At 39.3% G+C, this 52,240-nt stretch overlaps 1 protein-coding gene and 1 non-coding gene across 2 annotated transcripts in view; one reads left to right on the forward strand and one right to left on the reverse strand.

The window, feature by feature from the left end:
• Positions 1-5, reverse strand: part of TRNAV-UAC (transfer RNA valine (anticodon UAC)) — a 73-nt gene extending 68 nt beyond the window's left edge. The window contains exon 1 of the tRNA in view: positions 1-5. This exon is cut by the window's left edge and continues 68 nt beyond it. This is a non-coding gene — a tRNA (tRNA-Val).
• A 2,393-nt stretch (positions 6-2,398) lies between these two features.
• LOC149289695 (smoothelin-like protein 2) lies at positions 2,399-41,899 on the forward strand. Its single transcript, XM_089490225.1, has 9 exons — positions 2,399-2,737; positions 20,318-20,399; positions 21,368-21,589; positions 23,343-23,402; positions 24,270-24,339; positions 25,936-26,103; positions 30,101-30,218; positions 33,084-33,235; positions 41,773-41,899. The coding sequence occupies exons 1-9, from the start codon at positions 2,399-2,401 to the stop codon at positions 41,897-41,899; spliced, it is 1,338 nt and encodes a 445-aa protein (XP_089346351.1).
• Positions 41,900-52,240: the final 10,341 nt, after the last annotated feature.

Raw genomic sequence — 52,240 nt, forward strand, 5'->3', positions numbered from 1 at the left:
GAACCACACACTGCAGGTACTGGAGCCTATGGGAAACTCCACCCCAAAAAACCCTATGTGTTTTATATATATATATATATATAAAACACACACACACACTATAAATTAAAGTGCCAAAATACTGCATAATGTTCCAAACACAGCATGTATTGCCATTATGTTTTTATGTGATAAAATTAAAATATTCTGTATCCAAAGCCTATGTTTTTTTCCCATTATCTCCATGAATATCCTTGACAGAAAGCCAATGGTGCTCATGAGCTCAGAATTGTTTTATTGATTTTTAACACCTGTGTGTTTATAATACCTCTCTGCACATACATATTGCTAATTTTATGCCTTTTGTGTTATTATGGGTGATTAAAAACGATCTTGCCAAGTCACATAAAAAACTTTCTGAAACAGTCATGCAAAAAAACAAATCTGTGAATGAGCAAAATCACCAACAACCCGGTGCTCCATGGTGTCACGTGACTTATCATGATGTAACATTTATGACACAAATTTTTATTTATATAACATCACCATACCTTGGGTAAACAGGACATAACAAGTAGTGCATCACATAACAATTTGGACTTACAGAAACAAAAGTTAAGGAGGGTGCTGGTCAAATGAGCTTAGAGTCTAGAAGTAGAGATGGTCCCCTGTAGATTTCCCATTAGAGCTCTCAATCTTTGACCCACCTTGGCTTTAAGGCCAGGAGTGTATGTATGAAGGAATTGCCTAAGGGCCACCAGCCATCTTTCAATGGCCAAAACCCTCTATCACGCCCTGCATTCCCTCCAAACTCAATGACCCGTGTAAAAGCGAGAGTAGGTGGGTCTTCAGTGTCCTCTTAACAATTACATGCCATACAATTATTACCACAGGGGCAGGATCATTGGCTTTGAAGTGGGGAAGCCCTTTTAAATTTAATTGTAACACTATGTCTGCTATGGTTAGTTAAACAGCAATAGTGTCAATCAGTCTATTAACTAAGATTCCCAGACAGGTCATCTAAAACTAGACACCAGGGATTTCCATGCCCTACTGGAGAGAGTGTTACCTAGAATTTAATGGCAGATGAGAACCGCTCGGCTCAGATCTTTAAATGTATGGAAATTGGTATTGATGATTTAAAGACTAACTTGCAGCATTTTGTGTCCAGTTTTAAGTGTCATCTTAACAAAGCACTAAAATGATAAGTAGCAACACAACAGCTTTCAAACATATGGTAAGATTTGTAAACTGTTTACGGGGGCACCGATGTGTTACGGTTACGGATAACAGAATGTGTTCAGACAGGGGCGTATTAGTCATTTGCATGTGTTCTGGGTCAAGTCTGCTAGACAAAATACTCTTGACTCTTTATCATACTGCAGGGTAGTAAACAGAATGGCTCAGTCTTAATCACCAGGCTTGACACTCCCACTAAGGAATCTCTATGGAGGTAAGTATCCCATTGTACAAGCAGAACTTGCTTAGAATTGCCATCATGAATCAACTCAGTGTGATGTTTGAACAGAGAAAGTCACCCAAAGTATCACATCGCCAACACCGATGGCAGCCTCTAGGCACAAAATGAGCTAAACGCAGGTTTTTTGGTGTATATGTATACTATGTACAGCACTGAATCAAATCAAGATTTTTTTGCTCCATATGTCTTCCCCTTTAAGTTATTCTCTAATATGCCCAGCTCTTTGCCATGGCTTTACCCATTGCTGTCCCCCCTCCTCCTATTATCCACAGGAGATAGATAAGGAGCATGTTTATTTTGGCAGAGCCTGGTTACACAGGACAGTGCAGACAGGCAGGCTCTGAGCCCCCCCCCCCTCTCCTGTGTCCCTCCCCCTGACTCAGTGAGAAGGGAGTACAGTGAGACCATCCAGTGTCAGGCACTCAGTTTGTGGGATACTACATCCAAGGAGCACTCCCATCATCGGTCCGCAGGGATTACGCAATGCATACGATATATTCTTAATTGAGTTCATTTTAAGCATCTGTGGAAGTTTCAGTAGCTCCAGAGCCTAAACATTTAATTGCCCTGTTCCAGCACGGTGACTCGGGGCACGCTGTACCTTTAAAGCCGCAGGTTCGAGTGGCTGAGCTCAGTTTGTACCCGGCAGGAGTGACTCCCACTGGGGTGCTGCACACCTTGCACGGCGGAAGTGACTCGTGTAATATTCCTTAGCAAACGGTGTAATGCATCACTAGGAGCCGTTCGCTCTACCGTAACACATCGGTGCCCCTGTACACCGCGCACGGGAGAATTAACTCTTTATATTTGTTCACACGATGCTTTGTGGACAGGACTTCGCCGCCTGCCTTTAAGCGGGCTGCACACGCAAAGAAACGTCCAGCGCAGTATTCCCCATAACCCAGCGTTATTTGCACCCAGTCTCCTCCTGCAGCCGGCATGGATCAAGGAGTAGAAGTGTCGGTGTGGCCGGGCACCGTGTGCCGCGGAGCCCCGGAGGACGAGCTGTGCACACTGCGTGAAACCGTGCAGGAGCTCCATACCGAGATGGACAGCTTCAGGCGTGGGATGGAGAGGCAGCTGGAAGACGTGCTGAGGCTGGCGGGTCCGCTGTCCCGCTCTGTCACCGACCTGCAGCGCGAGAACCGGCAGCTCCGGGAGCAGGTCGACAAGCTCAGCCGCCAGGTGGAGCTATTGAGCCGAGCCGTGGGGCTGAGCGGGGAGGGGCAGACCAGGTACTCCAGCCACGCCCAGCTCTCCGTGTCCGTGAAAGCGCAGGTCAGTGGGGGCCCGGGCAATACATACCGAATATAATATATATATCCGTTTCATTTTTTTATATTTATAGCAACTCTTGTGGCAGCGAAGTATATTAACATTGTTGGAAATACCATTAATGACCAATGGACAAAAATTACAGTAAAATGCCCACCTTGTACCTGCCTAAATATTATGTATAAAGAGCAATTTTGGTAGAAAGTGCCAAAAAGGGAACAATCATCCCAAAAACCAGTGCTATGATCCTGCTGTTTGACCCTCTTTCGCTAATTTGCAATGAAATGTACTTTTAATATTCTTGATCTGCGACTCAAAATTACGGTAATATTTTTATTTTATACAACTATTTTTTTTACTTTTAAATGTGAGCATGTTTTCTAACAGGGGTCCTAAGTGGAAAGATTTAAAGGGCCCCTAAGTGTAATGGTACGAATAATCATAGAAAAACTCAGCAACGCGATACTTTTGATAAGTAAGTTTGTTACTGGGATATAATGTATGAGGAATCCTTAAGGTTTATTTACGTAACAAAGCATTTGTAGTTGGCTTCCAATTGCAACTCTTTATAAACACATTATGAAGGGCCATCCTTTGCATGTTTCTCCTGTAAAATGAGTGCACCAGCCCTGTAAGATGCATAACTCAAGCACTGAGGGGAATTTTAAGATTTTTCACCATGTTCAACTCTCCTGCAGACTCCTACTTTAGTGAATATATCCTTTTCTCACATGTCTTTCATACCTTTTAGGGCTCCTTAGATCATAGGTGACCCTAAACAGCTTTTTGTTTTTAAGGTAGCGCCCTCTCTGCTGCGGTACAATGTTTTAGCTCTAGGATAACCTAGGGGTTCTCATCCTCTCTTGAATTGTCTACAAATGATCAGGTTCACAAAAAGTCTTTATGTTCCTCTATCTATATTCCTCATGTTGTCTATAGACATGTCTTCTACCAATAAGTGAAGGTATGATTTTAGCAAATAAAAAAATTATATGCTCAGTTCTCTTATGACCGACACAAAACATATAACCTGAAAAGCTTAGATGGCCATTAGTTTAGTGCATATGCAATACATGAGTCAATAACAAGTGGTTGCTCTCCTTCTTGTGTTTTGTTTTCACGTTAAACACATTTAATATTTCAAGGCCCTTATGGTTGGTATTCCTTTGTCCTGACTTTCCTTTGCTGCTTGCTGGGCTTATATTCCTTACACAAGGCACGTCTTCTGCTTCCCCACTTTGTGAAGCCCTCCACTGGGTCTTCCTGGGATCCTCCCTTATCACCTCTTACAAGACTTACAAGAAGGGCTGCCTCATACTTTTGGAACTCGCTCTCCCTCTTTAATTTTCAACTAGGACCTCCATATCTTACCTGCCACTAATACAACTCCCTCAGTCATCTAATGTACTATCTCTCCTTATGTCCTTCTACACCCCATACCCTCTAGTTGGTAAGCTTGTGAGCAGGGTCCTCTTAACCCAATGTATCGGTTTATCTTTGTCAGTTCAAGTTTTGTCATCTCATTTCGATGTACAGTATGAACTGTAAGGATCTCAGAAACACCAATGGGATTAAAGCTGGGCAACGTTTGGCTGCACAGTTATTTTTGTCCATGTTAAAGCCCAAGCCTTAACCTTCTGATTATATGTGTGTGTGTGTATATATATATATATATATATATATATATATATATATATATATATATATATATCTTATGGCTTAAAACCTTATGCAGTTTCATCTCTAGTTACACACCTATTGATCTATTATTGAAAATACTTTTTCTTGGACAAAGTGGACTTGTCTTTAAAGAGAAAGTTGAAGTTTTAATGCTCTCATTTACTATTTAATGTTATGAGTCAACACTAGCACGTTTCTCCAGTAAAAGGCTGTGTAATATATAAGTCAAAAGGTGCTGAAATCTCACTAATTTACCTATGTATTATATAGAGCCATCCAATCTTCTCCTGGAGTAGAAGCTCACCAGGGGTTGGCCCTTTACAATGTATAGTAAGGTCAATTTGCTAAAATACAGTTATCCCAATGACACTCCCTTAATGAATAGACCCCAGGGCGTATTCACGAATGGATGAGTTGACAGGAGAGTTGTACTTTTAACTCCTTGTCTTCGCTATACATTGTGTAGGGCCAGCCACAGTGACATTCTCCTGCAGGAAGAGTATTATGTATAGTTAAGTCAGTGAGATTTCTTCATAGTCTCCTCTCACAGAAGCCAGGTCAGCCATTATTGCTGAAGAAGCTTGCCAATATTGGCCCATCATGACAAATAGTTAACTGCTGGAGTTGAAATTTTAACTTTATTCATTGTACTTTTAACCTCATATCAGTGACAGTCTGTCACTAACTTCCCATCATGTTGATCACACAGCAGGTGGAACCATCTCCCAAAAGGCCCTATGACATTCCATACATTTGCTTGTTTTGTTTCTGCAGTTGCACCCCCCACATAGACATCCTGTTGGAAAGTCCCAAATGATATATCTTGACATTTGCATGTGTCGTTTTTTTTTTTGCTGTTGAAAAACCCGTGTGCAACCAATAAGCTGATGCATGGTTCCTCTTTGAGGTGGAACTATGCATTCTACAGCACTTTCACATGAGAAACTTTCCAGTCTTGGCATTCCATATTGCATTGTGAATTCGACAAGTTGAACCTTAAGCTCTTCATCAAACTCTCCTACAAGCTTACACCTAAAACTGTTGTAGCTATTACCATTTCACACACTTTCAATGGGAATTCTATTAGTTGAATCTGATACTGATGTTTCCCAGGTGCAAACCTGGTGGAGAGAATCATAAATGACTAGTGGAGGTCAGGGGTCTGCAGAACGTCATTCTGTCATCTGCTCTGCATTGCTGTAAGAGACATGAACTACACAACTTCTTCATAAATATTCAAACAGGATAGGCGACGGCTGGTCTTAAAGCTGCTGTGAACCATTAATATTGGCTTTGCAGCTGGAGGACAAGGAATGATTGTGTTCTAACCCAATTCAAAATGGGGTCATGAAAGGACATTCCAGTCAGCATAAGCATGTTAATGTATATGATAGTTGAGTGGACCCTTTACATTTTTTATTTGTAGAATGTAATGCCGTTGCCCACTACTAGGTGGTAAAAGGGATTAAGATAAACAGTTAAAATGTACAGGAAAGGGCACCTTGTAGTCCCTTAATGCAAATTTTAGTGTTCCCCACCATTTACATTAGAGTTTACACTAAAGGAACATAATTTAGCAGTGGTGTGAGGCCTACCTCCATTTAAGTGAGCGACATGCAAATTAGTACATGTATTGTTTGGTTAAGGGAGTTCTCAAATGAGAATGATTTAATTTATTGATCTGCCTCTACTGAAACCGTGAAGCGTAATGAAGTATGTTTCCCGCACATGCTCGGTAGCACTCGCCTGACTGAGTGTAGTAGCAGCCAATAGGATATGCGCTAGCTCAGATGGGAAACATGCGATTGGCTGCTGCTGCTGTTGCGCTTCTTTTCAGTTGAACCTCCGCTACAATCAGCTTCTAAGAGAATGAAAAGAGTTGTTTGTAACATAAATTTATACATGGGGAAAAATTTTAAAAAGTTGCCTGCCTCATTGCAATGCATTACCCCGTGTGTGAAAACAACCCGTGATTTCTAAAGGGAACAATAAACATTCAAGTCAGTTCTATGGAAACTTTTGTGTTAAGATATAACAGGATTCACGTGCTGATTAATAATGTAAGCAACAAAAATAGATCAAGGGAGAGTTTAAAAAAAAAAAAAAAAATCCTAATGGCTCCCTAGGTTTAATATAGAACTGTCTTCAAAGTACCCTGAATGATTCAGGGCAATTTAAGTCATCAAGTGGTTATATGTAGAACTCCCCCTTATGTCTTTCACTCTTGGACACTTGCTGTGGAATTCCCTCCTTCCCCCTCCTTCCGTGCCATTGTTAAAAATAGCTGACCACTTTAAGTAGCCCCCGTACCCGGTCAGTTTGTCAAAAAGTCCAGCACAGAGCCCAGTTAGGATCATCAAACTGACAATGTCTTGTATGTTACAGGTAAGCTTTGCTGCGTCTGAGCCAAGCTCGCTTGGCGTGGGGTATGTGCGTTCTTTTAACCTCTGCGCTGTACGCGGTTTTGAAGGATAATTATGTTTTAGTCCTTGGCGAGCCCTTCAGCAGGTAGATTGTTTTCCAGCGAAATCTTATCCTAGTTTGGAAACTTGCAGCTAGCCGTACCAGTCCTTATGTTATTTCCTCGCCAAACCTAATAAAGTATCCTCCTACATACAGAAATTTGATATTTTACTCCCCTCGTTTTTTTGTTTGTTTGTTTTTAATAGTTTGGTCAGTGTTTTTTTTATACGCATTTACAGATCTCTTAAAGAACCAAGTATAGATATAACTAATACGTGTATCTTTCGCTCCCTTGAGTACGAATGGAATACTTGTGTGGTTTTCCTAGTAAAAAAACGTGCTGGTAGTTTGTGCAGTATTTATACTATTTGATGTGTTTTATTATGTTTAATACACGATATGTAACTTTTTTTACCTTTGAAAAAATATAGCCTATATTTAGGGTTTAAAGAGCAGAACTATTTCTGTTTCCCCATACCTGTTAACCTTTTGAGTAGCAAACATAGTTCACGTTCTCATGCAGTAAGCACAGTGCTCTGAGTTACCATAATGGTAGAGGTGTGTATTTCTTTAACCCCTTCAAGACAAAGCCCATACATGTACAGGCTTATAATGCATTGTCATTAATAGGTTTAAGGACAACCAGTTGTCCTTAAGGGGTTACTACAGCATACCCTCTGTATTGTCACTTGACGGTTAGCTAAACAAAGCCTGTGTTTGAAATCTATAGCTGGTTTCATATTCCATTTTGTTAGAATCGTCCCTTCGTCTCCTTTTGTTCTATACAATAATACAGGGTACAAATAATGTTGCCATTATACATCTACTCATAAAGCCGCTTGTATTCTGTGTTTAAACATCCCTAGCCTAACCCTGGGCCCTTTTTATATGGGCCCTTAGTCTGTCTGTACACTGGGTTCATATATATGCTAGAATTACACAGATTGTGTTGTGTGGATGGTTAATATAACCGTAGAGCTGCAGTGCTGTGTTGTGTCCATGAGGTCTTGAGATAGGTGCTAAGGCAGCATATATTTGGGATTCTTCCCTTAAGACGTAAAACCTTTTTACGACTTTCAGTCGTAATGCTGTACACTTTCCGGAGGGCCTTAGCAATGCTTCTGAGGGTTGTGTGTTTTAATGTTCTCTTTAGGTAGGAATGAAGGTTAATGCTAATTACTGTGTATGATGTGTGTTCATGGGGCCATTTAATATGACAGCTGCTAGTGACATTTAGTTATTACTTATGTAAAAGTTGTCTGATTCAATAAGCATGCTGTATCTTGGCCAAACATTGCCTAATTTCGAGGCACCCTGTGTTGCTTGTTTTAGAATGTTTTGATCTGAAATATGATTTTCTTATTTAAGTATCAGTTATTTTTTATAAGACAGCATTGTTCATAATGGAGACGCCAATAATATTGAGCATATTTATTAACATACCTGGGAACTTCTGGGCTCCGGCTTCCCGGAGCCTTCCCTTGCGGGATGCGGCCAGGACTGCACACTGAAACACAGCGGGAAACACCCTCATTTAAAGGGAAAAATGAGTGGGTGTCAGAGAGAAAAAAAAAATGGGTGGGTGTCAGTGCGGCACCGGCGCGGGGAACTCTGATCTCTGACAGCCGGGGAAGGTCTGCGCGATGGACGCAGACAACCCCCGCTGCTAGCCACACCTCCTTCCGGCTGCAGCGTAAGTTGTCTACGCGAATCGCGTAGACCTCTACACGCTGCCCCGGCTACGCACCGGGGACTCAGAAGCACCGGTAAGTGGGGCAGCTGCGGGGGATCTGGATCTTAGTCGTCTCATAGTCAGACCTATTTGAGGTCTGATTATAAGACGACCCCCATTTGCTCTGAAAAAAAACCTTGTCTTATAATCGAGCAAATACGGTATATATATATATATATATATATATATATTGCGTGGAATAATATTTGCACTACGTTGGAAGGTATATGTTTTAGACCACTTTTGAATGTCCACATTTTTGCTCAACCATCCCAGTGAAAACCAGTTTTACTGCAGGTTGATAGGTTTATTAAAAAACTGTGTTTAAAACCCACTCAATACTTTTGGGTGTCAAATCCACATTTTACTTTCCTGCCGCAATATTGTAACACACCTATCCTTTAAGCCATCAACCCTTGTGTTGTAGTAGGTTTCTGAATAGGCTAGGCCGGACCGTACAGCTCGATGTTCGGCTGCATTGCAAGTTACCTTATGCTATGAAATGGTTACTTATACATGCATGTGATCATTGTTTTCAGTAAGGCTGCTGAATGTCTTGACATTTCAAGAGCAACTTTATCTGGTGCCAAATGTGAAACACCAGACCTCTGTTTTTAGTCTTGGAAACACCCCAAAATAGTTTTTTGGTTTCTTACTGTTTATTGGCTTTGTTTACTTATCTATCCAATATGATGGATGTTTTGTATACCACCACAAGACATCTGAACTTTTTTTAATATCGGAAAAACAAAATAGATGACAAATTTTCGTATGCTTTCTTCCTTTGAGGCCTGCCCCATTTTTATTATAAATGTGATGCATTGCAAATCGATAAGAGGCATCATTTAAATGGAAAACGTACAATGGAAACTTTCCCCCATAGAAACACAGACTTAATGGAACAGAGTCAACCGAGGTAGATAAACTTTCTTCATCTGTGGATTCCTTGTTATTTTAATGCATAGCATGATGATCAGTTATTGGTCCCTCACTCATTATATTACACACTTGGTGTATTACTTTGACAGTTAGGTTGGATCCTAAATCCTAACAATTTACAAGGTCCTAGTTCTAAAATATATAAAGGCCCCTAAATAGCAGTAAACATTCCTCCCTTCCCTGAGAAGAAGGCTAGATGGGAGCATTGGATCTTCCTATTACCCATCGAAGAATAGACTTAGTGTTGTCTTCAAGGGGCTTTTTGGCCATAGTAAATGTGTTGGCCAGTATGATGATAGTATGATTGCCACATTAATCAAATCGGTAAAAGACATCTACAACTTAGCCCTCAAGTTATGCTTTTTATTTATTTTGAAATCATTTTACCATATGTACTGTAATTGGTTGGCTAGCATGAACAACCAAAATAGAAAACAAAACCGAGAGTAGGTCTGGCTTGTTGTCTCTGCTAGTCGGCGCACATTCCTCACCCACCCACTGCATTGAAATCAAACTCCTTCAACTTTTGACTTTTTCTTCTCAAATTGTATTTTTTTCCCCCCTTCAGTACAAGGGCTACAGTCAAATAATAGAGAATATCTAGAATCGCATGCAGTTTTCAATACAAACCAGGACATATTTTTTCTTACACTTCAGGATCGTGTAAAAGTTAGGAAGTTTATTAGATATCATGATAATAAGAACTGCGTAATTATCCAAATGCTCGCATGCTTTGTGAGTAGTAAAACAAGTGACCTTGGGATCTACTACAATGACAAGATAAGGTCAAAATGTATCAAAAAGATAGCTTGTTGTGTTTTTTTTTGTTTTGGCGTCTTGATTACTGTACCATGTTTCAGAATTACCCACTGCACAGTCACTCGGAGGATAGTGTGTGGGATACACGGGATACCTTTTTGCTATGTGCTACCTAGATAAGGCAGGTAAAGTATAATTAAGTAATGCTAGACCTTTCCCCCAGAAAGCTGAATTATGTTTGCTGACACTTTTAAACACGAAGATCATCACAAAGCAGGTCTTGTCTAGCGATATCGCAAAAAGTCTTTTTCTTAGTGGAGAATAAGGAAATCAAAAGACAGAAGAATATTATAATTTTAAGGCAGATCTTCAGGTGAGGTTAAAACCTACGTTTACTACGTTTTAAGTAGTAATAAAAAAAAAAATGTATAATACATGCAGGATGTACCTTACTTTGTATCTTTTCATTTGCCTACATAGTTTGTTTAATAACTGGTATAACAATCTGGAAATTGGGCTAAATTGGATTCTGCACCCATGCTGCCTATAATATGCTGAGTTCAACTGTTCTTAATTATGGTGAGTGGGGTACCCTGAAACGCCTAAAACAAGAGGGTCTTTTCTCTGGGGTACATTATTATCACTTCTTGCTGACTAGTGACTATCATGGGACATTAAGTGAAAACGCCATGCAAAATTAATGAATAGGTTGTGGATCAACTTAAAGTTTACAAAAACATTGCAGCTATGTTTTTCTTTTTAAAGTATCCACAAGTAGGCCATACTTCAGAAACGAACTCTGTTCGGCCAAGCGATTAAAATTCAACAATATCTTTTATCTACATTATTGTTTTTTGTTTTCTTTTTTAATCTGTTATATGCGATATGCACAGTCTGGTTATGAGAATACGGATTTCAATATAAGCTCCATCCTATTACCAGGCTGTAGACCCAGACAGCTGTTGGTAGGGAGTACTGTGATTGGTTCCCGATCACATCATTTCACCACATCTGGCTCCGTGCATGTCCCTGGAGGCCAGGCTCACAGCTGTAACTTCTAGAATGAGAGGTGATGGTTCCTTTGGATCTACTCATGTGATTAATAGCTTGATACTTTCGGTAGGGGCTGTGTTGTCCAGGGTGATTTGCACTGACCTTTGTGGTAAAGGAGGTTAATGGCTTTCTAGCCGTATATGTTTTCTTTCTTTATTAAAAAAAAGTACGTATTGCAAATACACTCTGTATATGGAGTATTGTGTTGGTTTTTTTTTGTTTTTTTTTAGTATATATCGAGTTCTTATGTGTTGTTAAAATAATTTTATATATTTAAGGTCATTTGTATCCCTTTCCAGTAAAAAGAATGTATTAATTTTCCACCTGGCAGCCCACTTTACGGTTATTTATTTTATTAAACTTACAAAAAGTATTTGAAATAACTAACCGAAAAAGGACATGTGCCTGCTGTTTAGGCTGCATTGACACTTGGTATTTAAACAGAAACCCCCAGGATCCTTGGCTTGCTTAGTTCATAAACAGACGTTCTGGTTTTCTGGTGGGAGACGTGAACAACTTTTTATGACATACATCTATGCTGTCTGTAATTATGTCATCTGCCCTCATGTTTTCCATTATGGAAGGTATAGGAAGGTCAAGCAGTTTCCCTGCACAGTGTATGTAGTGTCTTCTAATTTATTCCCATTGACTCCATTTGTATTACAGGTGAACAGGTTAAGCAAACCTCAATCACAGCCCCAACGGTAACTCTGACCAGGAACATGTCTGGCATAATACTTCATTAACCATAGACGTGGATTCTCTTGGAGCATGTGATGGGAGTTTAGGTCCACAGCTGGAGACCATGTGTTGATTTATTGCGTTTCATATGGTCCCTGCCCCCACCATTAACCTTTCTTAAGCACCAGCAGGATAAAAGTTCTCACCGCACTGGGTTACCATTGTCATTTTTAGAGCATTCCGACTGCTACTGTATCGGAGCAGTTATTGCTCCTTAAATGAATAGTTTGTGAGTTGCTGGTTAGTCCAGTCCGTACAGGCGGTTTTCTTAATGGTTTGTGTGGTTGGAATGATTTGTCACCGCAATGATGATATATTATATTAGGAAACAATCTACCTTCACCGCTACCAATCTATTATTCTGCTGTAATCAGAAAAAATGTCCACCCGCTATATAGTTCCTAAACAAAGGGTATTAATATGTTAGATTCTGGACACAGTCGCAAAAAAAATATGTTGACTTATCAATGACAGATATAAAATGTATGTGAGCTCCACAGTTTCTTCAATCTGAAGTTGCCATTGTGGTGTCAATCCTTCGTACGTCTCCTAGTTCTCATTATGAAGACACGTGGGGTTCAGGTTCCTAACCATCGTACAGAGCTGAACAATATGATGGCGCTGTATAAGTCAATAAATAATTTTAATATTAAATAAATATATATATTTAGAATAAGTAAATTTAGAAGCATTTATAGGTCCAAAAACCCAGAGACTAAGTATTTTTAAAATAGATTTATGAATCCTGTTTACAGGGACTCCAAACCAGTTCTTAGCGATTGGAAGCACAACTTGGGGTAACGTAACACTGTGCAAGTCTCCCTGATTTAAGCGTCCGTTGAAGTGATGCATCTGCGCATGTGCGATATGCCCCACTCCTGTTTGCATGCCAGGGCAATTTTATCTTATTTTTTTCCAATTAGCTTATCCTGTGCAGACATACCATTAGGCTCTCAAAACATTGCTAAAGAGGCACTATTTATCATTCCTGTCTATGTATCGTGTCCATATATCCATTGCCATTAAAAGACCTGCCTGTTTTGGCTGCTGCCTTTGCTTTTTGGCAGCAGACTGTATCCTTTGCATACGTTATACTTGTCGTCTGTGTAATTGCAGTCACATGTAAGCATATAGTAGCCTTGGGAACAAATTAAATTGCGAGTAATTGTATGACAAAGCTATTGGACTAATTTGAAGAAATAGAGCATTTTTCCAGAATAACTCGGAATCACACACAACTTTAATACATAAGGCCCCTTCTCTTTTCTTCCAAATGTTATTTTTGTTTTCTTTTTCTTTAAAATCATATGATTTTGTAACCTGTATATATTAGTCGGGTTAGCAGCTTAGTTGGCGTCTTCCTTCTTATATTTAGAGTTTAGCAAATGAACACGTCTATTTTTAGTCAACACTTTCTTATACTCTTTAATCTATTGGTGCTCGTGCCCAGGGTCAGACTGGCTGTGACGCAGCCCCACTGACACTTTAAGGCCAGAGGCCTCCTGATGACGTAAGTGCAGCCAGATCGGTAGACCGGGCGAGTGTCGGCAGTCTACCGGGTATTTGCCCGGTGTACCAGATGGCCAGTCTGAGCTGATCGTGCTGATCTCACTCTACTTCGCTGGACTCAGAGCCGGCGCCACCTATAGGCAAAGTACTTGGAGGGGGCGCCGGCAGTCGCACAGCCAGCAGCCCCGGCCGCGGTCATTCAGTAAGCGCGGCTCGTGGTCACTATGGTGAGGAGTGGGTATAAGTGGGTGTGGGGAAAGGGGAGGGGCTTGTGGGGGTGGAGCAAGGGGGCAGCAAAATTATGTTTTGCCTTGGGTGGGGAAAATCCTTGCACCAGCCCTGGCTGGACTGCAAAGTTTCATCTCACATCCATCCGGCACTCAAACAGTCAAGGCTTGCTTAGTATTTTACCATGTTCTGTGTGAGCTTTGTTTTAATGTGTATTAAATATTAACTTTCTAGGTTATTCCAGAAATAACAAAAGAAAAAAATCCTCTGTAAGTGATCTTTTTATCTAATCTTTAATACGAAGCTCAAACACCCTCTCACTGCTCTCTGACCCAGCAGGGAATAATGAAATTTAATGAGCCCCCTGGGCTGTATTCCTGATTACGCTGGAGTCCAGACACATATTTCCATTGTTAGATTAAATACAAAGCAGCGTATTTATGTCGTAGAGATAAAGGTTGCATTATGAAAAAATCCATTTACAGACCAACCTAGTATTTTTATGCTGTATGAGCAAATTTACTTTTGTAGGCAGGCCCCATAATTCACTGTGTAATCTCGCTGCTCTAGTGTTTCTATTCATTGATCGGATCTCTGTTATATTGTCATGTAAAAAAAACAAACCATTATGATAAGATCATTTAATTCATGATACACTTAGCATTAGAAGTAATGGATCCAAGAACTTTCCTCCAATAGGAGCTACATAGATACTGTGACCATGTGCCAGGGTGTTCTTGGAGGGGCTTAATGCATAAAACTTTAGGATTGTCCAACAGGCTAACGTTAACTATATTTGTTTTCAGGCTTTTCCATGCGCACACCAGATATTTCTGACCATGAATAAAACCTGTGACTAGAAACGCCAACTGTGGTATTACCGTACTTGGAAGAATTTGTTTAAGGACAGGGGTCTCATGACCGTATGTCTCTAATAGTTACTGGTAGGTCACTGGCTACTGCTGAGTAGCTCCTGTATGATGATCGCCCTCCGTGTCTAGAGGAGGGCTGCATTCTGTATCTATTCCAGCATATAACTAACCCTCTGAAAGACATGAGGGGACATTAAAAAGTTGCTTTCTGCTTGAATGATACCACTTTTGCCCATTTATACCAAGTCTGTGAAGCCCTAGTGTCACAACTCGGATGTCCCTGGATACAGAAGAGAAACTCATTGGGACAGCATGTTTCCATGTTCTTCCAGTATTGTGTCCATGTGCCTGGGTCAATACTAATGATCAGTATGCACACTTGTTTCCAGACAGTCCTGGTCCATCTAGGACACGATCGTTTATTCCAATTCCTAAATTGTCTTATGGAGCCAATAAATTATGTATCATCTGTGGTTGAACATGCTAGTTATAAAGTAACAGGTGTTAGTCATATGTAGCCAGCCAGTAGTGATTTCTGATTGATACAATCTTCTATTTTTGGTGTATTTTGTAAACTCAGATTTAGCTCAATTGTCACGTGTTTAATGCACATTAAGACAGGCCTTTCAACTTCAGGTCATAGGACATTCAGACCATTTTCAGTTTGCTCCTTGCTACTTTGTTTATAGATATACTAAAGCTATACATTCCGGTGTCTGTGCTAGCTCCAAAACAAATAAACATGTTAGAGAGTATAAAAATAATATATTTAATAGATCAATATTTAAAATACATAATTAACCAAAAGTATTTGATATACGATCAACTCGCAAATGCCAGTGACCTGACGTGTTTCACCCTCATGGGGCTTCTTCAGAGCTGGCTTAATAATATGGACACTGGAACCTTTAAGACCTGCTTTGCAGAGTTTAAACAGTATAATACTGCCGGATTTAATTCAAAAAGCTCACTTAATAGAGCTGGCTTAATAATATGGACAAACACCAGAATTTATAGATTTTTCTTTTTGGTATTTAGGGAACACGACCAACTGGTAGTATTGCAACAGTTCCTATTACTATTTTTTTCTCTCAATTCTTTCTTTGTTTTATTGTTTTTTTCCATATACTTGATTTATATCACTACGCAGACTAATACACTGTTGAATGGTTTATAGATAGGATGGATTTATCATCCAGTATATGTAAAACATTGTGAGGAATATTTAGAGACAATTCCTAGTTAAGTATCTAGGAGACCTTCTGAGCCTTTTAGATGACTTATATTAATAAAATGCTTTTGCCGGCCAAGTGGCATTACTGATTCAGCACTGTACTTGAGGATGTTATGACATTAATACAAACATTGGGGACTGATTATAAATCACTAGTGCACTTTTTCAGAATGATATACTTTTAACACATTACAGGATCTGCACATAGGACGTAGCACTTTTAATCATTGATGAGGCGTCAAAAAGGTGATGGAAGATGGTTTATAGACTTCCGTGTACATACAAAAACGGACAGAGGCATAAGGATAGTACAGGATGTCTGTGTTTGTATATTTAAGCAATGGGAGTGGTGATAGATTTTCAATGATGCATACCATCATCTAGGCAGATGTTATTCATCAAGCCCATGCATTGTGTAAATAATGCTTATTGCGTAACACTCATCAAGTTTTTGTTAAAGTTAGATATTATTTATGTGACCATTGGTCACATATTCACAATAGTAGCCAATATTTTTGGTACTTGCAGTGCTGCGTAGACATCTCTATATGTTGTGCCTGCTGGTCATTGGCAGGTTAGAAGACCAAGCCTGTAGCTGAACAAGTGTGTCCATCTTTGGCTGCTTGAACTCTTTGGAGGTGTCCATGTTTATGTATGTTTGCTTTTTCTCCCAATTACGCTGATTTTCGTGAAACAGTTGTTATGGATGAGGGACAATGGATATCTTGGGCTGATCCTTCATTTCCCCTGACTGTCCCAGCATGCTTTGACATTGAGTGAAGTTTGTGCTTTTCCAGCACCTTTCCTCTACCTGGTTTTCTTTTCCATCTTGTCCCCCTTTCTTTACACCTTTTTCTTCCTGTTGAATTTCTCCTTTTACTTAATAACCACCAAAATGTTTCTTCTTCCTCTCGCTCACTAAGCTTTCACACAGTATGGCTATATAGCACCGACATTCAAACTGTTGTTGCGTAACCAGTCTGTCCGTGTCATTTAGGAACTCGATAGGACATCGAGCATGTAGGAAGACTGACGTTAGTTTCTCTTCCAAGTGCATACAGGAGGGGGTACCTGAAACAGCCTAGGGTGCTGACCCTTTTGACTCCATAAACAAATCATAGGTGCCTTTATAACTGTTTGGCATTTACATTCCAGTTTGGCCTCTCGGTGTACCTCAACATAAATACATTTTTGTTTATTTAATCTATATCTGTTTCCATAAGAACAGCTATACAAAGTTTAACTATCATAAGCGTTGACAGGGAAGCTAGTGCTTTCATACAAGTAGAGGAGCCTGGCTCCAGATGCAGGGCTGATTTCCAAACAGAAGCATTAATGTATGTGGGAGGAAGGACATCTGTGGTATGTGTTGGCCTGATAATACCCAAGAAGATAGTTGGTGTGTGAGAGAGTCGTGGAGGTAACAGAGACACATTCGTCGTGATTGATACCAAGACCTAATTGGAGATATTTTTTTTTTTGTGTGTGTGAATGTTAAAAGGTTATCCTGAAACCACTTGTGCTCAGAACTGTAGCAGACAAAAAAATAAAATGTATCTTGTTACTATACCAACCTGATAGGGCCATTTGTTTCATTGTTGTTATTATGAGAATGCTATCTGTTCCTGTTCAAGATTTCCCAAATGGGAAAATCCATTGAGGGAACACGGAATTGTGCCTGTTGTGGTGTAAGTTCTGCATAAAAGCCTTGTTAATCAAGCAACACTTAAGGCTCTATGAGAAGTAAAATACGAAACAAGGAAAAACAGGATTTTGGCAGTGGCTGGAAATTCTTGAAATCCTAGTAGTCCAGGCCTCCATGTTTTTTTAGGTCATATTGTTCTCTGTACTAATTGGTGATGGCGTTAGATAAATGTCTTGCACAGGGCTGCTTATACAGATCATGTAAAACAGTCTGATATTTATTTTTTTTCTTACGAAACGGATAAGACTCCGCAGAGCAGGTTATACGGTCATCATGTTCCTTAGAGTGAGAACCTTCCCAATCCAGCAGGTCACACTTAGCGGATAAATGAAACTGGTATGCGCTGGGACAGAATGTTCCTGGCTTCATATCCAGTGATGGAGATAAGTGCAGTCGTTGTGCAAGGTTTTTATTTACCTTTTAGATACTAGATCTGTTTTATCATGTCTAGTGGAGATCTCCACACAGCTTGTTATATTGCTCTTGTCTGCTGTTGGAATCATTGATTCACTAGTTAGTAGCATTTGATTAGGAAACCAGAGCTCGTGTTCTGGTACTACTTCCCATGTGGATTCTACATCTCACTTATCTTCCGAAAGTAACTGTAGGAACAATCTGTCGACTTCAAATGTTTCAAACCGATAACATTATTATGCATCCAAATTATGTTGATATTGAATTAGAAATGAATGTGCCTGAATATTTGACCATTTCAGTATACATTTGTATAACCGTATTATATGGAATGTAACAAATAAACCTTGGAATTATTTTAAAGAAAATATGGATACTTTCGACTAATGAAAAAGACATGCATTGCCATATCTCGTGGTGCATAAACCATAATCTGTTTTCAGATTGATCTATGTGAGCGTGCAGGGGAGGCAAACATTTATAGAACTATAAGAGAAGGAGGAGAAACGCAGTAGGGAAAACCATCTACCGTGTAGAAGGAGTCTTTTCAAGTGATGTTTCAAATTACTATAAAAAAAATAATAAAAAGTGTTTTTATTGTGCAATGGAGGTTTTCCTGTAGATCTGCAAGGTTTATAAGGGTTTTTATTTCATAAGTATTTTCTTCAGTATGGTGAAAAAGATAATTCACAAAAAAATGATGTGGGTTACTGAATTTCAGGTTCAAGGTTAAAAATTCAACTTTCAATTATTTTTTGTGACTTTGCTGCATTTAGAAACATTCCTCAGCCCACTGTATTAGCCCACAAAGCAAAAAGCGTAGCATTGCTTAATATCCCGGCATTTACTGACGCTCACGTGGCACTGTTTAAATCCAGTCTGTCATAGAAAAGTGTATATAAAAAGCCTTCATTTGTGTATTTACAACTTAATTGTATGGTGATTTGTAGGTTCTTAAATGATGCTCCTGGCATTCTGCACTACAGAGGGACATGATATAAATACTTAGCTTAAATGTATTTAAAGTAGGGTAAAGTCCTGACATAAACTGATCATTATCTCCTGGTTTGCTCAAATCTCCACTTATTAAACATCTTTGAGCATGGTACCGCTGCAATAAATCTGTTAGGGCAAAGCGTATGTTTCTGCTAGAACAGTCACATCTGTATGGATGTTATCTCTGTAAGTGTGGCTCGGATTATGCATTATGTCCAGTTTACGCTAATGGTTATCTGACCGTGTTAATACTGTCTGTTGCAGTTTACTTTTAGGCATAAACATTGTATTATCCATTATATCTCTTTGCGTTGTTGTGTACATTCTTGGATATGCAAAGAAGAAATCATGTATATTAACATGTGTTATGTGTTTTACATATATATATTTTATTTTTTTATTTTTACTTTCCTTGTATTTCACTTGGTATTGGAAATATATGGTATGTTATCTTAACTCCTTTATTCATGGTGATGTCAAGGGTTGGGCAACCTGCAATACCCATAACCTTTTGGCTTACCCCAGAGCTTGAGGGTGATGTGATTATACTTCATCCATTACTTTTTCTTTTTGTTAAGAGTGTTACATGCACCATTAGGACCACTGTTGTAAGTGAACCATTCTTCTCCACTTTCAACGATATAACTCGTCTTCGGTGTTCATGGTATTTAGGTACTTATACATCACAGATGTAGACATGTACAGTGGGTGTTCATCATAAAACATTTGATTTTCACAGTACCGTCCCTAAACTTTCCAACAAGAGCAGAGAAATGCTATTAAACCAGCCTGCCACCAAAGCCTTTCAATTTAAATAAATAAAAATATATTAAAAATGTAGCTAGTATTATATTGTTCTAGAAAATGCCATTGGGGATGGGGAATGTTGAGGTACTGTCTTATAGAGTCGGGTATACGGGGGGGGGATGGGAGGTGGTCATAATATTAGTAATGGGCACATACGCTAGTAATTCTGCATTACTGTAAATTCCCTGTGAAGCATTCTTATGACTTGACATTGATGTAATGTTACCTGATGACTGACTGCTGTTTAAAGTTAATCCTAATGCTAAACCTAATAAAATCTCCTAAAATTAATGCCAGCCAACCAGTGTGGATGGGTTTTATTTGCTGCTAAGCCTCCACAATCCTATCATTATTCAAGCTGACATAATCTTTACCCTTGTGCCTTAAATGTGATCGTTAATCACCAACGAGCTGGCAGACTAATGTTATGTTTGGTCCATTCTTTTGGCAGAGTGTGCCCGAAGAGCAGAATGATGATTCTGCACGAACCAGCGGCTCTTCGGTTGTTGAAAATGGACATCAGACTGTTTCAGGTAACTGTCTGCTGGCCAGAGAATTATTTTGTTGGATTTGTCATCCGGGGAGGTTGTGGGCAAGCCATTTCCACAGAGCTCTGTTAATTACCCAAAGGACCCCCAGTTACACACATGTGGACTACACACTCCCAAATCTCATGAAGAGTGGAGGCTGTTAAAGCTGCAAAGTTGGTGCGAACTACATGTTAATGCCCATGGTTTTTGAATAGGATGTCCAGCAAGCTTATATAGGAGCGATGGTCGGGTGTCCACATACTTTTGGTCGTATAGGGTGTATATGTGTGTAAGTATATTCATATTTATTTATAAATTGGTAGATCACTATGGGATACATTTAAAGAAAAAAGACTTACTGAAGAGCTTCCACTTAAGATGCTTAATAAAGCCACTTCAAGGGGGTGTACATTTCATTACATAAGTAGCAGAATTGTACATTGGCAGCTTAGAAATGTTTACCAATGTGCCTCTGGTGTAATGGAGAGACCACTCATGGATGGTTGCATCAGGTAGCTTTCTGCATTTGTAAGGTTGCAAAATCCAATGTCAGTCCTGTAAATCTAGTTAACTCACTCGGTTAAAATAATATTTTTTTGTAGGTGCTAGCATCTACCTACTTAGAGCCTGCAAATCTAGAGCTAAACCTCCTTCCATTTTCTACCTACTTCGTTGAACAGCATTAGAACCCTCATTCATAGTATTATCAAGTACCACACCCTTCTTAGAAGTACTTTAATTTAATCATGCAAATTTACCCTTATAATGATGTTTGGTGGAAACGCTTGTTTTGTGACTCAAAAGCAGGTGCTGATAGATTGTTAAACTAAAAAGAAAAGCATAAAAGCAAAGACCAGTTAGGGTTTATTTGCCTAATATTTTAGGTTTCTCCCCCTTTGACCTGCTGGCCTAGGCCAGAATGTAGTGTTGAATTTTATATGTTGACAATTGGCATATCCTTTGTTTTCTAGACAAAAGAGTAATCTCTCAGGAGTCAAACTCCGTGGCCTCCGCTCCTTCGACACAGGAACACTCTCCAGCGATGTCAGTGAGGATGCCACACCTGCCAGTCACAGCTGTGACTCGATCGGGTCCAGAGACCCATTCCAACACAACCAATGGCAACAGCCGCCAGCATGGATATGACCTTAAGAGTCCTCATGAGATGTCTCCTAAACAAAACAATACACAGGGTGAGCCACCCAAATTAAAATTGCTTCTGGACCCAAGGGAACATTAATTTAGACCCAGTTATCAATGCAGCAGTACATACATAACATGGGAGCTCACCGGTTTTACTCTGGAAGCTTCATTTGGTGGGTATCTCATAAAGGTACACCTGCCCATTGCTGGCTAAGCCAAATCCCCCAGTCCAGCTCAGCTCCCCCTTTTGCATCCATGTAAATATGGTTGAAACCTTTGGGGAAAACATTAAATGTTGTCTTCTAGAGTTTGGGTCAAAATGAGTAATTTTAAATATTACATTACAAAAAATAAGGTGTAATATTACTAAAAAAAAATTTAATATTTTCACTTTTGTATATTTGCATTTCCTTTTATAGTTTTTACACATAAAGTTTAAGTTGCGCCAAGTTACTAGTATAATCTTATAAACTGATAACCTTAAGCTATTTTATGATAACTCCCAGAGTATCTGAGCCCCTTAGCGTTGGTTGTTTAGTTAAAGTTACAGAACATTGTAACAAAGTGTATTGGATTAATGGTCCTTTTAAATTCCCATTCCTTTAAAGAATGGGAATTTGGAGCTAGACACAAATACATCTCACATTATCACGCACATTTGCAATTTTAGTTTTACAGCAAATCTTAGTTAAAATGTGCAGATGTTAATGTTTCTTACTTCACTCCGATAATATTAGCCCGATTGTCTTTATTCCCTTATCTTGTTGTTCTTGGACGAGAGAAAACTTGTTTCTGTCTTTTGTATTTGTTTTCTGCATGACTGATTAGTGTTTATACTACAGTGAGGTTTTTGCTAGATGGTATCAGTGGATATTACATGCAAGCTTGTAATTTTAAGGTATTATGATCAGTATTGGCACAGACGCCAAGTCTTTGTAAATGATCCACACATTCCAGTACAGACTGACCAGTTATGCATTAGTGATATGCAATAAATCTTTTTTTAGCGTTTATTATTTTATGTAAAAGTATTGTTGCATGCGTGGGACAGTGAAAGACCCACAAAATAATTGGGTGAAAACCTACGAGGATGTGTGAAGGAATTCAATCGGTTCAGATTATTTGAAGTGAACCTCAACGTTTCATTACCTCATTTTTACAGTTCAGACCAAATCTAAGCTTTTCTTCATATTATGTATTGTTTTATATAGCACCATCATGTTCTGTAGCGCTGTACAATGGGTAGACAGAACAAGTAGTATATAACATAACCATTTGACTTAAGGAAACAGGTGAGGCCCTGCTCAAAAGAGCTTACACTCTAGAGATCATCAGCTTTTGACCCCTTTTATTAGTGGCTGCCTGGGTACCACATTAGAAGCGTGCTGGTATGTCTGGTCTAATGTAAGATTTTGGAAGGCGTTGTGAATTATAACGGCACGTCAGTTGGAGCAGCTCTGTTAGAAATGGTTTGTTGAGTGATCCACTCTGGCAATTGATATTTATACAATCAGCCATTATTTTACTGATTTCATAAGGGTCTTGTTCCATTTCATGAGAATGTTTGTTTCATCTAGCTCTGAGAAAGAATGTTCAGAGCGCCGCATTCCTTTATCTGCCCCCTGTTTCCACTGGTACGGTCTTGCACGCCTTAGCCTCCAATCAAAGCAGGTGTTGGTTGGATGACATCATTCGAAATATATTGTGAGAACCTGCTTTTTGTGGAGAATATCTTTTTGTATAGCTATTCACTGAAACGCATTTGTTGTATCTATCTCTCTGTTTTCTTTGTATGTCTGCTAGGTGCTGTCAGGACATGGAATGCCAGTGTTGTCAGGACAATGGGTGTATCAACCAGCTCTGGTGAGCCTATACTTATGTTACTTATCCTGCCGCAAGGCAAAAGATTATTAAAGACATGTGAATATAGCCATTATATGTAAACTTTCTGGCTTATAGATGATACAATGACTCTAAAGGCACATCAGGCATCACCTTTCTGCCAGATAATCCTCGTATTTAGGAAATTAGAACTGTTTACCTGGAATTCACTTTACTCACTCTTCTCTAATTTTATAAACGTAATCTAATTATGAATCCATGGGTTTACAGGATTTTGGATAGGTGCAAAACAATTACAAATATTTTCTTATCAGGGCTTACACTGCATACATGATCTCCATACCTGGGAACTCTTGTTTTGACCAAGTGTCCCTGGTTGAAGCCCTTCTTCCCCTGGTCAGTTTCCTCAACCACTTACAACCTCCTACTTTAAACCCATTTAGGGCTGCCTGGGGCTACCCCAGTTCATGTGTGTGGCTAGATACATGTCTAGCCTTGCCACTTTATGACTCCAATAACCCAGAAGAGGGAGTGCTCCGGTGGCCTATACTGTGAAGTTGCCAAGCACGCACTTCTCCCTGCATATCACCTTTGCATTTTGGATGGTCAAATTTGATGAGGTTCTCGTTCAGTGAAACCAGTCTCCTAATAGGCACAGTTGATGTAAACAGATGAAGTTTTTCATTTATTCAACAAATCTCCCTATAAATTTGAGATGACAGCTGTTTATAAAGAAACCACCTCTAAAAGCTGTTAACTTGGTACCAGAGTACTAAAGAGATCTGGATATATCATTGTAGGGATTATTTTGACATAGCTGAAATATAGCCAAAAAACATATTACGCTTCCCGCGTTAGTTTGTTTCATTTCTTTTTCTTCCTCCGTAGAAAAAACCATATCTGCTTCAAAGACCACTCAGAGTTACAGCGTATCATGCTCTTCGGCAAGCACCGAAAGGTAGGTATTATCCCGTAGATTTCAGGTGTTCCTGCTTCTAAACAACACAAAGGAAGCTCTACAAACTCTGTGTTATTCAAAACATTAAAGAGAATCAGTTGCCATTAAAAATGAAAAAAAAATAGAAGAAGCATACTGAGGTTTAATTTTAAAATATATTTAATGAGTTTTGTTTTTACACTGATTAACCGAAGGTTGGTTTTAGTTGACAGAACCACTTTAAAGCTGTGAGGAATGAATGTTGGGGGATCAGCTGTAATCCTCTGACCTGTTACCGCTAGTGCGTAACAAATACTTAGCACCCAGTTGTCCCGGATTCCTGTCGCATAACGAATGCGTCCGCTTGTCTACCCATTTCAGAGGGCCGCGATCACCAAAAACCATAAAGAAAATCCCATTATCGTTTTAACCGCAAAACAGAATTCTAACAAAACGCCGCCGCCCCTAAACCAGCTCTTCCAGATACTCAAAATATCAGTGTGGTTCCCACCCTGTGATGAATTGAGCACTGGAACTAAAGCAAGCAGAAGTGATTGATAACTTGGCCTGATGTTGAGGACAAGTTATGCAGAGAAAGAGGAAATGTATGGTGTCTGCCTCGGAGTAATGTCTGCATATTTAATGTCTTTGAGAGGATGAACTGCATTCCAGCAGAAGTGGTAGATGCTAATAAAGAGAGGACATTTGAATATGTATGGGATAGTCATAACTATTTTTTTCTGAATTTAAGACAAAGCCTATGACAAAATAAGGTTTGAGGCTTTTACAGCCGGTAAAATGAGCAGCCGGGGCGCCGGTGCGCTAATGTGTAGTCTTCCAGCGCACCCCCTCCAGATAGACCATGCAGGCTACTGGTGGGGTGGGCACTCAGTGGAGTCACGTTAAGCACACACAAAGCCTAGAGGCCCAAGGTCCCCATAGAGTGTTAATCAAGCACCCATGGGCAGACTATATGGGCCTAATGGTGCTTAATTATACAGGTTTCTTGTTCTCGGAACATGTACAGTGTATTTGTTTGGACTTGCGTCTGTGACACAGGAAAAAAGTTTATTTCCTATTTAATTTTTACACTAGATTTACTTTCTATAGTGTTATATCTTTGCTTAGGGGATTGTCAAGTGTTATTATAATGTTTTTTGAGATTGTGTAAATATATGTTTGGATGATGTAAAATCACTAATCGTTTCTGGCTCTTTGGAATGTGAGCAGTAAATCTATGCAGCCATTGAAGGCTTGATTGACAGTTATAGGAGCATAGAGCTCTACAGCTAGTCCTAGGCTGCTTTTCTAAAACACATGTTTTTGTTTGCTTACCGTACAATAATTTAAAGTATAGGATTGAAAGGCTGTCAATCTGTCCTTTACAGACATACCTCTGTGTAAAGAATGGTTTCATATAAACAGCAGTAAAAATCTAAAAGCGGTCTTGAAACCATGGCAACCAATTATATTTTCTTGCCAGTTTTACCATTCTTTTGGTTGCAGTGATAAGACCAACTACTGCTATTAGATAATTGCGTCAGAAAAGAGAGTCGCAGGTTTGCTATACCTACTATAGAACCGCTCGCTTTTTAACATGGTTGTTTTCTTTCACAGTGCCGACAGATATTTTGATGTCACCCCTAAATCGCACTCTCCTCCACCTGCTGTAACCCGTCAAGCTGAAAGGAAGCGGGAGTTAGTCAGGTCTCAGACACTTCCCCGATCTTCAGGTACTCAAGCTCGCAAGGCCTTCTTCGAGAAATTCGACCAGGACAGTGTCAAGTAAGAGCCAGATTATTTCCTAATCTCTGCTTGTAGATCATGCCAGGTTTTTAAAAATCTGAAAGGCCATATTACCCATTTTAGGGAGCTACCAAGAGTACCAAGCAAGTGCACATAGGTTACACATGAATTGTTTGTATTGTATGATTCTTGCAGCTCACAAAGCTTACGTATTAGAACCTTGTTTTTATGGGAATTGGTGGTCATCCTTGACAGGTCTTAAAGCAAAGTGTACTCTGATTAGGCTTGCTGTATAAACCACCCGACCAAGAATACACACCATGGTCTGCCAGATACTATTGTGTGCAGGAGGGAGATGAGCTGTTGTATAGTGTGTGTGGGGGGAGGTTGCTGGATGGTGTTGTGTAGGGGTGAAAACAGCTGGTGTAGTGATGTGTCTTGGGGAAGGGGCTGCCAGATAGTGCTTTATATATATGTGGGGAGTGAAAATGCTGAATAGTGTTATGTTCAGTGAGGACTGCCAGAGAGCGTGTGCAGGGGGCACCAGATAATGAAAGTACAGAATAGACACAAAAAATAGACAAGAAAGAAATAAACACCTAAATTAGTACTTCAACTTGTGTAATTCTGATCATTATGAATTTGCATGTGTATTATATTGATTTTAATGTTAGTGTTTAGTTTAAGGGCAGAAAATGACAAATTTTAGAAGGAGCTGCCACGCATTTTTAAAATTATTGCTTAAGGAATCATTTTCCACAAGCCTTTCTATGCCATGCAGAGTGTTTGGCTGTTTCTTGGACAGCCTTTCTAGCAGGCTTCTTGAGCAGTGGTGTGGAAACTGCAAGGTCCGTCAGCCGGGGTCCATGCAGAAGAACTGCTGGATGATGTGAGCACACATCCAGTAACCCGGCACTCCTTACAGACAAGCCGTCAGGAGGCAGCCTCTAGGGATAGAAAATAGCGATGTCCTTTTTTTTACTGAAATCTTCTTGAATTGTGGTGTCATTTGTTTCACTGAAACTCTAAACTGTCAGTCAAGCCATGATTTGTTTCAAAGGCTCCGAAGCTTTAATATGCAGTATCAAATGAAGTTCCTTATCGAAGCAACATATATTAGTTCTCCATAGTGGGTAATACTTGACCTAAACTGTTTCACATATTGTCATTAAAGAATCTGCAATAACACTAGTATGAGATCATGTAAAATCTTCAGAATTGATTGATTGCACACAAAACAAATGGGACTTAATTGCTTTAAAAAAAAAAGAAAATCTTTGCTTACTCCTTATTGCTCCTGGGGGGGGTTTCAGTAGCGTGATTGTTCCTTAATGGGTTGTTCCCAGTAAATACTCTTGTTTGCTTCATTGTGAATATAATTATGCTCTTGATAATAAATGTCAGTCACTGACATCATGTATACTGTAACAATGGGATAACACCTGTAGAGGTGAGCTTTTCCTATGAAATGTTGTAGTGTTTTACGAGACACAATGCATGCAATAATTCTAAGGAAGCTTATTAGATCACTCAATAAGTACCTCCAGACATCAGTCGTAAAGTAAATGTAATCACTTTAACCCACCGATTATAGCTATGAGGTCTGTCTAATTACACGTCACTACTCCTGACTGTAAATCACTCACAACTCTTCCTTTGTCCTTAAATGCTCCCCGAGACATGTTAATCTTTTCCTTTATAGCCATCTTGAAGATACCAAATATACAAACTAGAGAACCGCACAACCTAAAAAATAGAATAAAAGGAATAAATATTCAGATTCCCGGGTTTCTGCTAGAATAATAATGGCCAATAAGGACACAAAACAAAGCAAGAATCCAAGGCATGCCCAGTGAATACCATTCAAAAAAACATACCATCTAACACGCAGATATTGGGCATTCCGTCACACTAAACTGCCTTATTCAGCTCCTTGTTAAGCAATCTAGAAATTAGAAATGACTTGTCAAACTTGGGGTAGTTTGATGTAGTGACGGGCTAAGCAATATATGACCATATAGTGTGACTGAATCCCCAATATTTATGCCTTAGATAATATCTGCTGAATATGTCTTGAATTCTTGCTTTTATCTTGAAGATACCAATTAGTTGTTTTTTTTAAATGTATTTATTATTCCAAAACCAGTTGCTTTCTATTCCTTTTTGTGTCTCTTTAGTTTACATTTTCAAATAACCTCTCCTATATTCCCTTAAATGTGTCATAAATGTGTATATATTTGGGTATTGTGTAGCAAATATGGCACATAGAACATAAAAATCCTAATGTACATTAGCAGTAGATGAAAACTTTATGCAAGTATCACACACATTTGCTATCTTTTTTTCAACAGTAGATCTACTTCTTTCTTTACTAACAGACATTGTTAGCCACATATTCTGGATCACAAGTCCACTTTAAGACACAAGAGACTTACACACAGGATAAATACAATTTGTAGTGTTCAGACGGGATCAGCTGGAATTTCAGCATTTCACCTTTTTTACACAATTACCTTCTTCCTGTTATACGACATGTCCTCTCTGCCTAAAATAAAATATATGCAAAAGGCAAAATGTATATGCACACAACATGAAAAATAAGCCTTAAATTCTCAGATGTTGGGTTGTTTGTCATATATAGGATTGATAAATTACCCTGCGGCGGAGGTTAGACGTCTCCTGGTTCCTTCTGCTGTGTGTATTCTGTTTTATGACAAGATCACGTGTTACTTATTATCACAATGATAAAGATTGATACTAGTAAAATAATTATGTCAATCGGAATGTTCAGACTCATGGGTGGGCTGTTTGTTCTGGCAGGGATACTGTAAACTCTATATATTCTCACACATTTTATATAGTTTTTAAATATCCAACTTAACTTAAACAATGAAAGTGTTGTATATTAACTTGATGCGGTTTAACACCTCCAGGTCATAGAATACAAAATACATATGCATTTCTACATCTGTGTATGGTATGGATGTAGTCAGCATTCAATGTACTTTATCATATCACATTTCTACCTCAAACACTACAAGGATGTCCCGAGGGCAGTCCGCCATCCCCTAAACACCCATTACTAATTTACACCGAGGATGGGCCTGGCCCTGACCCAAGACTAAGCACACAACCCAAGCAACCCGGGAAGATATGTACAAAGGGGAGACTATTGTGCATTCATCACAGAGGCTACTAAGGTAGAAAGCACCAATAATTTCATAGTGTTGACATTCTAATTCGTGTAATTTCTGGGCACCCATGATCTCTGAAACACTAATGCTGTTTTTTTTGTACTCTGAGTTGTAGTATACAGCGACTGAAGTTCCAGAAACTGCATGTTTGTTTCTTTTTGGATTAATTCTTTTTATGTCAGCAAGTGCTGTATGTACGGCTAACTTGCACATGGCACTGAGGCCCATTCTTGCTGGACTTTGTACCCCGTTTAGAGACCCCCCCCCCTTGCAACAGACCCGGTTCAACATATGAATGCTTGTGTTCCTGATATAAATACAGTTTCTAAAAGGACTTGCTACGGTTCATTATTCTGTTTCTTGAGGCTGGAGGCCTAGCTGTCCCGGTAACTGGAGAAAAAAAACACCAAAACACTATAGAGTTACATTATTTTTCACTAGTGTGTGCCTTGTAGTACACGTTAAGTGAGCACCAGCAATCCCTCCTTTTCATCGCAATCTAGCAAGTACAAGCAAAGGAGATGTTGTATGCAGTACTAAGAACTGTCATAAAGGGCCATTGTACATAAAATAAATAGCCATATATTGTATAGTATTGGTGGTACGTATTTAATATTGGGTTAGCCATATTCAATATTTGCTACGCAGCCACCTATGATATCTCCATGCTTAATATCCATTTAGTCTGATATAATATGCTCTAAAGAGGATTTCAGGCTCTGGCAAATTACTTTTTGTTTTGTTAATAACTGTTCTGTGTGTATAAGGGTAATTGTAGTCTCGTTGAATTCTCATTGAAATACATCTGATTATTAAATGTCTTTCTTCTGTTCTATTTATAGAGGAAAGGGGGAATCCAAGGTGAAGTTGAAAAGGTCTCAGAGTTTTGGCGTCGCTAGTGCCAGCAGTATTAAACAGATCCTCTTGGAATGGTGCCGCTCGAAGACAATTGGATACAAGGTAATTACGAGCTGGCATATCTTCATTTTAACAAGGCCCGGTGTGAGTAAGGGACAGTCCAAACATACTAAAAAGAGATGCAATATATCCGAAAGCATTCTAAGGTCAGCGTTCTATATTAAGCTGCTTCCATAAACTTGACAATTGTGCAAATAATGTATTTGCTTGTGATAATGTTCTACAGACTGCTGCTGCGATTGAAAGTCATATAATTTAAGACATTTTTTGGCATCCTCTCTATGCTGTTCCGCAAAGCCATATATTAATGTTACGATCCTTTTTATAAGCTGTCCTAGAAAGCGTGGGATTTTCGTCTGAGAGTTGATAGAGACATCTGTTGGCACAGAGAGACTCACCTTAATGCAACATCTTCTGTTAATAGGATGGAGATAAAAAAAACGTAAACTCCATTCAGTTCAGCTGCGGACAGAATATTTGTGCCTTTATGGCTGTAAAATCACTTAAAATTAGACAAGTTAGTAAAAGAAAAGTTGATAGGTTGCCAAGCTAGTAAACATTTGGATATTGGAATTCATTCCTTAACATCAGTTTCGCTGTCAAATACTATAAATTGTTAATAAAATAATTGTCGGTGGCTTGCAACCCCACTGCTTTTATAAGAACCAGACACGTTTACACCAGCTTCTCAAAAAACGCCTCGCTGGTGATATGATGGCTTGCTGGTAGTCGTTTTCAGGGGCACTAGTCACTGAATGGGTTTCGAGCAAGCCGTATGTCTTCAAATATTGATCGTACGGCGTGAAAAAAATGGGTGCCCCAAACGTGTTCAGTTGTGGATCAATCTTCCACCTGGTTACGTTTCTCTGGACAGCAAGATATTAAGGGGGAAGTCCCACTGAAAATATATTTCTCAATTTAAAATGCAGTGTAGTATACAGTAATATAGGTTAGCAAAAACAACCTTTTATTCCAAAAAAGTCAGCTACCGTTCTCAGCCATGTGATATTTTGAGTGGCTTTCGCTGCACCGCACTGAGCTGGTTGTTTATGGCAATGCTGTGAAGTCCGTTCTATTGGTGGGATTACCGTATTGGCTCGAGTATAGGCCGCACCCGAGTATAGGCCACACCCTAAAAGTTAGGTGCTTTTTTTAAAGAAAAAAAGGTAATTTAAAGTGTAATAGATATGCTGCCACTCTGCCCCCCCCGAGACATGTTGCCACTCTGTGTGCCCCCCTCCCCTAGACTTACCAGTGCAGACTCCCGGAGTCCCCGCTGTCTTGCGGGGCCGACGGGGGACATGTATACCGCTTTGCGTAGAATAGATGTCCCCCGCCGGTCCCGCAAGACACCCGGGACTCCGCACTGGTAAGGATGATTGTTAAAGCTTACCACGTTCACCGGCGAGCGTAAACAACCTCCGCTGCCGGCATGTCTGCACGATGTGCTTTAACAATCTCCCTTACTGGGGCAGACGTGCCGGCAGCGGAGGTTGTTTACGCGCATCGCCGCTGCCGGTGAACGTCTGCGTGATACGCTTCGACAACCTCCCGTGGAAAGTGCCGGCAGGGGAGGCTGTCTGAGCGTATCAGAGAGTAGGATGCAGGTCCCCTGCACCGCTACGGGGGATCTGTATCCTAACCCTGCTGCCTGCCCGGCGCCCGGAACTGCATGTCCCGGGTGTCGGGCGCTAGACCCCGAATATAGGCCCCACTTTAAAGACTTAAAGTGGGGGGAAAAATTGCGGCCTATATTCGGGCCAATACGGTATGTGGCTGTGTGATTAACAATGGCACATTGTATTGTTTACCCAGGCAATACAATAAGGCGTCAGGGTGTTTGTCCAGTAGATTTGGCTAAAATATCAAAGCTAGAACATATACAAATGGCTAGTGTGAAGTTGCCTTATGATGCAAAAGCATAATCTTTTTGAAAACGTACTTTTATGTTTTCGCCTTTCATGATATAGAGGAATGCCTTCCTGAATGCCTTCCTACAATGAGTTGTAGGTGAAATGAGATGAATTTCTTATTCACCAGCTGAGTCCCATGAGAGATGGTATTATTTGGGGCTATTACATTAAGATGAAATACACAAAGGGAACCATTGTTCCATTCTAAGCAACACAAGAACCAATAAAGCAAGTAAAGTTTTAGTATAATTTTAAAATCTAAGAAGAGCCGAACGGTTCAGTATTAACTCTGCATTTTACTACGTCAAGATTTCTAATGCTTTGTATACACCGGAGTCTTAAATTGAAGGGGATACCTATTATTATTTGGCCAATATAGAAGAAAGAAAATGCGGAGTCAAAGGTCTGTTCTTCAAATGGACCCCAGGCATTTCCATTAAACAATTTACCCAGACTTAATATCTCCAAAATAACCAAAATGAACTTAAATTACAAGCAGGTTTGGATCTCAAATGACCGCAAATGATTGCTATGTTTTTAATAAATGTTGAAACCATTGTCTTGATTCATGGCTTATTAGAGAAAATTATTTTCATGCAATAGTATTTTTATTAGTTTTCTATTTCCATAGTAAAGCATTTTAGTTGTATAGCCCCCACCCTTTTGAGAAACACTGTACATTCTTTATGTGAAAATTAATAGTGAAGACTATTTCTCCGTTTCTGTGTTGGCTATATTGTTTTTTACTAGGATGCTAAGCACCGATGCTTTGTTATAGTTACAGTGAAGAGATTATGTCTATAGCATCTCCCTGTTTCACTTGTGATGCACATTAGAACTAATTACATACATTTATGTAACCTGCTCCAAAGATCTCTCATAGTATCAGTAAACAGGCAAATGAGAACAAACTTAATAAATTAATTGGATATGTCCTCTTTATGCGAGATTGCTCGTTTTGTGGTCTAATTGAGTCCTCTCATTGGTTTTCTAGAACATTGACCTCCAGAACTTTTCATCCAGTTGGAACGATGGGATGGCTTTCTGTGCCCTCGTCCATTCGTTTTTCCCTGAAGCTTTTGATTATGATGCCCTGGTGCCCGCAAACCACAAACAGAATTTCGAGCAAGCTTTTTCTACAGCAGAGTAAGTAATTTTAGTCCTGACCATTGCTAACTGGACCGATTCTGGATAGCGTATCAAAGAAGGACAGCTAAGTCTTAAGCAGGAGATAAGAAGGGGTACTGATTTAGTGTTTACGTCTCAAAGTTTTTGGATTTTTTTTTTTTTAAATGAGATAGGGCTAGACAAAATTAGGACTATGAGTTGGTTATACCATGTATGTGGTGGTGTCCCAGTATTTTAGAAAATATTTGTTTTATTTAACTGAAGCCCCTTTAAATACAAAAATTGAGAGGCTTATATCATCCTAAAGAAAGGCTTGGCCCTAAAAATGATTAAGCGTTGTGTGCACGGTTTTCCTCCATATTTTTTACTGTTTTTGCTTTGAATCATTGCCAGCTTTTATGGACAGGGCAGCAACAGGTAGCATCCCAACTCTTGGTAAACCTTCTATCAACATACACTAAATTATCTAAAAGTATGTGGACACCTGACCATCACACCTGTATGAGATTGTTGGTCATCTCTTCCAAAACCATGGGCATTAATATGGAGTTGGGCCCACATTTGTGGCTATTACAGCCTACACTCTTCTAGGAAGGCTTTCCGCTACGTTTTGGAGTGTTTCCGTGGGAACTTGTGCCCGTTCAGCCAAAAAAGCATTTCTGAGGTCAGACACTGATGTTGAACATGAAGGCCTGGCTCGCAATCAGGGTTCCAGTTAATTGGGTGAAGTTGTAGGGGGACTGATGTTGCCGCTGCCAGGGGTTAGACCTAAGGTACTGTCGAAGGTAAATATGCAGCTGCACATAACCTGTATGAATTCCAATTCCCATGATGCTCAGTGAGCATGCATTATAGCAGGGGCGTCCAAGTTTTTTCTGCAGTGGGCCACTTCATCAGAATTGTATACGTGCGAGGGCAGCACTCATTTTTCACTGAGAGAAAATATGGCCTTTAATAAGATATGCAGATTAAAATAAATTAAATGACACAAAACCTTTACTTTTCCTCTCACTGATTTCTGGGCCTAGAAGTTTTGTGACTACAAATGCAGGATTCTGTATAAGTAAAAATAAAATAGTTCTATTTATTTTAGGGATGCACTAAAATGAAAATTCTGGACCAAAACTGAAAATTCAGGGTTCACTTAGCCAAACCTGAAAGTGACCCCCCCACACACACTTTTAATAAAAGTAAGTTACACACCAAAATTGTACAAAAAATTATATATTATGATTGTTAACAGCAATCTCAGGCATACCCAGATTCCAGCATGTACTGGTTGGCTGGGCGTTGTACCGGTATTTTTTGTCCAATTTTAGTGTGTAACCATGCTTTTATTAAAAGTAACACACCACAATTGGACAAAAAAAAATCAACAATATGACTTGGCATGATAGGAGTGTGATTGCTAACAGCAAACACACTCTTTTTATACCCAGCCAACCAGTAAATGCTGGAACCTAGGCATGATGGGACTGTGATTGCTGTTAGCTGTTAGCAATCACACTCCTATCATCCCAAGTCAGCCAGTACATGCTGGTACAGGGTGGCTGTAAGTGATGTGCAGACCCCATACTGCTGGCAGCATCAATACACAAGGGGGCAGCTAGCCAGGTTTCAGCATATACTGGCTGACTTGGCATGATAGGAGTGGGATTGTTAACAGCAATCACAGTCCCATCATGCCTAGGTTCCAGCACTTACACATCCATGCTATCACACACACAAATTCATTCATTCACAGATTAATTCCCTCAATCAGACATACTCATTCACACAACCTACCCCAACCCCTTACCCGCTCTACAGCTCTCTCAATGCCGATCACAGACTTCAGCAGGGGGCGCGGCCTCCCTCGTTTTCCCCACAGAGGAGGCCGGACTGGAGCAGAGAATAGACCCTCCCACAAGTAAGCAGCAGGGCTCTTGTGATCCTGGCTGCCGATCTCACGCGGGCCGCACCTCGAGGTCCCGCGGGCCGCATGTTGGACACCCCTGCATTACAGTCTGACACTTTGTGATCTATTCACTAAAGAGAAGGTTGGTAGGAGCATTGTGTTTCAATGTCTCAATTTCACTATACATTGTGAAGGGCCAACCCTTGGAGCTTCTCCTGCAGCAAGAGTGAATCTACATAATCTATAGTTTCAATTTAGTGAGACTTCTTCAGTCCCCACACCCATTGAATTATATGTTAAATAGGTTCAGGTCAGTCCTTCACACTGAAGAAACTTCATTATGAACAATGAACCAAAGGAACTGAAGCCACACAACTCCTGCTATCTCTCCCTTTAAGGAATAAACCCTCTTGAGAACTACCTTTGCATTAAGGTTTCAATAAATACCCCCTTTTAAATGTGGTTACTTGATGTACAGCTCTCCAGGATAACATCACACAAGCACCACTGCATCAATCGCTGATGAATCCACTTGTGCTTTTCTGAACACCTGCCATATAGGAGTCCCGGTGCAGAGCTTACGCTCTGATGTCTAACTAGGGGTTGGGGGACTAGACCTATTAAAACATACCATGCTCCCTTATGAATGGAAAGCTATACAGGCAATGATTACATTTATTTGAACGTGTGCAAATGCCATTAAAGTCCTTTCATGTCTTCTTAGCTGGTGACTCTTTTTACTTTCCCATTTTCCCTACTTCTGTCAAGTGTGAAAACAGGTGTTACTGGCATGAAATCTATACGTTTCTTGGCTTTGATTGCTTTTATGACTGGGTTATGTAGGGGAATTGGTTGAAATTCCTTGACATAATGTTTTTAAACTGAGCCCTAAATAAATCTTGTTAGTAGACCATTAAAGCTGCCTTCTTTCAGCATAAAAAGTTTTTGGTTACTCCGAGCCGGGCAGCTGCTGGTATATTTCGATGTATGCAGCTGGATAAATGAACAGATATAGCTCCTTTTCCGTAGTTTCCTGATATCACTAAAAACATATCTATTTATCTAAACTGTTTTTCATAGTGTATTGTGTAATTTAACCCTTTATTTTCTCTATGCCTAACCTGCCCTATCCTGTGTGCTGTTGTGCAGTAAAATGCAAGTGTCATGTAGTATGTTTAAAAAAAAATATATATATACAATGACCTATACATGAGGGGTATTTTTGTATCTGGAAATGCAGCTGAATACATTTTGGTGGTTTTCCCTGCGGTTGCAAATAACCTGCGCCAACTTAACTGGTGCAAATTATGGAGATATATATATACTACCCCTTATATATATATATATATATATATATATTGTTTTGCAAAGTACTTTAGTATGCATTCTTGTCTGGTGAGACAGCATTAAAATGTCTCTTTAATCATGTTTTATATCTATTATGTCACTTAGATAAGGTTTGCTTGCAGACTACATGCTGAACAAGACCTTATATGGAAGAATATGTCCCCTTTATTTATTCTTTAAAGACAGAACGCTCATCAGATTGTATCACACATAGGAAGAGTGACACTGATATCCAACCTCTTATGTTACTGCTGGTTGACATTTTACAAACTCTGCTTCGCAGTCCTATAAACCCAGTGTTTCTTTAAGGTGTTTTGTGACTTGTACCACTTATGACTTAAACGTTATGAGTTAAACGGTATTCGTGGTCTACATTTCTAACCGCCACCAACCTGAATGAGAGCTGCAGTATATAAGGTATCTAGCAATAAACTAGATAAAAATAATACTAATAACAAAGTTGGATATGTAATATTACAAGTATAACTGTGCTTTATGACACAAAAAAAAACAATCTCCAGTGTGCTGCTTTTGTAAGTTGGCCTCCTCGTATTGTGCATAGTTAAATACGTGAAATTTCTTCAACACCTTCTCACTGTCATGCAAGGTTAGCTCAGCCCTTCCAAGTTTGGTCACATGTAGTAGTGAGGTGAAGAAGTTGAAACCGCAGCTCTCCTGCCAACTCCTTTTTTAGTGACTAAACCCTTAAAGTGTCCAACATAACCTATACTTCCCTTTAATAATATTCCACTCTTTATTACCAGGCTCCTGAGATCCCTCTTCAAATAGTTTGATTTTTTCAAGAAATGTCATCCTAGTGTTTTGCGTAAGTGAGAATTTAGGGCCAAGATCAACTTTGATGCAAAGTACATTAAATATATCAGCGTTCAGCCTCTCTGGGGATACATGGAGAAACATCTGCTCATTTTCATTAACCTTGTGTTGCATTCCTCTCCAGAGTGAAGTGTATATTGATAGGACTTCTCTTGGAACGCAGGAGCTCTCTGACTCACATTGGGAATAGAGTCGGCCCATGTTATTACAGTCTGCACCAGAATTAGATCAAATGCTGCCTTCTAGTCCCACTGCCATTGTTATATTCTTTGTATGTGTGTGTATGTGTTTGTAAAAAGGTAAAACAAACATTATAGCAATACATTATGTCATTGCTAGAGACGTGTAAGTGACCGCATTGAGTCATCCCTTAGCCTTTTGTACCCTTGTTAGATCATTGCCCGGTTATGTACATCACTCTTATGTAGCAATATGAACCTTGGCTGGCACACAGTATCTCCAACTCTTAGAACCTGCGCCCCAGGCACACTTATTATGTTTTGGGAATCTGGAATGTTTTCACAATGACTTCATCCTATGTCAGACCCTCCCAAGAGATCTACATCATCTGCATGCTGTGTGTCACTCTGTCCGCAGCCATGTGTAAATAGTGTGGGGGTAGCAATACGAAGATGTAAAACTGTATATGTCAAAAATGTATGTCAAAAGTATCACTCCAAAAACACAAATGGGTTTATTCGCCTAAGAGTGGTTTGGCAGGGGAGTTGGGGTTTCTGCTCAATGCATTTTTAAAGGGACTTCATGGAACATCTATCTGCAAGAATGTCCTGCATAAGGCATAGTTCAAATCGTAATTCAGAAAGATTTCTAGAAAGTCACGTTAACTAGAATCTAACAAGCTCTTCTTGCAGCAGAAGTTGGACCACCTTGTATAAACTCTAAAGTGTAATAGGGATGAAAAAGGGCCAAGACTTGTGTAGCACAAGGAAATAAAAAGCCAAATGTCTAAATCTACATCAGGTAGTTGTTGCCAATCAAGAGGTGTCAAATAAGTCATAGACCGCAATATGACCACATATACATCTACAGGCATATGAGGACAAACCTAATACAGCAACAGCCAAGTGTCCTGTTAGAAAGTAGTGTGGAAATGGTTTGCTCTTCACCCATTTAATGCCAAAGCATTAAATAATCTCCTATCCTCGACCTATATACATATGAAGCACGTTTATTGGAATTATGACTGTGTAAATGTTTTTTTTTAGCAAACTACAACAAGAAAGGAAACAAGAATATAATAAACTGGAGTCTGTGTATTCTATCTCAGGAATATAAGTAGCATATATTTTACCTACAAGAACATTATTATTGTGTTTGAAATAAACATGTCACCTTAACATGGTTAGTTTATTGTTAAGTATACTGTTTAAAAATAATTTTTGTAAAATAATTTTCAAGATACCACTGGTTATCATACTGTTACCATGTGCGATTTTGTATTGACTGTTCTCTCGTTGGGTATAAATGGAGTGGTCCCATAGACAATGGCCATCTAGGATTCCTAGGCCATTTTAACATAACCCTTTGTACATTGCTGCAGAATATGATGGCACTATGTAAAACAATAAATAACCCTAAACTCTCACCGGAGTACAACTCCTATGAAATATCTGCCAACCATTTGCTGTAGTTGAGCTAGACGGGTAAAACTTACTGAGAGTAGTTCCCTAACAGGCTCCCCTGCCAAAACATTTACAGATAGATGTTTTTTGTCCAAATCAGCCCTACAGGGCCAGCAAATGACCTTTTCTTACAATAAGGGTTGAGCTGACCCTGCTTAATACATAGAGTGCCGTTGTGCATGTTTGACCCTTGAGAAAACAAACAAGCCAATTTTACCTATATTACATTCAAATTCAAGATCCGCAGAATCGTTGGCTTGAGCCAGTATCTGGAAGTAAGTAAATTGGCTTTATCTAAGAAACACTTAAGGGAATTATTCTGCAAATCACACTTTTAACTTTTAATATATGTAAGGTTTTCGTAATTTTTTTTAAGGGATAAGAAAAGATTGTGTCTCTCTTTAAATGATTATTGGTTAGTCATCCCGAGTATGTATGTTTTCCCCTCTTATTTTCTTTTTACTTATAAGCAGCTGATGCTTCTCATCCTCTTGTTAACATTACTCTTCAGCAAGGAATGTCAAACTATTACAATTTGTAATTGTTAAGTGTCTTGGCAAGAGAAATTAACAATGTTATGATCTTTGTTACTGTGTTCTGTGTTGTATTTATTTTTGGTCTGCTCTGGAAGGCTACAAATTGAGTTTTTCCCCTGGTATTCAAACATTGTGGTATAAAATACTTTTTTTTCATATTATGCAACCCAGCAGTCTCCAGGGTATAAAACATTGTTATTTTTGCAAAGGCATCAGTTGGCAACTGTTACATGGTGGGAATATTTATCGCCATTTGATTCTAGACCCAACTGGAGTCACAAATGACACTAGCTGGAGAGCTTGTAACCAGACGGCACCAGCTTTATCACTTGCTCCTTGGTTGAAGCTGAAACTTGTTAACAGATGGACATGTCTGCTAGTTTTGTGTCAATCCGCTTAAACAGTCAAAGCTTTTATTGGAAGCAGACTGTCTGGTCTGATATGTGGCAGAGCATTTAGTTCACATGTTCCCATCATGGAGGGTTTGTTTTACATAATATTTGCAGTACATAATTGGTCGCTGTGGTCAAATCAGATCTGGAGACCTACCTCTGCGTTGTAACCATGCTTTCTGCTAAACATGACCTCTCTCCATGGGCACTTCCGTGGAATTTCTGGATAACACTAAATTGAACATATTCTTAATTACAGGAAGGAATAGGCTGTTAAGTTAAAGGGATATATGCCTTCAGGAAGGATACAATTAGGGGAAGGAGTGGTGTTAAGCCTAACTTGCACACTAGCCTCAACGATGATATAGATGATGGGGATTTTCATCATGTGAAATCTCTGTGCCTACATATTAGAAAGAGGTGCTAATCGACTTGAGGTCCTTATGAGGCAGATAATAATTACAAAAATTAGTAGTGTGTGTGTATTTAATAAAATGGATTTTTTTTTTTGGCAAAACAAATGGTGTTCAGGAACACACATAGTAATTAAAGTTACTGATCCAGGGTTTATTTTGACCATTTGACTATTTTTTTTTTTTCCCCAGGTGCCAATAGCCTTAGTTACGACCTATATCATGAATCCTAAATCTTAGAAGAAATGATGACCCTTAAGGACCATGTTTGTTAACCCAGAGATAAATAATAGTAATGCACATGTAATGGTTTACTGTTCTATGTGCCGTTTTTGGTCAAGTTTACTAAAAAATTCTATGTAGCCCAGTAGAGTTATTTACTGCTCCAATATTTTTGGTTTGTTTTTTTTCTCAACGTATAAGGTTTTGATTTCCAAAGCAGGAATATTTGTGTTAATCCGTAGCGTTGTCCACAGGACGACCAAAGTCGTGCAGTGTACCTAGCCACCCTTGGCAGATAGGGACAGGAAAAGTCATAATTTTTAGAGCACAAATCGGCAGAGCACAGATATAACAAAAATCATGGAACGTTTTGCTAGGATGTGGAATAAAAACACTGCAGTTATCTCTGCAACAGCTTCTATAATTCATAAACGTCAGTGTATACCATTGATCTTTTTGGTTTGGAACATACCAACCTCCCCTTAAATCCAAGCACATGAAGAGCAGGTGGATTCAAACAGAGGTATTACCAACGCTCCATCAAGCCCCATAGTTAATCCTCTGCATCTAATTGGAGATTTAGAAAAAGTCCGTGTCAGGAATCCTGTGGTTAGAAATGGCTGGATCAGACGTGAACTTGTGTCACTGTGGTTTTAATTAACTATAAAAAAAAATGTGGCACAGGATAAAACGACCCATTAAACTCACTGGCACAATAACGGCAGGTCATCTGCTGAGTGAAGGACTGTGTTTCTTACTCTTTGAAAGCAGCAGTCCGTGCACCTTTCTTCTTCCATAAAACTCAACCTGTAATCCTATTAACTGTAACTAAACTAGGTGGGATCATTATAATATCACACTAAATTAACTTATTTAATTACTACACTAGTGGTTGTTTTTTGTCTTTTGTAATTGCAAGATTCTGATTGATTACATTATGCAAATGGTGGATACTTACGCCTGAACCATCAGCTGTTCAAAGGCTAAGCGCTGTAATTGTTCATTGCACCCGATAGATAGGATTGCGTGTGTGTGTCGGAAGAACGTTCAAAAATAAATTCACCATAAAAAACATATTTGTCCCTTTTTACTGGTACTGTGTAGATCGAAGAGTTATACTGGCCACCAAATAGTACATACATGCATAAATGTTTTTAAACGGGCTGGTCTTCTATAAAGAGGATGCATTTGTATCACCATAGGTCCATGGGAAGGGATGTCCTCTTAGACCGGACACTTACTAATCATATTTTTATCATTTGAAATTTCAGGAAGTACGCCCACTGTGACCGTCTCATAGAAGTGGAAGACATGTTAATGATGGGACGAAAGCCCGATCCAATGTGTGTGTTCACGTATGTGCAGTCTCTCTACAACCATCTCCGGCGCTTTGAGTGACATCCTTGTCCCTGACCCACCACCCACAGGCATCTTGTCTCTTTCCCTCTGCAGTAGCCCACAAACTTTCCCAGCAAAAGCGGTCTCCATAGTTCTCTCCTACACCAACACCTTGGGCGTGCAGCCTGACCTCTTTAACGGCACCTAAAAGAAGAAAACCTACAAGAGACGGAGGCTAAAAAAGGTGTTGGGGCTGGTTTTGTCATCTTCAGCATGATTCAGGCTTTATTAATGACCTCCTCGGCAGCACATTGTCTACTAAGAGAGCTGGGACACTGAGACAGAACTTACTAAGGAGAGTGTATGGTGCAAAAAGAAAAAAAAAATAAGATTTACAAATACTCCAAATGAGCGGATGATGCAACAGTGTTTCCTTGAGAAAACGCCACATTTGCTAAAGCATGTTCTCAAGGAAGTTGTGTGTTCAGCACTTGTTCGATACTGTTTTTATTTAGGTTATGTTTTTTTTTGCTTTGTGTTTTAATTACATCCTGCTCCTTGGGAGTATGCGACTCAACCCTGTCTTTTAGTGAACAGATTATAGTAACGGTTGCTCTTTTTTAAGTAGAAATCCTTATTATTTTATCTCATTTGAACATTTATTCCTTATACCTAGGAAGATTATACATATGCTTTCTTGAGATCAGAACTTTGCAACTTCAATCCAGATATACATCACAGGGCGTAATGTATCCCTGGTGGTGTATTGGTGTAATATTGTCTGCTTTTGGTGGTCTATGGGTTTCAGACCCCTCCGTTAAAGTGCCTATATCAACAACTGATACCAGATAGGGGGATAGAGCATCTAGGGTTGAAGGATATGTACTGGTTATTATCACATAATGTATGATGCATTTAAAGAATCCCAAATACCCATAGTTCATTCACCAATTTTCCCTGTGTATGTATTTAGATTAAATATAATTTAGTATAAAAATGAATATACAATTCATCCAAGTGTAGAAAAACTTTAAAAATGTGAATGTCGCATCCCCAGATTTTTCCTGGTATGTAATGCCTTCTAAGTAGTAAATTGATGCTCTACTGTTTGCCATCATATTCCCTCTATAGGATTATTGGCTTTGACAGTGCTTAGAAGATCAGGCTTCCATAGTCTGCCTAGTCATCAGTATGCGATGGTGAAGAAGTGCAGAGAGTATCGCTGCCAGCTGGCTGCTTTGGCTGGGACAATGTGAACTCTTGTCCTTAAAATGGATTCAATGATAAATCCTAGTTATTAATAGATTATCACTCCTTTAGAGCCCACTCAGAAAGAGGGTGTCCATCGCAGCTCTACGTTCCTGGTGCAGGAAAAATCATGGACATTAATCTAATACTTCATTGCAAGAAATGCATTTCTGTAATGTTAAAAAGAATGGACAGCAATGTAAGCATCAGCAAGGGGTTAAATACATAGTGTTTTGTTTAACTCCTTATGTTCTGAAAAGGAACAAATGTCACAGAGGAAAATGACACCGGGCTATTATTAGAATTATTTAGATAGGCATCTGTCAGTGGCAAGCATGGCGGGGAGCCATGTGATTCAGGCAGTATTTTGCTTACTTCTCTGTAGTTCAGACACTACTCGGGTTTCCTGTGATGTATAGAAGCAGATTGTGACAGTGTCAGGTTTTTCCTTTTGCCCTTGAGAAAAAGCGACTGGAAAAAAGTTGTTCCAAGGTACCTACTAAAAAAAAAAAAAACCTTCCCAAAACATGTACAATGGCTTGGGCACTTCCAATATGTACCACAGTGTGATATGATAAAGGGCAGACGTGTGCTTCTGTTTCATCTGCCCCTTCCGAGGCATAGTCAAGTTGGCAATACTGAACTACACCTCCCCTAAACCTTCACCACCTACAAAAGATGGCGCATGTCTACTGGAGGATTATGTGAAGTGCTGTAGTTTGCTGTGTAAGCTTTTTGCATAGTCTTTAGATACAATGCATAGGACACTCACTAATCTGTACATATAACCATTTTCTTACAAGAGGGCAAATTCAATTCACGAGTGGAGTATACACCCACTTACATGAAACTATATCCAGATCTACGATATCCTATGTGTTCTTATTAGTTGTGTTAACCTCAACCAGAATCCCATAGTCTTATCTTAATAAGTACAGTACTGTTTTTAGTGAAAATTGAATACTGTATTTTTGTTTTTATTTCAGTTAGAGTGCGCTCAGTAGCCATTTTCCTCTTGGTCATTAAGAGCCAATGTAATGCGAGGGGACATTCAATGGGTGAAATATGTTTCAAGGGTGCGAAAAATGGTTTGCTAACACATGTGTTTTGGCACTCCAAGGATCTTAATGTATGTTGTTTTATTTTTCTCAAGGTTTATTATGCTTATCTTACCACTATTTTAATTCATAAGTGCAACACATTATGTTAATGATTTCACTAATTTCATGCTTTCTGTGTAAGTGTGTGTATGTGTGTAACGGTTAGCTCAGATACGTTTTTTAAGCCCTTTTATATCTGTTGTTTAATAAAGGGCTTTGATGCCAAAGACACACAAATGATTCACCAATAGTAGTGATTTTGTACAGTAAAAGGCACCGCAATATTAGGTTGTTACCCACAGGTTAAAGAGATTTATGATATCCAAATGTGATTTTTATTATTTTATATAATTTCTTACATTTCTCTGTATTGTCTGCTGTTTGGATGAAATTTATTATTTTACTCGTACAGCAGTATTTAATTTAAAATAAAATTAAACTGTTCTGTACAATACGTATGCCTGCCTGTCTGCCTGCCTTCTAATTTGCAAACAAAATGACTAAATTATTTTACAGTTGAATTATTAGTGAACATCAGCATTAGGAGATTTCAACAATATGCATTTCCACACTTGTTTCAGCTTTTTTTTTTTTTTAGCAGCACAAACCAGGAGTGTTTTGCAGGACCCTGTGGCGACATCAATAATATCTTCTGTAATGATTTATTTACTAAGCGTCGTGACTTATATTTTCACTGGCTTATTTTGGGGGTATGGCACCTTGCAATTTTTACTCCATATTCTAACCGCACATAAGTGATCATTCATGCATGCACAATGACACGACTCCATTTAGATCCAAAAGAGGGTATATGGAAAGAAAGGAAGCACTACATGGCTTATGGAAGCTCTGTCTGTGGTTGCTACATTTTCATTTTTGGCACTCAGATTTTGAATGTGAGCCCATGCTTCGGGCCTTACCAGCACCAGAGTCGGGTCTCTTACATGGTAGGTCCATGGTACCCATGCAGTGCTTTGATAGAGGCGGCCCCAAGACATGTTCTTTCGTGATAGGTTCATGGAGAAAGAGAAGCTTTTCTGCACCTCTCAGCAAATCTTCATTATTCTGACCTCTCGTTGCACTTCCCAAGGAGGAGCCATGGGGACAGCCTTTCCACCATTCGGCCAATCGAGGTCTTTGGGGTCAATTTGCTGAAGGGAGAGTTTACAAGTGGGCTTGCAGATACACTATACATTGTGAAGATCCAACCCCAGGGACCACCTGCAGCAGGAAGAGCTTGATTGGTTCAATATAATGTATAGGTATATTAGAGAGGTTTCTTTGCGGTTTCTTCACTTATTAAGTTATGCATTATACAGAGCTAGTTTAGTCCTTATTGCTGTAAAAAATAAAATGTTAGTGTACACCCTTCATAATGAACATTGAAGTGAGAGAGTGGAAAGCACAGCTCTATTTTCAGTGAATAAACCAATTTCGGTTCTATTCGCTGTAAACAAAGATAAGTCCCAAGATCATCTCAGGTCAATTACTCACGCCATTTGCTGGATCAACTCAGTGTTGAACGTTGCCAAGGTCCCATGTAACCCCACAATAAAATGCATGTTGAAGGTGTACACATGAAATATGTGAGAGCAAATCTGATTGTCAATGACTTATATCCCCAAAACAACCAAGAAACTGATAATAGATCAAACTACACACTATTATTGAGATGTCCTGCATGGTGATACATAAAAGAATTGTATTTATGGGGGGGAAATATATGTGCAAAAGTAAAATCACATCATGTATTATCACAGCAGAAAATTATTGCATGTGCTGGGCAGGAAAGAACCCTGTTGAGATTTTCCCCATTGTTTTGGCAACAAGCTGCTACTTTTCAGCCATCCGTTAAAGGGTAAATATGGTCATCCTAGCCGAACAGAAAAGTCAAGCACCACACTTAAAATATTTTTTAATATATTGGTTCAAAAGTTGATGTTCCAGTTTTGCAACTTGGTGACTTTGGTAAATAGACCCTTCTATTACTCATTGGCTCTAACAATAAGCATTCAGGTGCATGACATCACCTCTGAAACATGGACTTTACTCTGTTTCCATACGTTCTACATCAACACATAAATGAAAGTAAACCTGTGGACTGTAAGCTTCATTTAACATTTATCATAAGAAAGAAAATATTCTTATGTGTATTAGATTGTATCACATTGATTGATCTTGTAAAAAGAAATAAAGATGATGAGTAGAGTTATATGGTCTTTTTGCAAAATCTGTCAATTGTTATTTTGTCATGGTCTTTGAATGTATGTACTTTTAGAAGCTTTGCATAAAGGTTTTGGTGCTATATACAGTACCCCCTCTTACACCCCTCACATTTTTGTAAATATGTTATTATATCTTTTCATGTGACAACATTAAATGAATGACACTCTGCTACAATGTATCGGTTTGTCTTAGTCTGTCAATTCTCGTCTTGTCATACCCCTTGAACTTATGTATTGTATTAAGCGCTGCGTAAATTGTTGGCGCTATATAAATAAAAGATAATAATAATAATAATAATAATATTGAGTGTACAGCCTGTATAACAGTGTAAATTTGCTGTCCACTCAAAATAACTCCACACACAGCCATTCATTTGCACATATTTGAGGTTGTTGGCTCCTCATAAGTCTGGTTGCAGCTTGCTGTCCGGGGGTTAATGGGGAGGAGGTTTAATTGCACCTCCCCCAACACATTAATAAGGTTTTGGTAGCAGTATAAACTGCTTTGTGTGCCCACTATGTAGGAGGTGAGAGTAGGTTCTCACCCTATTGAGAGTGTGCCTTGACGTGACGGCTGAGCTTAATTATGCTTTGGCCAATTCATATAACCAAAACCTCTCGTTTATATTATGTTTATATATTTGTTGCCAACTTTATTAGGGTAAGAAGCGCAGACAGTTTTTGTTTTTTGTATAAACAGCCATTAATGGCTAAACGTTGGCAACAAAAGTGAGTACGCCCCTAAGTGGAAATGTCCAAATTGGATCCAAAGTGTCAATATTTTGTGTGGCCACCTTTATTTTCCAGCACTGTCTTAACCCTCTTGGGCATGGAGTTCACCAGAGCTTCACAGGAAGCCACTGGAGTCCTCTTCCACTCCTTCATGACCACATCACGGAGCTGGTGGATGTAAGAGATCTTGCGCTCCCCCACCTTCTGTTTGAGGATGCCCCACAGATGCTCCATAGGCTTTAGGTCTGGAGACATGCCTGGCCAGTCCATCACCTTTACCCTCAACTTCTTTAGCAAGGCAGTGGTCATCTTGGAGGTGTGTTTGGAGTCATTATCATGTTGGAATACTGCCCTGCGGCCCATTCTCTGAAGGTAGGGGATCATGCCCTGCTTCAGTATGTCACAGTACACGTTGGCATTCATGGTTCCTTCAAAGAACTGTAGCTCCCCAGTGCTGGCAGCACTCATGCAGGCCCAGACCATGACACTACCACCACCATGCTTGACTGTAGGCAAGACACACTTGTCTTTGTACTCCTTACCTGGTTACCGCCACACACGCTTGACACCCTCTGAACTAAATAAGTTTATCTGTCTCATCGGACCACAGGACATGGTTTCAGTAATCCATGTCCTTAGTCTGCTTGTCTTCAGCAAACTGTTTGCGGGCTTTCTTGTGCATCATCTTTAGAAGAGGCTTCCTTCTGGGACGACAGCAATGCAGACCAATTTGATGCAGTTTGCGGCCTTCGGTCGACCATGGCGAGGCCTGTTCTGAGTGGAACCTGTCCTGTGAAACAGCTGTATGGTCTTGCCCACCGTGTTGCAGTTCAGTTTCAGGGTCTTGGCAATCTTCTTAAAGCCTAGGCCGTTTTTATGTAGCGCAACAATTCTTTTTTTCAGATCCTCAGAGAGTTCTTTGCCATGAGGTGCCATGTTGAACTGGAAATATTGGCCATCCATTTGAGGGTTTGCTGTTGGCTCCCAGAGTGTTTATAACAATCTAAGAGTAAATGGGGGTTTCTTCATCTCCGATGTAATAATATCTGAGAATCCCAATTGATGCCCTGATGCAATTTACTTCCTGACAAGTAATGGTCTTCATATGGATCATTACTGGAACCATTCATTTGCTACCTATAACAAAACACTACAATGCAATTTTTGTGATGAACTGTTATAGGGTTAATATTTGAAAGTGTTTTAAGGCTAGGTCATTTAGAAAGTTCCCAGTTAGGTCATTAGCAAATAAGATAAGTACAATAGCAAAATTACACTAATTGCAAAGTCGTTTTTTTATACATTTAATAACAAATTCAGACTTCAAAAAGTATAGATAATGTTTTATTGTCCATTTTTTTAAAGTGAAGTGCAAGGTAAGTAGATTAGGTGCATATGGGGCAATGTCGAAAAGTGGCATTTGCCCGGTGTATCAGATTGGCCAGTCCAGGCCTGGAGAAAACACCCCTTACCTTTACAGAGCAGCAACAATCTGTAAAAATGCTAAATTACTATAACTAAAGGATCACTAAATGGTAAAACGTTTTTCAAGCCTACTTCAAGTTGTGTACAGATTTCCTCTATATACAGGTATAGTACAGAGGGGGGAAAAAAGGAGAATTTCATCACAATATCTGTAAACAAGTATTTTTTTATTTTTATTGAATTTTCATTTCATCATTTTAAATGTTTAATGGTTATATTTCAACAAAATGTGCATATAGTATGCACATTTTGTTGAAATATAACCATTAAACATTAAAAATGATGAAATGAAAATTCAATAAAAATAAAAAAAATACTTGATTACATAGGTCATACCTATCTGCATATGCAAATATTTTCCCTGGAAATCCCAGAGCGTGGGTCACCCCTTTGGCTAGGTTATTTAAGAATTTTTTTTTAATATCACACTTTTAATGTGAGCCTGCCTCCTTGTGGAGATTTAGTAGAAAAGCAATGTCAAAACATGTATCATGTGAAAGAATGAAAGCCTGAAAGAGGAAATGGGCAGTTTCACCAGAGCTGCAATAAGTAAGACGAACTGTAGATTAAATGAAGTCATGGCTGCTGTGTCAGTTGTGTCTTTCTGCTCTGCGGAAAAATGAGCAATGTTAAATTACCTATTAGACTTGTACATTCAGATTCATCCGAATTTTTATTTAAAATGAAACAATGAAACAAACAAAAACAAGGCTGAAAGCTCAACATTTTCTCCTCTTGTTCTCCGCTTCTTCTCCTTCTATATGTCCCCCAGGTATTCATTCTTCTTTGTCAGTCAATCAGGAGAGTTGAGAAGTCTGAGGCTGAGACCCTTCTTCACTTGGAGCTCTGATTCCAGACTATGGCTGCCATAATGGTAATGGTTGTACCTCCTTGATGGTTGCCCTGGCCCTCAGCCTCCATAATATGTTGTACACAGCACCTCAGTGGTAAGAATGACAGAAGTTGGTCCTGCTCTGGATTGGACATATGGCAACATCCACCACATACACATCTCTGCTTTGAATGAAGTAAAGCCTTCTGTTTCCTTTAGAACCTTATTGAGAAAAAAAGGTGCCACTGGCCACCATTTACTGTAGGAAGTAATTCAATGTTTTGCTCTCTTCAATGTTTTGTAAAAACAGTGGACCATTAAATAGATGTGGAGCATCATAGTTTTTTACAATTCATTTCCTTTTTTTCAATAAATAAGGAAGGCTAGCGTTAATTAGATTACAAAGAAACGTTAATAACTTGGACAAATTAGCAGTTGTACTCTCTGCACAGATATTCCCTTCCTTGGTAATATGGTTAACCCATACATGTCAAAATAAAACTTTTAAAGCCTCTTAAAAGTATATTGTCAGGGATATGAATGTACTGTGTCTCAACCAAGGTTTCTGTATGTATTTTGCAATGAATGAATGTAGAAGTGTAAGTCTCTGTGTGTTAGCATGGATGTATAAGTGTCTGGAGGGGCAAAGATGGCACAGGTGAGCTATTGGGGGGGCACAAATGGCACAGACAGGCTCTTTGTGGAAAAAAGACAGAACAGACAAGCTGTTTGGGGACACGAACAAGCTACTTGAGGAAAATATGGCACATACATGCCGTTTGGGGGAAAAAGTGGCACTGTGGGACATGTTGCTTGTGATGTAGGGGGCCAGGGGTCTATTCCCCTGTTACTTCTTTGGATCTTTTAAAACTTGGGGTTCCGGAGATTTTTTTTTATAATGTAGTATTCTGTTGTAGTTAAGGAACAATTTAATATAATTTGAAAAATAATGATTTATGACTATTTGTATGGCAAAGATATGTATAAGGGGTGTGGCTTGTAGGCACAAGAGCTCGGCCACGAGATAAAATATATGGGGCTAGTGTCTAAATATTTCAAGGACTGCTTTTCATTCCCAGTCCGGTCCTGACCACATAGGAGCAGTGATTGAGGTCTGTACTGCAAAAGCGCAGACCTCGATCAATTTTACATCTTGGTGGGCCAGTCAGGGAAGATCTTCTGATCTCCCTAATAAGCCTATGATCCTGATGCCTCCAAAAGCAGGACTGTCGCGCATAAAATGGGACTGTTAAGAGTTATGGGTTTGCACCTGATTTAGTGTCATTTCCCTATAATTTTTGTTAGTTGTGCAGACCTAACTAACGCAATAATGTTATATAATAGAACCTGTAGGATTTTCAGGCAGGGTAAAGAATACGCAAAACCCAGCCAATCATGAACATAAACATTTACAGTTACTAAATCTCTGCAGACTCCTGGCAAACTTAAATATATATAGAGAGAGAGGAGTGGTGCATAAGGGCATGATGGCTGGTGGCCAAAGTAAGCACAGTTTAGGGTGGATTAATGGGAAAACTATCTGTGTTTTGGATCACCAGCCCAGGTCTATAATAAATCCTGAATACGTGTATTGGAGAAACATTGTACATGTTATCTGCCTCCTTATCACTGGCCTATTGGGTGGCCTTGCCCCTAAGCCGATCAGAATATGGGCAAGAACGGTCAGTTATTACGGGGCAGAATTATTTTTCAGAGCGTGTTTAATAAATACTTGTGTACTTACATTTAAAAATTATGGATACAGCCAACATTACAAAATTCCACACAAAATAAATACACCAAAAATAGAAAAAAGTCTGAATATCTTTTATGATTTCATAGTTTCTGATTTCCTTTTCCATTTAATGTTTATTGATGGGGGGTTTTTTTCCAGAGGAATGAGGAAGAAAAATATTACCGAGGTTACAAAGCAACAAATTTGCTTTTGTACTCTCTGCACAAATATTTTCTTGCGGAAGCCAAAGAGTTTATAAAGGGAGCATTTCGGGGGTGAGAATTTACATTTTTTATTGAAGTCATTATTCTTTATACATCATACGTCATTTAGTGAATCAAGGAAATTGAATTTTTGTTTGAAAAATGGAATGTTTCCTGCCAATACAGACAGTAGTATGAACCCCAAGGTGTATCAGAGCATTCTTCTAGCGCTTACCTGGGGAAAACTAAAGCAAAATGTTTTTGTATCATAGTGAATATGTAAATACATTTGTAGAGGTATGTTAAACCTTAAATAAACATGTCATGTCCTCTGGTTAGTGGTGCTAATATAATACGCCGATCAGCCATGGCCGCTGACAGGTGAAGTGAATAACACTGATAATCTTGGTATCATGGGCCTGTCAGTAGGTGGGATATATTAGGCAGCAAATGAACATTTCATCCTTCAAGTTTATGTGTTAGAACCAGGAAAAATGGGCAAACCTAAGGATCTGATGTAATGTGACCCCAAGACATCCCTGTCTCCCTGTACCGATTCAAAATAGTTTAGAAAGGGCCCTTCCAACCTGCTGTCCCTTTCTAAATGATTTTGAATTGGTATGGGGAGATAGGAACAATGGGTCGCAAGGGACCCCTGTAGGTACGCCAGTGAACAAAAGATAATCAATCATATTTAAAGTAGAACTTGCTGGCTATAGGTACTGTGCTATCAGGGCCGGTCTTAGTGCCGGGCACTTCAGGCAGTTGTCTGGGATGCCTGGTCCAGAGGCATGGCAGTCACTATAGAAAATGCTCCCAATGCATAGAAGTTAGTCTTGGT

The sequence above is a fragment of the Sceloporus occidentalis genome, unplaced genomic scaffold (genome assembly GCF_023333645.1).
Source record: "Sceloporus occidentalis isolate IW3139 unplaced genomic scaffold, rSceOcc1.0.p SCAF_43, whole genome shotgun sequence".
In the NCBI taxonomy this organism is placed as follows: Eukaryota; Metazoa; Chordata; class Lepidosauria; order Squamata; family Phrynosomatidae; genus Sceloporus; species Sceloporus occidentalis.

Bases quoted from the DNA above. Each gene is read 5' to 3' on its own strand.
- LOC149289695 (XM_089490225.1), top strand. From the start codon at position 2,399: ATGGATCAAGGAGTAGAAGTGTCGGTGTGGCCGGGCACCGTGTGCCGC. The intron at 24,340-25,935 runs GTAGGTATTATC...TTTCTTTCACAG, and splicing joins TCTTCGGCAAGCACCGAAAG to TGCCGACAGATATTTTGATG. The intron at 33,236-41,772 runs GTAAGTAATTTT...TTGAAATTTCAG, and splicing joins CAAGCTTTTTCTACAGCAGA to GAAGTACGCCCACTGTGACC.